General features: G+C 41.1%; 7 protein-coding genes and 1 long non-coding RNA gene across 13 annotated transcripts in view; 4 read left to right on the plus strand and 4 right to left on the minus strand.

Moving 5' to 3' along the window:
• Nucleotides 1-1585, plus strand: part of LOC146992296 (G protein-coupled receptor 4-like) — a 1914-nt gene extending 329 nt beyond the window's left edge. The window contains exons 1-2 of the mRNA XM_085785419.1: nt 1-74; nt 1036-1585. The exon at nt 1-74 is cut by the window's left edge and continues 329 nt beyond it. Of these exons, the coding sequence (XP_085641545.1) occupies nt 1-74; nt 1036-1566 (605 nt within the window). The 3' untranslated portion in view covers nt 1567-1585. The remainder of the gene's footprint in view (nt 75-1035) is intronic.
• A 3260-nt stretch (nt 1586-4845) lies between these two features.
• Nucleotides 4846-8123, minus strand: LOC146992297 (uncharacterized). 2 transcript variants are annotated; one of them, XM_085785427.1, is made up of 3 exons: nt 7909-8118; nt 6833-7103; nt 4846-5855 (listed from the first exon to the last, which is right to left on the minus strand). In XM_085785427.1, the coding sequence occupies exons 1-3, from the start codon at nt 7992-7994 to the stop codon at nt 5178-5180; spliced, it is 1035 nt and encodes a 344-aa protein (XP_085641553.1). In that variant the 5' UTR covers nt 7995-8118; the 3' UTR covers nt 4846-5177. The 2 variants fall into 2 exon arrangements, with proteins under 2 accessions (XP_085641553.1, XP_085641558.1); XM_085785432.1 differs by having other exon boundaries at nt 4847-5855; nt 7869-8123.
• Nucleotides 8124-19273: 11150 nt separating this feature from the next.
• On the minus strand, nt 19274-24106 carry atf4a (activating transcription factor 4a). Of its 2 annotated transcripts, none has more exons than XM_085785521.1 (4): nt 24022-24106; nt 22385-22573; nt 21926-22246; nt 19274-21178 (listed from the first exon to the last, which is right to left on the minus strand). In XM_085785521.1, exons 2-4 carry the CDS (start codon nt 22431-22433, stop codon nt 20160-20162), a joined length of 1389 nt encoding a protein of 462 aa, XP_085641647.1. In that variant the 5' UTR covers nt 22434-22573; nt 24022-24106; the 3' UTR covers nt 19274-20159. The 2 variants fall into 2 exon arrangements, with proteins under 2 accessions (XP_085641647.1, XP_085641640.1); XM_085785514.1 differs by having other exon boundaries at nt 19274-21181.
• Nucleotides 24107-25425: 1319 nt separating this feature from the next.
• LOC146992299 (apolipoprotein L3-like) lies at nt 25426-27054 on the minus strand. The gene is made up of 3 exons (XM_085792461.1): nt 26922-27054; nt 26634-26822; nt 25426-25977 (listed from the first exon to the last, which is right to left on the minus strand). The coding sequence occupies exons 1-3, from the start codon at nt 27006-27008 to the stop codon at nt 25552-25554; spliced, it is 702 nt and encodes a 233-aa protein (XP_085648587.1). The 5' UTR covers nt 27009-27054; the 3' UTR covers nt 25426-25551.
• Nucleotides 27055-30976: 3922 nt separating this feature from the next.
• On the minus strand, nt 30977-33203 carry rps19bp1 (ribosomal protein S19 binding protein 1). Of its 4 annotated transcripts, none has more exons than XM_085785440.1 (4): nt 33008-33203; nt 32284-32475; nt 31647-31744; nt 30977-31423 (listed from the first exon to the last, which is right to left on the minus strand). In XM_085785440.1, exons 1-4 carry the CDS (start codon nt 33177-33179, stop codon nt 31271-31273), a joined length of 615 nt encoding a protein of 204 aa, XP_085641566.1. In that variant the 5' UTR covers nt 33180-33203; the 3' UTR covers nt 30977-31270. The 4 variants fall into 4 exon arrangements, with proteins under 4 accessions (XP_085641566.1, XP_085641574.1, XP_085641585.1 ...); XM_085785448.1 differs by having other exon boundaries at nt 32284-32468; nt 33004-33201; XM_085785459.1 differs by having other exon boundaries at nt 32284-32446; nt 32997-33200.
• A 1019-nt stretch (nt 33204-34222) lies between these two features.
• Nucleotides 34223-56114, plus strand: LOC146992301 (3-mercaptopyruvate sulfurtransferase-like). The gene is made up of 2 exons (XM_085785468.1): nt 34223-34922; nt 55654-56114. The coding sequence occupies exons 1-2, from the start codon at nt 34343-34345 to the stop codon at nt 55950-55952; spliced, it is 879 nt and encodes a 292-aa protein (XP_085641594.1). The 5' UTR covers nt 34223-34342; the 3' UTR covers nt 55953-56114.
• A 12602-nt stretch (nt 56115-68716) lies between these two features.
• Nucleotides 68717-69386, plus strand: LOC146992302 (uncharacterized). Its single transcript, XR_015036374.1, has 3 exons — nt 68717-68903; nt 69082-69166; nt 69257-69386. It is a non-coding gene; the product is annotated as an uncharacterized LOC146992302 (long non-coding RNA).
• Nucleotides 69387-69475: 89 nt separating this feature from the next.
• LOC146992303 (uncharacterized) overlaps nt 69476-70173 on the plus strand; it is a 2637-nt gene continuing 1939 nt past the window's right edge. The window contains exons 1-2 of the mRNA XM_085790317.1: nt 69476-69734; nt 70006-70099. Of these exons, the coding sequence (XP_085646443.1) occupies nt 69476-69734; nt 70006-70099 (353 nt within the window). The remainder of the gene's footprint in view (nt 69735-70005; nt 70100-70173) is intronic.

Consider the following 70173-nt stretch of genomic DNA (forward strand, 5'->3'; position numbering starts at 1 on the left):
TGCTGGGCGACAGTCGCATCTGGTACTTTCAGAGGTTTGCGTACGGGATTAAAGATGTAGCACCGCTCTTTCTGGTAAGTTATGATGTCCAATACTGCAAACTTTGATGTTTAAAATGGATAGACGCTGCCAGTTTTTTTAAAAAAGTCACCACTTGGATTTAACTAAGCTAATAGGTCAGAGCCTCCCATTGGATAACTACTGCATGGATGATCATGTTTCAGCTGGCAACAATTTATTTAACCTTAACTGCTGCAGTCTCATTTCTTAAACAACCATGTTGGAAGATGTTAATCTGTTTCATAAGGGTCAAATTATTGGCATGAATCAAGCAAAAAAAAATCTTGCTGAGACTACAAAAATTGGGTTAAGAAATGTCCAATGTATTAAAAACTGAAAGGATAGTGGGGAACCATCATCTTCGAGGAAGAAATGTGGTCCAATGTGACAACAGAGTCCAGACCTTACTCCCATTGACAATCTTTGAAAAATTAATCCAACTTTGGACAGAAATAAATGTTGTGACATTGCAGAAGTTTATCGAAACTATGCCACAGCAAATGCGTGCCGTAATCAAAGCTAAAGGCGGAGCAGCAAAATATCAGAGTGTGTGACTTTTTTTTTTGGGAAAAGCAGTGTATTTTCTAATGTGAGGATATTTTTGTATCTCTATGCAATCCATTTTTGCACATTTTCTTGACTTATCTCGGTTTATTTCCGTGTGACGTTCAAGTTAGAAGGGTCCGAGGTTCACGGTAATGAATTATTTAATGCTAAATATGCCAAGAGTAACACTATAAGCCTATTTTTTGCAAAAAATAAAACACATGGTTTCCTTGTAAGTACAGAAAGGTATGGATATTTTAAAAAGTGTCTGAATATTAAGTGAAGAACATTTTCTGCCAGGTACCTCAATGTTTGGCAAACATGCTCTGACATTTATCAAAAAGCCATTATCAGTCTTCTTCTTGAATTTCATTTCTTTCTTCTAAAACTCATGGAAAGTTCATTTGAAGGTCATACTTCTTCCCCCAGGTGTGTATCTGCCTCGACCGCTACATCGCAGTGGTCCACCCTGTATTGTTCACTGGCATCCGTGACAACAAGATCCGCATCGCCATTTCTGCGGTGGTCTGGGGTTTCGTCCTGGCTTACGGCCTCACCAAGTGCACCCTGGGGGTCATGAGCGTCAACGAGGTCTTCAGCGGCGTCATCCTCTTCTCCTTCGCCGTCATGGTCTTCTGCAACATCTCGGTCATCTGGGTGCTGCGACGCTCCGTCATGGGGAAGGAGGAGATGCACCCGGTGAAGAAGAAGGCCTTCAAGATGGTGCTGACCATCCTGGCCATCATCGTGGTCAACTACCTGCCGCCCGTGGCGCTCATGCCCTTCGTGTCCTACTACACGTTTGTGGCGTTTCGCTGCCAGATCAGCATCAGCGTCTTCTCCATCATGGACCTGAGCTGCAGCATCGAGCCGCTTCTCTACATCACCAAGATGGAGCGTGTGGACGGCAGGTGCTGCGGGCGGAGCTTGTCCAAGCAGCAACAAGACGCCAAGGTGTAAGCAAGCTGCCAGTTGTAGATCAACCACACACTGGAAAATGGATTTTCCACATTTTGTTTTTTTTTATGATAATTTTCTGTGCATGTGTGTCAGAATTGGTCCAGATGTGGAAGCACATGTGTCAGAAGAAATCAGATATGTGGCCCAAATACATGTGTATATATAGCCTACGTGTTGTCTTTATTTAAACACTACCAATCAACACACTCCATTTCTAATTTTTTATGTTAATGTCAATATATTTAATAGTAGACATTGAAAACCTCCCTGATTGTGAATTGTGATAGAAATAAAGTTTATTTTATGAAACAAACTGGACCAGAAAAATATAACAATATTTTTGGGGATGTATTTTTCTGCATTTCTCTTATATTATCTAAAAGCAGAAGGTACAATCTAATAATTGTTTTGTATTTCTATTGGTTGTATAATTACATTAAAATTAAAGGGACTACGTGGAGTTTCGGAAAGCAAAGTGTTTTCACACTACATTTCCCATGAGCCTCCACACGCACGGTGAAATTCTTGGACCGGTTCATTCATCAAGAATGAAGGTCGGAGGTTCGAAGACGATCAGATACCGTCGTAGTTCCGACCATAAACAGTGCCAACTAGCGATCCGGCAGCGTTATTCCCATGAAACCCCGTCCAGGAAACCTAAACTAGGAAATGCTGGGGGAGTCGACCACTAATATCAAAATAACTATAAAGACAAAACAATATATTTATCGAAAATGGACCCATTAACAAGTGGGTAATGTAGATTCATCCACATTAATATGAGACTCTTTCATAACCAAACTCCTCGGGGTCTCTTTAATCATCCTAAAATGCATGAATTGAAGATATTATAACCTCTATCTCTTACACAGTTTGTTTGCCAGCCTTCAACAAATGTTTGTGTTCAGATAAGTTCCACATTTGTTTGACAGGATGCAAATTTCAAGTTTAATGGGCTATGTATTGTTCATCAGACAGTGACGGTTCACAAGACAATTTACATTAACAACTGAGACTCACTTTGTCCTGGGAGATTTGCATTTTGCTCATCCAGCAGATGATTCTTCCACACGACATAGTCAAACACAACAGAGAAAACTATTAACGACAGTAAAAGTAGCTGATGATGAGGCCAATGGATGGAAGAGAGAATAAAATATTAACAATTTGAACCGAGGTAGATTTTTCCTTAGAAGAGTCGAGTTTGTTCCCATGGAAACCCGTCTCATTAACACACACACATCTTTTGTCCGGTGTCCTGACAGCCTGGAGCAGAGCCTGGATTAACACAGCGCTGATTAAACACTGAGACAGGCACTAATTAAGCCTCATAACGAGCGACACCCTGTGGGACCAATTAGCAGCCATGTAATGAGTGGGCCGGCCGATTATGTAAGCGGTTAACAAACTAAACACATAACACACTGTAATTAGTGAAGGGACGACAAATATGCAGCGTAATGAATGTGAGGTAACCGCTCCCATTTAGGGCGAATTTACATAACTAGAATATACAATTTAATCTGTTGATTAAGTTAAAAACACATTGTTTCTCTCTTCTTGACACACTTTAGGATTATTTTTGTGACACACAAAAAATCAATATATCACAAAAAGGCATAAACATATAAAAACAAGTCTTTATTTTGATTAAAATCTTTATAAATTCTACATTTGTGCAAATATTTGTCATCTCGGTACATGTATGGATGAATTTTTAAAGCAGAATTAATCTTTGAATTTCATATTTTGATTTCAGGAAGCAAAATAAAACCAAAAGTTCATTATATAAGAGTCATGTATTGTATAGAGAGTATTAAAAGATATGTGTTAGCTGACTTGACTGATATTTGATGATAAGGCTTCTGGTATTTCAGACTGAACAGAGATTCTGTACATCTGAGGTTTTACATTTTTATCACATGCAACTTTTCACTGTACGTAGATCTTGTTCTGTTGAACCAACAGACGCACACAGACACACTGCTGGTCATGGAGCCTCCACACTGATTTAATCCTTTTAATCAGATGCTTTAATTTCTTAATTTAATGTTCTGCTCTGCTGTAAACAAATCACTTCACTTGGCACCGTTTTACTCGCTCGATTATGTTGTGCTACGACTTTGAGAAGATACGACCGACAAAAATGATTCTGACAGTAAAAGAAAGGTGAAATTTAAAAAAGAGAAAAAGATAGATCAGTTTTGTGTAAAACTGTTTTTTTTTTTTAAGTTTGAGGACCATTTTTCAAGAATGTATAAAACAAAATCACCTTATCGATTAAAGGGATAGATCACTCAAAATTCAAATTTCACTCATTTTCTACTCACCCTCATGTCGACTAAGGGCTGGGAGAAGTTTCAGAGTCCTCTGTGCCTTCTCTGAGTTACAGCGGGGCTCCGTGCAGCACTGCATGTCCATATGACGGAGCTTGCTTTTCTTCGTCCAAAAAGAAACACCAAAAAACATCCAAATACCTCCATAGTGCTCATCGGTAATGTCCCTCTTGTATTAAAGCCCCGACATGAGAAATTGTTCCGAAAAAAATTAAATAAGTATATGTTTTAAGCTTGTTTGTAGCGGAAGCTCACAGTGTCTCAGTTCATGGCTCTGCTGGTATTTGGATGTTTCTGTCAGGACCACTATGTCAAAATGATATTTATTTACTTGCACAAGTTTAATTTGGCGGTATGGTACTGTTCTGGGACCCCCTGCTCTTCCACACGCTTGCGTGGAAAGCCTGAGGCAGGAAGAGCACCTCCCTGCCCTTCACGAGCCATCATGAACGGCATAAGCAGGGAGCGCAGCAGCAAAGAAAACCCAGACAGAGCAGAGCAACCAACATGTACAATGACAGGAGGAGCTGGGGTGGAGGTGGGTTGCAAAAAAGCCGGCAGAGGAAGCAGCAGCAGCAAGGGAGGTGACGTCGGGCTAGAGCAGTTTAAATAGCGCGCTCTGAATGCAATTCCCCAATAGGAAGCAGCCACGTAGAGTCAGCTGAGCCATCAGCTGATCTGCACAGGTGATGACAGTTACGCTGTGCTGATTAAGAGTTTGACGTCATGGCCTGCCAGAACTAACGCTACGCTTAATTTTTTGGTGTGTCTTTTTGGACAATGAAAAGTGAGCCCCGTTCGCAACCGTCATATGGACATGCAGTGCTGCACGGAGCCCCGCTGTAACTCAGAGAAGACACGGATAACTCTGAAACTTCTCCCAGCCCTTAGTCGACATGAGGGTGAGTAGAAAATGAGTGAAATTTGAATTTTGGGTGAACTACTAAGTGATTGTGTCTGGGGACAGATTTCAGCGTCACAACCGATCATGATACAATCACAAATCTTCATCAGTAGTAGATCATAGTTGGACTCAAATTTAAAGCAGGTTTCAGGGACAGTGTGGTCTGAGCGAAGGTGTTGGGATCAATGTGTCCCAGTTTCAATGACTCCCGTCTGTCTCTGAACCATCTAGGTATAGTAACTGCCAGTGACGACACCTGTCAGTAATGTAACTCGACTCCTCTTTTTAGACTGTTTTCGGTTTTTCTTCTTGTTTCCTAACGGAGAGCGGACGTCCTGTCACGCTTCCTCTCGTATCAAACTTGATCAGTTTTATCTCTGAGTGATTTTAGTGTGGATCTCCTTCAGACTTTCCGGGCTGGCTTCAGGTCCGTCCTCCGAGGTCACGTACCCGGGGTATTTGGGGTAAAACTGCGGCGCTCTGGGTTCAGTGACATCATCATTTCCTGCCTCCGTTGTCGGCGGTAGAAACAGCGGGATCAGCTTGGCGTGAGCGTAATCGATCTCAAAACCCTCAAAGATGAGCGCCACCCCGCCGGCGGCGCCCAACCCGTCCTCGAGGAGCCGCGCCACCGTCCTGCTCGCCAGCACCAGTCCCTCGTAGTCCGCCTTCTCCAGCCTGAAGATGTCCGAGGTCAGAGGTCGGCGCGGGACCAGCACGGTGAATCCGGGGGAGTTGGGGAAAGGCGTGAGAAAGGCCACGTGACCCGCGTCGTCCCACACGCGCCACTGCTGCTCCTCCCCGCGGACGATGCGCGAGAACAGGCCGGGGTGAGCCGGGTCGGCGCCGAGGAAGCTCAGGTCGGGAGCGGCGCCCGGCGACGGCAGCTCGGCCCGAACCTTGGTCTGGAGTTCGGTCAGACGGGAGTCGCTCCACCGCGGCGCCGTCTTGGAGGTGCAGTACCCGGGGTCGAAGGCGTTGTGCTCCTCGTCTCCCGCCAGGTGAGGGCGCCACTCGGCATCCAGACCGTGAAGAGGAAGGACACGGATCTGTGGAAGAGGAGAAATACGGTCAACGATGGATTTTACAACGGAAAATCTGACTTTCACATTTGTCTTTTTTGTCTGTGGTGAAGTTTTAGTCCCATTCATGAGTTACATTCAGCTGTAAGAAACTGATGTTAAAGTACAACTAGAAAAAACATCTCCAAAAGGAAAATGTGTGTGAATGCTGAAAACAGCTGAATGGCATTGTTGAAGCAAAGCTGAAAAGGCTGACGCTGAATGTCTTTGAAATGCACCAATTAATAACAGACAGTAGAGAAGCCTAGGAGTTGACTTCCTTGATTTAATTTAGCTTATAAAGTAATATTTAAAAAAAAAAAGTGTTTTCTTGTTCCCAATTTTCCTCTTAGAAAGTCAAACAACTAAAATGATGGACAAACTATGAAATGAGCAAAGAATCAACGTGTTTTACCACATGCTTTTTCTTTAAATAAACATGCATGTTTTATGAATGAGAACATTCATAAGAGTATATTTCAATTTCAATTTGATTTTGAATTTATTTGTCACATATAAGTACAGTGAAATACTTATGTACCTTTAGTTGTTGCATAAAAGTACAAATGTATATACATAAAATATTTAAAAGCAATAGAGGTAGAGGTAATAGAAATTTAAATAAAATACAATAAACTGAGTGCAAATAACTAAGGAATAAAATAAGAAAAACAGAAAACAGGCAACCAGTAGTGTAATAAATTGTTATTGATGGTGCAAGTATATTGAAAGTAATAAGTATATACACAGATGCATAGGTGCATATTTTACTCTCACAAGGAGGAATGGGCATCACCACCTAAGATTCATGGGAGCTGTCATTCGTAACATTATTGATGACAGGTGAGAAATCTCTAAATGTAACCTGGTGGGCTTTTCTCTAAAAAATATATTTGATGTTAAATGTCTTTAAAACCTTTAAAACGTTGCCCTGGTTACATCACATGGTCTCATCTCCTCCTCACCTGGGCAGGTCGGTCTGGATGAGGTCGGCTGACCAGCGCACACCTCCGGACCCCCAGCCGCTCACACAGCAGCTCGGCCACGGCCCTCGCTCCCAACAACCAGGATAAAAACTCTGGCTCAGGCAGGTGGAAGATGCTTCGCCCTGGGACGCTGCTGCTGCTGCTGCTGGTCTCCATGACGACCGAGCCCGGGGTCCAGGGCCGGGGGTGGAGGTAGGCCACCAGCCCCTCTGACTCCCAGATGACGTGACGAGGAAGAGTGGACGACATCCTGCAGTGGAAAGTGGAAGTTTTAAAGTTCATCAGGGAGATAAAAACACAAATCCTTTTTAGTTTTTAGACTCTTCACCTTAACTTTACGCTCTGATAAAAACTTTTCTCTCGTTAAGACTCTAATCTGATGTTCAGTCTTATCTCGAGGTGTTTCTATAGTGGAATAAAATACTGTTAGATACATTAAAGAAAATGTGATATAACTCTTTAAATTACTTCATCTGTCAACTGTGCAGATTAGTATCTAGAGATAATCAGAGTTACTTCTAAATCAGATTTTAATTACTGATAATATAGATGACTGGTTTTGTGAATAATTTAAGTTTAAGTTTTGTCTATAAAACACCAGAAAATGTTTTAAACAGATCGACATCCTGAATCTGAACTTATTCTGTCACATTCGTCACATAAAGGATCTTAAATGACTCAATCAATAAATTAGTTATTGAGTTAATTTGCAGATTGCATCTTTAGATGCTGTGCAGAGGGAGCTTGTGATTTGTATCTGTACTCCTGTGACTCTTAATGCCACCAAAACGCAATAAAAATTAATATTACACTAAAACACAAGCTACCAAATCAAACCTATTAATGTTTTTTTCATTAGTCCAGATAATGATGAAATCCGGAAGTTTTATTGTGAAAAACCATGTCGCTTCCTTAAACAAAGTACTTTTTTTAATGAATGGAGTTTGGTACTCAGTCTGTAGGTTTTGTTTCCTGGAGTTAATGTTATTGATGGGGATCGATTGATCAGACCTACCTGCTGATAATGAACCTGGTGAACAGCATAAACAACAGACCTGAGATCAGCTGCTCGCGGCTCGAGGCGAAGTTTCGTGCAAAAAGCAAAAACAGCGAAGAACAAAGCGACGCCGGTCCAACACATGCGTCGGTGTGTTGACGGACACTAATCTGACATATTTTAGATTATTAGTTTTATATAAATCATTGATAAACGTGTCAGATAGTAGTAGAGTGTCTTTGGCTGCAGCTTCTCATCTCCAGTCTGACACCGCTGCTCCACTTCCGCCTCCCGGTCTTCTTCTGTGGTGTAAAGCGGTTCACAGCAGGAAAACATAACAAACATATTTTATTATTATAATAAAAGTTTATTTGTCGGTAGGATTTCCTCAACTTAGAGAAACCTAATGAAGCAGCACATGTTCAGTTTTAAAATTTTACCTATTTTATTACATGTGTTAGATTGAAAACAAACAAACAAAACAACAACAACAACAAAAACACAGCTTAAAGATCATTTATTGTTTCTAACTTTTGACTTCACCTAGATGATGGAGGTCTTGGAGGCCCAGGGATGTGATGTCATGTCACACAAAACGTAGCTAATTCATGATTTTCTTAATTTCATATTTTACACAGTGGGAAAGTCCCATTTCAAATGGCTTATGCTTTATTTAATGAGAGCTTTGTGCTGTTTTTGTAAATCCATTTTAAATGTTGAGTAGGCTATTAATGGGTGGATTAACATTGATGTAGATTCTTTTTACAATTCCTTTCCATCCTCATAATATGAAATGAAGGAAATACTTTATTACATTTCCTGCAACACCACACGTCCTCCATACGATGAAAATATTTAGTAGGCCTAGAATAAATTTAAAAAAGAAAAGAAAAAGCAAGCTAATAGGCTACCTCTAATGTTTACTCATAACAAATTAACAACAGGTGAGACCTCAGCACATTTGTCTAGAGCCACAGTGATCCTTATCCTATCTACTGAATTTGCAGTGTAGCTATCACATGACAAAAAACTTTCCTAACAAGAAATTGAATGGGTATTTTAATGCTAGAAACATTGCTCAACAGATGGCAACCACTAACCATGGATGCTTTAGTAAGTGGGCAAAAACATGCAAAACAACACAGGGTTGTATGTGCAATTATTTTGATTAAATGTGTTGACCTCTTTACAGTCAAAGTTTTTCCTCTCACGTCTCAGCCTCGACCTCTTGACATGATACATAGATGTACATACATTTAAAATCCAGGTTAAAAACATTTCTCTTTTCATGTGCTTATGGCTGAGCTCTTTTTAAGAACTTTAAACTTTATCTATTTTCTTTTCTTTTACTTGTTATGCTTCTTTGCTCTTGCTTTTAACTCTATGTTTAATATATACAATAAAAAAAAAAATTCATGCACATTGAGTTGCCTTGGTATGAAATGTGCTATATAGATGCCTTGCCGTAATAATCACATAGAAAGTCTTTGTGTGCAGTTTTACGTGGTGACACCAGGAGGCGCCCTCGAGCTACAGACAAAAGTGCAGGAAGCAGAAAAAGAGGCTCAGAAACACTTAGGCTAATCACTAATTTTAAAATAAAAACATTTCCACTCATATTGTCATGGATTAATCAGTCGACTCCGTTTCATCATATACTGTTCGTGTCGGTGGCGTGAATTCCTCTTTATCTCGGGTGGATTCTCAGAAGTGCTGTTACTTCCTCTTTCCACAGAAGGCCATCTTTAAAAAAAAAAAAAACCCCAGTCTGTATCTTCTCCTCTATCTCCGCCCTTTTCTCCACTTACTGCAGCGTGAAATGATTAAACACATTCACACTGTTGTAAATTAATATTGATATTATCTTTAACTGTCCATCAGTAGCTACCAACGCAACACTTCCTCTAAACTAAAACCTTCAGCAGCACTTTGGGGAAGTGAGGATCAGACAAAATGTCCTCACTCTCTGAATAACTTTACTTTACCAGTCCCCACAAAGATAGACAAACCAGATCACACACGTAGCCTACACACACACACACACACACACACACACACTACAACTACGATGTGTGTCAGAGGCTTTGGTAAACCTAATCTTCATTAAGGTCTGAGGTGAATGAAAGAAATACACTTAAAGCACAATAATAGATCTAGTTTAGTGATTGTCAATAACATGGTTAAGATAAGAAGATAAACATTCATCTCTTGGGTTTGCGTGTGCTGCTCTCACATGAGAAGACAACGAGGTAAAGTGAAGAAGGAAAGAAGGAGAAAAAAAAAAGAAAAAAGTGTCGTCCCACTTTCTGGGAGTAAATCTGTCTTCCTAATCTGCAGCCCATGACCTCAGTAATGAGCTCAGCTGCTCCGAGATCCTCTGTGGAGGATATCAGCTGAAGACCAGCACACCGACTCCCTCAGGGCCCGAGGGTCAGACCGGGTGAGGCACAGATACAGGGTTACAATATCCCAAATAAAAATCTGTATAGTTTTATCTACTGTATATCATTAATGTCATATCTAAAGAAAAGGGAGGTAAAAAAAGCCGCTCATTTGTGTAAATGACTCTTGCCTCAGTTTGTCTAGTTTCGGGGTCGCTTCCTGCTGCCGGACGGAGGTGTGAAGTGAAACACGCCGGCAGTAAAAACATTTACTGACACAGGTCTAAGAATAATTCAGCCCAGATGTGTAAAAGGTGACAGACAAACAAACAAACTGACCCACAAACAGGAACAGCTTTGTCCCTGCTGCTGTCTCCCTTTTAAATAAGTCCTAATGCACTTTGCACTTTGAGGTATACTCTGTGACTTGTTGTTACTTACCTATTTATTATTTCTATTTATTGAAAATGGTGTTTAAACCTATTTATTATCCCTTGTATCATCACTTATCTTATCTGCTTTTAATCCTGTACCCATGTCTGTTTCGTGCTGTGTGTTTTCTGTGTCCTGTGATGAATGTCTGTGAGATGCCCTCTCCTACTGCACAACAAATCTACCTACGGGTATTAATAAAGTAAAACTGAACAGAACAGCGACTGTGGGGGAAAAAATAAGAGCTCATTTGGTCAGAAAGAAACTAGAAACTGACCACAAGAAGACCAAACCACCTCTCATCTCATGATCTACAGGGTTGAATTAAATAAACTACCCGGAGAAACTGAGCTTTCATTGATTCTTTTAACACTTTAACCCCTCGTTGTAGTTTATGGGTGTGTGTGTACCCAGCTCCAGCTCCACTGGGTCATGTTGACAAAGGGCAGGATGTGTCATCCATGTTCACGTGTCACAGAGCTCAGCTACTGTTTCCATATTAATTACTTCTCCTTTTTTATTCACATTAGTTTAGCTGTCGTTACATTTTCCCTCCAAAGGCAACACGTCTGCTACACAGTGGTCTGATTACGGCTGATGTGAGTTGTCGGAGGGTCAATATCAACGTCGCCTTTGTCATTTTTACTGTGGAGAGAAATGATGTCATGTGTGGGAACTGGGAAAGTGTCTGAATCATAAACTGGAAAACGCTCTGAGCACCAGAAGAAAAACACTCAGCTGATGCCAAACTAAATATTAAAAGTCTGGTGGAGCAGAATGAACTTCATGCTGGACGACAAACATTTTTATTGTAGAGATGAGCTTTTTTATTATATATTTTTTTGTTCTAATTATTCATTTTATGCTGTATTGTGTTTATTTGTACCTACACTGAGAAGAAACTGCTGGGTTAAAGCACAACCTTTACTTTAAGAGGTATTGCACTTTGTCACTTCCCTTATTCATGCATAAACCTTATGCATGTTGGTCAACCTGAACTTCACCTCAGTTAGTTTGTGTTGTAATGTGACTGACATTATGTTATCAAAATAAAAAGAAGCAGTTAATGTTTTTAAATCTGTCTATATGTTACATTTGTGAATTATGACTCAGTATATTCAACCTAACTATGTATTAACAGACATAAGGCAGCACCTTTTATCGACCGCATATGAACTGAAACAGGTTTTTATTTAATATCACACTTCAGTGGAGGGAGTTTTCAACTACAAATGTAAAGTAAAGAAAAGTTTGTATACTGTAAACAGTAAAGTTGTGTATTCTTAAAACAACTTTTCGATGTGTAGGAAGATAAAATCCCGGACAAAGTCAGTCTGAAGTGTTTTTTGAAAGATCTGTGTGCACGTATTCAGTGTGTTCAGGGTTTTATTTTGTATATGTGGAGAGTTTCTTTGTTATTAAATGTCAAGGTCTTTGTGTGTGACAGCACACGTGGAATCAGCCGCTCTGCACATTGGAGTTGTAGCTCTGTTGGGTGTGTCAACATTTGCATGTAGAGATAAATCCCAAAGTCCACGGCTCGTTCTGCTGCAGCTCCCATTCGTATAAAAATAATGTGAACACCTGTAGGATTTGGCCGTAACGCATCATATCAATGAAACCACAGGTCTAATTTAGACCTGATTCATCCCGTCACGTGCTGGATGAATACTGTACGTGTTAATACCAGCCTGAGATAGACGTGCAAACAGGCCGAGCTCTGTGTCGGGTTGCTTATTGGCTGTGAGTGACTTACAGTAGGAAAACTATGAATAGTCCTGCTGCCTTACTAGGTTTCACTGCTGCGGCCAGCCAAAATACCACCGGGTCCTTTAATGTAACGTGTGAAGTCCAGCTGGACTCGTCTCCAGAGGACCGATGGGAGATCAGTCTGTACAAGGAAACAAGTCCATTTTGAAGCCTCGTCAAACCGGTTTTTACTGAACCAGCTTCGGGCGCTTGTTAATTGGCACAGATGTGATTTTTACAGAGCGGGAAACGAAATAAGAGGATGAACAACTGGAAGCCAGATAGAAGATAGATAGAAGTCCACACTCAGCTGCTGGTCAACTGGTACAACCAGCTCTGTCCTCTGGTTCAGTTCAAAATGTAGTGATACAGCATTGCTCCAAAAAAGTTTTATTTAGGCAAAGCAAGGCAATTTTACTTGTATAGCCCATTTTTGTCTCCAACTGTTTGTCTCAAAGGGCTTTATATAGCATCATAACAACATCCTCTGACCTTCGACCCTCACGTCGACTGAGGAAAAACTCCAGAGAAAACTCTTTTAACAGGGAAAGAAATGGAGAAACAGAAACTTCCCCAACCCAGGACGGGCAGACGTGAATCTAAAACTACACTGTTGCCCATAAAGTTGGAATAATTTTGTTTTCAGACAAATCCCATTTTGTTTTATTCCTGTTCTAAAGGTTAATTGTGGTTTAATTTCCACAGTGATTCTGTTTGGAAGAGATTGATCCATAGAGTTTTTGGAAAGAAATGCACTTTATCTATCAAGAATAAATCACATTATCACAATCATTTCATAAAAAGAGGTAAAACATTTTATTCCAACCGTGTAGGTTTAAAATAAATTAATCCAGGTTTTACATTCTAACTTTCTCTGTTGCATCATTTCAAATGGATTTATAAAACCATGTCATGTAGTTAGACTGAGATTAATCAATACAGACAAGTGTGCATATCAAAATAAAAATTTAAAAAATGAATTTGTGAGTAAATATATAAAGAAATCTGGACCTAGAGAATATAAAAGAGTGTTAAAGGCTGCTTTTCTAAAACAAGCATCACATTGTTGCTATAAGCTAAAAAAATGTGCTGACTGACTGAGCAGAAGAGCTCAAATTTTATTATCCTCTCAGAAAAACTTGTTGACCCTCGGGTTCAACAGTTTCTCTTGTCCGTCTCCAACAGCGACCTAAAAGATCCACCTTCAACATAAACTCAGCTGGGTTCAGTCTCAATTTCTTTTCTTTGAGGAACCCGATTTTGGTCGTTCCATTTTCAAAAAACACAACCATTGTTGAAGTTAAATCTCTTCAACTCGCTGTTTAAAGTTGATACAAGATCACAGTTTAAACTGGAGCTTAAAAAGAGGTTTAAATTTAGTCTTTTAATAGTTTTAAACTAGTTTGGCACGACAACCAATGACCAAATGTGGTCGGTGCAGTTCAACCTCATGATTTGAAACCTAATTTGTAGTTTCATTATCGTCCACAGCTTCGTGGTTTGATCCAGATCAGTCACGACACTAAAAACCAAACATCACAGTGAGCATCAGGAGTGTCGGACCTCTGACACACACACACACACACACACACACACACACACACACCAGGCCTCCACTTTAAAGTTTCACAGCCACAAAGCCGCCTGTTGTTGATGTATGTGTGTTAAAACAAAGCTTCAGTTCAGACCAGCCTCATGGCGTGAGACACATGACTGCACACACACCACTAAACAGATTCTCTTCGTTCGCCTTCGTCATCTCTTAATTGGGAGGAAAATGAGGCACCAGCAGCAGCAGCAGCAGCAGCAACGACTGCGACTGAGCCGTGGAAAATGAAACGAGGTGAATGAAACCGTCGTGATCCTGATTATTTACTACGGAGCAACGGAGGAATGTGACGGGACCAGAACAGAGTGGGTGTGTGTGTGGTTGATTCGCCTGGAGACACCACACCTGCAGAGGAAGGATTAAACTACATACTAGATCATTATAATGACTATATACAAACTCCTCAGCCTGTGAAAGGATCTCTGTGTGTGTGTGTGTGAAGCATGTTTGAGGCGTTGCTCACAGAAACCAGACTCCACACGCATGTCAAACCTCAGCTCTAAGGTCACGTCTCACGTGGCGACGCTACATACTTTCAAAAACCTGTTCTCCCTGCAGAGAGAAAACTCTTCTGCTTCAAACGTTTCAGATCTTTTAAGATTACTTAAGATGTTAGACGATAATCTGGAGCTGTGACTACGACCATGAGGTGTTGTTAGGATTCAGAAATGCACACACACGGTTCCAGAGAAGTCAAGGAAAAATGTGCTTTAAACTAAGGAGGTAGTTTAGAGGCCGTGGGTTGTAATTAGCGTACAACAAGCGTACAATTGAAATGTTGCTCAGAGAGGATGGCGTGTGATGTTCAGTGCTGCTTTTGTTCAGGAAACTACTACCAGTCTGTGCAACAACTCTATCCAAATCTATACGACATATAAATGCAGAAATATTTACTATAAACAGTCAGTTTGAACAGTACAGAGCTGTTGAAAGGTGAGAAAAAATAAATAAAACTAAACTTACTCAGTGAAAACAAGCAAAGAAAGTGTTGAAGAGAAAGAAATACATGTTGAGTTAAAGGGATAGTTCAACATTTTGCCCATTGCCATAATCCCTATATTAAAGGACAATTCCGGTCGAATTCAACACGGGGGTGTATTTTCATATCATTTTAGGTCTAAAAGAATGAATCTGAAGATTTTCAGTTTAATCGCTCCTGTTTTGCGGTAGCTGCGTATGTCCGCGCATCGCCACGGCAGCAATGAATGGGAGTGGATGTAAGTTCCGCTGTTTAGGCTGTTTCCAGCCCTCAAAGCCGCAATTTTTTTCCACAGACAGCGTCAGATGGCGACTCAAACATGCACCGAGAAGTTTATTTACTTCAACAAGCCGACATGTTTGTAAAACTAGATCTAATTCAAAGTCTCCCGGAGTCTCGCGCGAGACCCAGTTGCCGTGCGCGGTGTGTTCAGGAGCAGTGGGAAAAGCTACCGTTGTGTCATAAACACAGGAATATCAACTCTTGACTTGCTTCAAGTAAAAAAAACTTCTCGGCGCATGTTTGATTAGCCACCTGACGCTGTCTGTGGAAAAAAATGTACACTTCAAGCAAGTAAAGAGTTGATATTCCTGTGTTTATGACACAAGCGGTAGCTCCGACTGCGCCTGAATACACCAGCACTGCAACTTCGGGCTCGCGCGAGACTCCGGGAGACTTTGAATTAGATCGACTTTTACAAACATGTCGACTTGCTTGAAGTAAATAAACTTCTCGGTGCATGTTTGAGTAGCCATCTGACGCTGTCTGTGGAAAAAAATTGCGGCTTTGAGGGCTGGAAACGGAGAACTTACATCCACTCCCATTCATTGCTGCCGTGGCGATGCGCGGACAGACGCAACAACCGCAAAACAGGAGCGATTAACCTGAAAATCTTCAGATTCATTCTTTTAGACCTAAAATGATATGAAAATACACCCCCGTGTTGAATTCGACCGGAATTGTCCTTTAACAGTTTAAGGAGTAGGTTTGTTACCTTTAATTGTCGGTGCAAGCTATTTTTAGAACGGCGGAGCAGAGCCGCAAGCTGCTCAGAGCTATACAGAGGCTCATGGGTTTTTTTGGTTTCCCTCATCAAACTCATCAAATACCCAATCCAACAACTCCAAAACGCTCTGGTGGACAAGTTGTGACCTGCACATTCACCACAGTATGAGATAACGTTATGAACAAATCTGTCTGGTAACGTTCTGTTATTATCTCATAGCGTGGTGAATGTGCAGGTCACAACTTGTCCACCAGAGTGTTTTGGAGTTGTTGGATTGTGTATTTGATAAGTTTGATGAGGGAAAACAAGAAATCCCATGAACCTCCGTAGCGTAGCTCTGAGCAGACTATAGAGATTATGGCAATGGGCAAAATGTTGAACTATCCCTTTAAATGTAAAAGACCTTCTAAAACATATAAAAGAGTGGATTTGGGAAAAAATCTTTCTAAAAGCACATATAAAGATTTAACCATGTCCTGTTTGTCCAGACAATAATCAATTGTAAAACTGACTGATACATTTTAATTAGTGGATAAAAAGCAAATGAGACCAGACTCTATACTCTTCTTTTTTCTTTTAACAGCTACACATTAAACAGTGATGATAAGAAACTTCATGTCATTAATCATCATCATCAATAGAACAATGAATCTTCTCCAGCAGTTAATTAGCAGCCTCCATTGTAAAAAGTTTATCTTTCAGCTTTCAGCTCTTTATTATCGTCGTGTGTCTTTTAGCTTCACGACTCCTCTTATCTGAGTGTGTTCAGGAGGACACGGCCTCACTACTGAGGAATCCGTCAGGGAGGGGTGAGCACGCAAATGTGTGTGTGTGTGTCGGTGTGTGTGTGTGTGTTTAAGTGGTTTTACTGCCAGGACTAAATTTACACAGCTGCTTGACACTGGTCGTCATCAAACTGAGCTGTGAGCCTCTGACTCACACACACAAACACACACAGACGGTTGTTTTACAGTTTGGGGGTCTGACTTCATTCAATCCCATCATGCATCACCTTTATAATCTGATTATAGCCAATACTCGTCGCCTTAAATGTCACCACAGAAACCAGTTACACACACACACACACAGGGCGGTTGTTGGTTGTCGATGGAAACGTGTGTGTAGAATAGATCTCTTCATCTTCAGACCAAACTACTACAGACACAACTTCCCCTCCTCCTCCTCCTCCTCCGTCTGACACCTGAGAGACGAGCGAGTGTCGTCTGGTTTCACTATTACAAGGACCTTCCCATAAAAACATCTGCCCAGCTGTTTCTCCCCCTCCTCACCTCCTCATCTCACCTCCTCTCCTCCCCCCTCGTATCTCTCACTTCCTGACAGAAACTAAGCTGTAGTTTAAGTTTCGACTTCTGTTGGCAGCAGGAGGATGTTTAACGTAAACTCACTCTCTCAGTCTTTATATGACACATGACATTTAGTAAATACCAGGGTTAAACTAACCCCAAACACTCGGGCGTTTTTCTCCTGCGGTCGATCGAGCGGCTTCATTTCACTTGTCGTGTTTAATTTCTATGACACATCAAACAAAACTCAAGAGCCGACTGACTCACCACACTTACACACACACAGGGAGGATGTAGTATGTAAATACTGGTGGAGCTCAACTCTGCTGAGCTCAGTGAAACCTCCGCAACATGACACACAACTTTTTTTCTTTTTAAATTATTGTTAAGTGCTGTTAAGTGCTTGTTGGAATAAACTTTTCTACTTTAACAGGTTCCAAACCTGATTAAGTAGAGTTTAATGACTGATGAATTACAAACACATACATGTATTAATGATAATGCATAATTGCATGATTTTATAATTAATTTTTATTTCATTTTAAACTTCACACCTGCACTTTAATTTATTTTAACTTATTTTATGGTATGTCCCGGTGCTGTATTCATTCTGTGCTCATTTGTATGAATGAAAGTGTGGCAGTTACGTGTTTGAGACTGTTATCTGTTTGTGATGAGCTCTCTGACATCTGAATTTCCCTGTGGGGGTGAATAAAGTTTTACTCTACTCTAATGGTGAAAACGTAGTTAATTGACACATTTTCTCAACATTTTCTGTCATTTTTAAGCAGTTTAATTGAATTCAGTTACTATGAGTTTGATTTAACCCTGTGGTTTTCCTCTTTTTCCCGTTAAGTCAAAAACTGGATCCTAAGGAATCAGTCCTGTCAGCATTAATCTGAAACCTAAATTATTTTTAACTTAAGTATTTTAATAACTGTATGTTCCTATTTCCTTCTGTTATGAAATATGTTTTGTACCTGAATGTTTGTGATGTTAGTGGGTGTATATATGATGTTTGTTTTGTTATGCAAGTTGGCAATTTTTTATCTTTTTATTGTTCTAACTCATCAGCCCAGCGACTACGGAAGCATCTCTTCTCATTTTGGGACTAATGTTACTTTGTACATTGTCCCTGATACAAATAAACGTATTAAACTAAACTCTGTGATGTTTAGACGTCCATGAAAAAGGTTTATTTATTACCTATTATTAAGTGTCAGCACAATAAGTGCGATCGTGTTGATCGAGCAGCTTCTTCTCACTTGTAGTGTTTAATTTCTTTGACGCATCAAAGAGCGGACTGACTCGCACACAGGGAGGATGTAAATACTGGTGAAGCTCAACTCTGCAACATGATAAACAACTTTTTTCTTTTTGTTTTTCATTATTTAAGTGATAAGTTGCTTTTTGGAATAAACTTTTCTACTTCAGTGGCATCCAAACATTGATTTTCTATGTTGGTAGATGTAGATCTTTGATTATTTCATTATAAAACACCTACATATATTAGTGATAGTGGTGAGATTTCACTTTGTCTGAAAACGTAGTTATTCAATCCTAAACTTATACTCTTATCAAAAAGAGCCCTACGTCCTGTTTGAACATGAACATTGATAGTGTTTGATTTATGTCAGAATATTTTGATTTTAAACTCTTAAATGTCCATGAAAAAGGTTAATTTATTTGTTATCTATTATAAAGTGTTAGCACAACTCTTTAGGAGACACAATTATGGATAATAGGAAACATTTTCTGTCATGTTTGAGCAGTTAAATTAAATTAAAACTAGTATTTATTTGATTTGAACCTGTGCTGCTTTTACTTTCTGTGTTAACATCCATGAAAAAGTGTTATTTATTAATTTATTACCTATTAAGTGTTGGTACAATAACTGACTGAAATTGGACCAATCATTACTGCTAGATATCAGTTGGAAAAAGCACACTACACATGTCACATATTGAGTACTGATAGATATTTATTAGAAAAAAAAAAAGGAGTAACGCAGTTTTTTTTACAAGCCAAACACCTGCTGTGCTAAGGGACTGAGCTACGAGACATGATCAAGTTTTATCCAGCATTAAATAACAAAAAGCCACAAATCGGCAAAGCAAAAAGGAGGAGAGGAAAAAAAAACTATATACACAAATGGAAAAAAATAAAGAAATAAAAGAAAAAAAACATGTCATCAGTGTAACATCAAGAATTCATGAGGCCCCTTTCTGGACTTGAAGCTGTTAAGAGGAAGATCAGAACTGGGTTAAAAGGGGAGTGGGTCAGAGGGGGGGGTAGGTGGTTTCTTTTCTTTATCCTGAAGCTGATCTGGGGTCTGTCTATTAACTGGTGTTCGGAGTGTGAGGGGGGGCGGGGGGATCTCTCTGTGGTCAATAATGTGTTTTTACGACGACTACCGGGAGCTACGGTGGTTTGGTTTTGTTTGTTTTTTTTAAGCATGCCTAATCTACAAAGAAGACTAATAAACGCGCCCTGCCTGCTGCTGTTTGGACTTGGACTCCTGTGTGTGTGTGTGAGGCGAGGCGAGGGGCGCACACGTTGGGAATCGAACAGGGGACTGGGAGACAAGCATGTACAGATGCTTCACCTGACGACCTCCCAGCCGCCCCGCTGCCGCGACACTACGCTACGCTAATAATCTCAACTTCCACAGACGCTTTTTTTTTCTCTCTCTCTCATCAAGCCGATCCTTTCTCCGGTGACTTTCCTGAACATCCAGCGCCGCACGCCGCTCTCATCTAATCTCTTCTAATCTCTTTTTTTTTTTTAAAACAAAAACTTAAACTGCATGTGAGCTCTGGAGCTAGAAACGCGGCCGGCCCTCGCCCCCGTCACGCCACCGGGCCGGTTTTGCCGCGGCGGTGCTTGCGGACCTCCTCCATCAGGTCCTTGAGATACTGGATCTCTCGGCTGATGGACTCGGCCTTCTCCGCCAGCTCCTGGTTCCTCCGCTCCAGGTCGTCGCACTCCGAGTTCAGCTGATCCTGCTCCACGCGCTTCTTCTGCCGGTAGCGAGTGGCCGCCGTCTTGTTCTGCTCCATCTTCTTCAGCTTCTTCTCCACCACCCGCGGAGCGCCGGACGCCGATTTGACCTTGGGGGCTTTGGCCGAGGGGGAGGAGGAGAGGGAGGCGTTGGGCTCGGGCTTGGAGTACGGTTTGGTCCTGGAGGATCCAGCTGCTGCCGGGGACGACGGGGTCGGTGGGGGAGAGGGGACGCGCGGCGGCGAGCTGGCGACCGACTCGATCCCGGAGTCGTCTTCGCAGTCGCTCGATGGCGGAGAGGTTTTGATGGACGGCGGGTCGGGCAGGGACACGAGGGGGGGCTCGTCTTTGTTGGTGAGCACCACCACGATGTGAGCGGTGGGGATGGACAGCACGATGGGCGCCACGGCGACGGCGGCGGCGGTCTGAACCGGCGCGAGACACGTGGTCGTTTTCTCTGCGTCCGCCAGCGACACGTCCACTTCGCTGCCCAGCTCCAACGTGAAGGCCTGAGGGGAGGCGGGGGAGGGGGAGGGGGGCTCCGTCTTCATGTCGACGACCTCCTCATCGGGAGAAGTCTCCGTCTCCGTGGCCTCGGTAGACGGAGGAGGAGGGGGGAGCTCCAGGGGGAGGGGGGGGATGTCGGCCAGTGACAGGCCCAGCTCCAGGCCGTCGCCGGGCGCGGGGGGGATGGTCGTCGTGTCGAAGGTTTCTAGGTCCAGATCCATGTGGGAGTCGAGCGAGGCCAGGAGATCCTCGGGGGAGCCGGGGGAGTCGTCGGATGAGCAGGAGCCGATGAGCGAATCCAGGTCGAACTCGCTCAGGTCGATTTTCTCCGACATCCAATCCATGCCTGCGAAGGCATCGTCTGCTGACGAAGGATGAACTCGTTAATATTTAATAAAAACGCAGAAGAGATACAAACAACTCAAGGCGCTCCCTTCTGATCACATATCAAATATTTATCATCCTGCTCATCGTCTTTGTAGCAACTTAATGAATTATGACCTCACTAATTAATGTTTCTAAACCCTGACATGAGAGATGAGACGTGAACAGTCAGTGCAGCAGGAAACTTCACACGTAGAAGTTACGCCAAGACGCACAAGTTCACACCTGCACTGGGGATTAATAAATGTTCATTAACGGCCACTGCACCTACACTGACTGTTCACAGTGTCTTACAACAAAACCTTCACTTTTTAAATGTTCACCAACACTGCACGTTTTTAAATGTGTTGAGCAAACGAAGGAACAAAGTGTTCAGCTGAGGTTTTGCATCGAGGACACGCTGCCTGCGGGGAAACTTTAAAACGCTTCACTGACAGAAAACCTGCCCATATAACACGTTTCCTGAAAGCAATTAACATTCCCAACTTCACAGTCACCTCCGACGGCGCTGGAGACTTTTCTCAGTCCTCAGTTTCTCCCGTGAAACAAAATCACTGACAGAAGAATGTGCTTCCAACTTAACCTGCACTTCTACTCCGTCACTCGTCTTCCCTAAACTCCATTTAAGTCGCCTGTTCTCCTTCTACGTCCTCTGTTTTTAAATAATTCAACCCCTAAGAGTTAGCTTTTTAAAAACATGTAAGAAATCTGAAGTCTCTCTCACCTTTGCCATCATCTGCTCCAACGTGGGCGTCGAGCAGATCGCTGGCACCCAGCCAGGGGAGGGACAGCGAGTCCACTCCGGCCTTGGTTCCCAGGAACAAGGAGGGGTGGGTGGGAGGAGAGGGAGAGGGAGGTGGAGAGGAGGAAGAGAGCGGGGAGGATGATAAGGTCTGGTAAGGGGACAGGGAGGATGCGTAGGAAGAGAAAGAGAGGGGGGGCGAAGCTGGTGCCTTCCCCTCTAGAGAGGAGGAGGGAGAAAGAGCTTCTTCTTCATCTTGGTCCAGAAGGGGCCCCATGGGGTCAGCCGTCAGAAACGAGGGCCCTGTGGACAAAGACTTCGTCAATAAACATCTAACTTCACGTTACAGATTTATAACGCTGTGTAATCAACAACAATTCCCTGTAAACATCGACTGTTTGTGGTTGTGCTTTAGAAACGTGTGTCATCAACAACACTAACCTAAGTACAGGGCCTCCACGTCCTCCAAGGCCAGCTGGGAAAGTGTCATGGCTGCTGCTGGTCAGTTGTAGCCGTGAACGAGTGAATGGAAACAACAAAGGTGAGTCCGATGACGTTATCGACGTTAAGTCGAGAGGTTCGGTCCTGCTGTCGACGGCAGCAAAGCTGAGGGTGGTTGCCGAGAGAGACCTGGGTAAAAGGAGATAACAAGCAGACAATGGGATGAGGATGGAGGGAAACAACTCAAGTTTTGAGTGTTTAGTGTCAGTGTCCACAACCAACGTAAAACACAACATTAAATACATTTTAATCATAAATACAGAGCGCTGGCACCAACATACTGAAACCCTGTGGAAACATTATGGAAACCATACGCAGAACAATCTTAATCTTACCTCCTTTTTATCATTAGGGCGATTAAAAACCCAAATCTGATCTTATTTTACTTTACCACTAAATGTTTCTGTTTTTAATCGACTCATCTTGCTGATTGTCAATTAATTTCTAATGTGATCTTATGTTACTTGTACTTTCCTCCAATACTGTATACCTGACATGTTGATTGTGTATTTCTACTTCTTTGTCTACCTCAAAATAAACATTATAATAATATGTGTATATAAAAGCTCATACCTCATAATGCTTATACAATTACAACAGGGCTCCAGACTGATTCAGAAATGACTGAAACAGCTATACACTTCCAGATTGTAACAACCCCAGACACAAACAGCGCTTATAACTTTCTAGTTAATGTGCGCGTGCGCTGTAAAGGCTTTAAACCGCCCGTCTCGTGCGTGGTGGGGGAGGAGGAGGAGGAGGAGGAGGAAAGGGGGGGAGGGGGAGGCTAATTTTGGCTAATCTGCTCCTACTGAAGAAGTGTCACAACGCATTTGATGGCAAAAGGCCCCGCCCCCTCCACCTCCACCGGGGGATAACATTTCCTAATTTGGTCATGCTTTGGGTCGGTGGCTCCGCCCACCTCCGTTGTGGAAGTGGGAGGGAGGGAGGGCAACCGCCATTTTCATCGCATCACAACAGAGCGGAGCGGCGCCATCTGTTCTGGGGCTGAGAGAGAGAGTGAGCGAGTGAGTGGGAAGGACGATCCGCGCCATTTTGGACACGCCACGTTGTCAAGAGTTTTATACACAAACACAGCCAATGTCGGGCGAATAAAAAAATAATTAAAAAAGACAGACAGTTGTTGTGAAATCAATCCATTTGGGCGTTAAATGAGCAACAGTGTGTGTTGACACAACTGGAAACATCGCCAACAACGCAGGCCTTAGTTTGGACATAACTAGAGGACAAAAACGGCTAACAACACTACTAACACAAGGCCGACTGACTGGGTGGATGGGACTCCCCCGCAGCTGATGGCACTTTGTAATCCGACACTGGCATAACAACTGTTAACTCACATGCTCAGACACAGCTGTCAAATTCATCGCCAGTCCTCTTTAAAAGAATAATAATAAAATAAAATACACACTTTTAAATGCGATAAATCGTTTGCTCAACAGGTCAACTGTCAACTTTTATCTACACCAACGGTCGAGCTAAACATTCCAAACCGTTAGAAACCGGACAACAGGAGTTTAAAAAAAATTAACGTTAATAAAAATAAAAATACTTACGCCATTTTGCCAGAAATAGCCAGTGCACTTAGCCGTTGCACTGCCGGGTTGTTGCCGCTGCAAGGGTAGCCGCCGCACGCCTTTAGACTGCCATTTTAGCGCGGGATTAGCAACCAGCACGGAGGAGGAGAGCCGATATTCCTGTGTCTGTGTGTTGTATGTGTCTGTTGTGGAAACGAAGAGCGAGCGGAGGGAGTCACTGGTGGTTTTGTACTGAGCCGAAGCACCGCCGAGTGTATTCCTCCGCCCTGCGTGCCACTCGCCACTCCACGACGAGGGCGTTAGCATAGCAAGCTTGGCGTGGGTGGGTGAGAGGAGAGGAGTTTCCGTTTTAACAACAGTGAGTGTGGGTGATTTACAATTACAATAACGAGCGCCAACCCAGCTCAGATGAGTAATAGTATAGTCGTAGTAGTAAACCAAACCGCCAACTCCCCTCCATGCCAGCCGACAGCGATCACTCCGCCCCGGTCTCGGCGTTGATTGGCTACAACAGCGATAAGTTAGATCCATATGGAGCTTTAAGCACGACTTCCTCCCTACGTCAAATATAGGTCAAACGGAAAATGTAAACATTGAGTAGGAAGACACTATTTTGGGTCTGTCATGTGCCTTTTGAAGTCAAATACAAACTTCAAACATATATTACGTAATAACAATTGACAATGTTTTAAAAAAATCGCAAGTCTTACATAAGCATTTGTTTTATTTATTTTATTGAAGTTCCAATTCCCACGTTTTTAGCATGTCCCCCATTCAGTGTGATCTTAAACAGTTCTTTTAACACGTGTTGACTTTTTTTGCCTACATTATCTTGCACCCTGACACAAATCTTAATTCTTTTTTTATATGTAATATGCCATTATATATTATATTTATAATAACGTAATCCTTGTTGTCTGGAACTCATCCTTTTGTCTAGATTTAAATGCTTTGTCTTGGTTTAAGCACTGTGGACAATTGAGTTCTAACAGCCTAAAGTAATAAGGAAATCACAATCACATGTGTCACTTAAATTGTATTTCTAGCCTTTCTCATTTTGTGGCATCAAATAATGTAGTCGTGTATTAGCTGTTGATATGTAAGGACATCAAGTTTATTTAAAATTTATTGCTGCTGGTGGATAAACCTCATGAACCCAACAATGCCTCAACCCGGGCCAAGATCTGGACTGCCCTCTGGTGGTTAGCTCCAAGTATTAAAAGTTTACATTTTTACAAGCTGTCATACATTTCTTTATCACATCAACAAATCATGAACATAACATTGATATTAGTGCGTGAATATCTGATGCTTAACTAGCCTATTGATTAGCCTACTTTAAGAAAACATCTCAGGAAGAGAAGAAACAGAAAGACACACCATCTCAGTTATATCCAGTCAAAGTAAATAGTCTGAAGCTACAAGCTGTAAAGCTGCAAAATAAAGTGGACTATTACTTATGTGATGAAAAATACATAAAAACAAACATATTAAAGCCATAAAGCAAAGATCAGCATTTGCATGATATGTCATGCAAATCACATGCATTTACTCATTTTCTTCAGTGAACAATTCCTTCAGCTGAATGAGCTCCTCCAATCCATCATCGAGCCCCTTTGCTAGTGTGCGGATTTTGATTGCAAACTTTGATGCAAGACCTTTTTTCACCTTCTTCTCACCCTGGTTATTGGTGTAGTAGAAATTCAAGGCGAGGGCAAAGCCATCAATCTGCCCAAATGCCTTACTGTTTGCCTCCAAGGCCCTGGCACTTGCCCCTCCTGTAGCAGCGAGGTTTACCATGTTGGCCACCCGCTCTGAATCCTTCCTCGCTTCGCACAGAGTGGACAGATCATGCTGCTTGAGCTGCAACATGCCCTCATTGACGAACTTCAAGCAGTCGAGGACCTTTTTCATGAGGTCCCTGTAGTCCTGGAGCAACTTGTCGATTTTTTGCCTGTCAAGGGAGAAGTTCACCTGGGAGAGCAGAGATGAAAAAGTTAAAATGGTAACTCTTTAATTTACAGGCCGCTAATTATGTGATAATGTCAAGAAACAGCCTAGAAATAATGGTCAATTTCAGAGTAATGTCATGTTTTACATAAAGGAAAAAGATTACACATGCTTTTCATGCTTTGGATTTTTTGGGAAAGGCCTGAATTTTTTTCTACACAATCAATCCTTATTTCTTGGCTATATTTCTCAACACTACTATGAGATTGACCACCATTTCTAGACATTATGATGCAATTAATTGTTATTTCTTGGCAATTTTTTTTTGACATTATCATGTAATTAGTGGCCTGTAAATGAAAGGGTTACTGTTAAGACTACTTTGTGTTTACTTATAGTGCTACAGATATTTAGTTAATGTTGGAAGGATTGAGTTCTTGCCAGCTTCGTTGAAAACAAATGCACACAGCCGGGAGGAGGTTTAGCAAAGTAGCGGAAAAGTGACCAGACTTGCAGTATGCATTAAAGCAAGGTAAGATAATTTGCATATACCGTACTAACAACTAAAGAAGAATATAATACAATTCAATAAAGTGCAACAGAAAAGAAGTAAGATAATTTAAAAAAATACATGCTATATAGTTTAAACAATTGAAGCCTCGTGTTTCATGTCTGTTCACCTTGTTGGTGATGGCTGCTGTTGCACCAGTGACGCCGCCGGCTGCAGCCACACCCACACCGATGGCTGTCAGGGCCAGCGAGGCTCCTAGCGTCACTGGAGATAGTATCACCCCGGCAGCTGCTGCCACACCTCCGGCCACTGTTGTAGCTCCTCCGGTGATACCAGCAATCTTTGTCCCCTTTGAATACTTTAGATAAAAGAGACAATATATGGACTTTTCATATGAGTTTTGAATGAAACATTAAAAACTGACTTGAGCAGTTTATCAGAAGTTATTTCTTGTTACCCTGTCTAACTTGTCGGCGATGCAATGCATCTCTGAAGTGTATTCCTTCAGGTTGGCGCCATGTTCAGTGATCAGGAGGATGTACATGTTGATGGCCTTGTAGAGGTGTTGAGCTTTAACGTTGATCAAAGTCCTTCTGCAATAAGAGGAGTGTGTTAGATCTTTACAACTGAACATGCATCCAAGCACAAGAACGATGGTTCAAACTGGCAAGGTGTTTTAACCGTACTAGCCTCAGACTCTAGCTGGTCCAGACCTGATTATCTGAGTGAAAGAACAACAACTTGAAGGATTGTTGTGGTAGAGAATCAATCCTGCTGACGATGGAAGTACCCCAAGTGGTGCTTTTAGTGAAATGCCTCAACAAATATCAATTGCTGTTGGGTTTTCATGGTATTTCAGACCCCAAAACTTAGGACCAAAACACCTGATAAACTAATGAGCCTCAGGTGAGCTCTGTACTTACTACTAATGAGAAAATATTAGCATGCTAACATGCTAAATTAAACTGTGCAACACATTAGAATGCCAGAATTGTCATTTTGATCATGTTCGCATTAGTATATGATGTTTTAAAAAGGCTCACTTACTCCCTTGGGTCTTTGAGGTCTTGGCAGAGTGACTCCCAGGCTGCAGGTAAATGAAACTGTAGTTTAGCAACAGAAAGATGCAACACTCACTGGGAACAAGAATATTTTCAAACGGCTTTTCTCACTCACATTTCTTTTCCTCCCACCATTTCATCAGAGAGGTTGAATCCTCCTGGATGGAGGAGGATGAAGAGTCGTTTGTTAACATTGCAACAACAAAAAAGACAGTGTATTCCTGGATAAATAAAAATTGTATAAATTTACCACAATTTCATCTTCAACGTCAAACGTTTTAGGAAAGGGGGGAAGCCGAAAAGGTAGTGCTGGGCGGTAACCAGTGTTTGATTGTAGAGGGATCACCTGAGAATAAATGATGTCCAGTTTAAACAGGTGAAAGAACAAAAATATATCTAGTCTAACTGTAAATTCAGGATCTGCAGCCGCCAGGAGTTAAAGATTTCCACGATGACGAAGTCTGTGCTCTACCTGATTGATAATTTTCTGTCTTTTGTCGCTTTCTTGATGCATTATTGTTAGAAAATCTAAATGCAGGATCTTTAGATTTGATGGTGCTGGTGGAGCAGGAGTTCATAATATGGTTAAGGATTTGGGTGTTTTTGTCCTGTCTGAATAGATTTCATTGTGTAATTACATAAGGCTGCAATTGAGTGTAAGCCTCATGACACTTGTTATGATGACACCACTTTTTTTAAAGCACACAACAATAAGAACATAACTAGACAATACTGCTTGTGTGACACACAATGTGCTTTCTGTTGTTGTGGTCCTACTGTTATCTTTTATTGTTAGTTTTCGGGATTTTAAAAAGTTATAATTGTACTTTCTTTATTTCAGAGGAGTATCAACTTTTGCAAAAATGCACATTTCAAAACATAGTCTGGAGTATTTTTTTTTTGTATTATTGACAAACCTTTAAACATAAATGTTTATTTTTCTACATAACCACCAACTTTTTTCTATTCCTTCTTCTCTTTTATTGGAATTCCCGTGGCTTTTTCCAGCTACAGAATCTGCATGACTCAACTAAAATACCAAGTTGACAAATTGAAATGAGAAAATGTCTCATTTTTTAATGAGTAGATCTTGTACCACATCATGTTTCAAAATAAAATGACAATATACCATTAGCATTTGCGGGGTGCCGGTTTCACTTCCTCCTGGAATTTTCTTAACAGTCACCGTCTTTGGCGACACCGGTGGAGGAGTTGACGGCACCGAGCCTCCCTGAGTTTAAGTAGAAAGATGACAGTGTTACTGTGAGAAACAAACACACAGTTACTGTACAACCTGTAGATGTCTCTAGATGTCAGTTTGAATGTGTTGCACTGTATGGAAATGTAAAATAATGCTCTTTACTGAAATGAAGAAATGTGTAAACACCACAATTCTTATAAAAATGATGTCATTACTCTGAATTTTAATTATGAATCTTCAGTTGAATGTTAAAATCTCAAATTACAGATATAGTTTTGTTGCTTTCAGCCATTGTCGGTTTGTTAAACCTTTTGTGCAGACTTCATTTGGAGTGGACTGACAGGTTTGAGTTCATTCTGTACGTTACTGAGCACCAACCTTTGAACATTTTGTGGGAGACAGGAGCGCAGATGTCTCACTGTCGTCAGTTTTGTCCTGAGGGTGATGTGTCCTTGGCTTTGGGACTGGACGCTGTGGATCCTGAAGAAGAGGAGGCATACACATGCTGTAGTTGGGCTATTTTTTCTTTCAACATTTATCCACATAGAGCTGCAGTTTACAAATGCAATGACTGTTTTCTCAAGCAACGCCTACATTGTGTAACTAAACACATTCCTGCCATAGAAATTCTTTGTATTGTTTGTTTTTAGGAAACCATAAATATGAAACAGTAAGTTCTTGACTCATGCAGTCATCCATATCAAAATAGGTGAGGTTCAATTCAAGTGATCTTGCCAAGCACGTCAGACAAGCTTGATCACATCTAAGCACTTTTCCTTTCACTTTTGCTCATCACAACAACCTCTACCAGGTTCATATAACTAATAATTAGAAAGTGAATATCAGTCAGAAATCATATAAGAGCTATGGAAATAATCACATTAATTCCTTGCGGTAATATGGTCAGAAAAGTGCATAAACATGGTCACAAGTATAAGTTTGGATTATTGGAGGATTTCAGGATTTAGTCAACAAACTAAATTAACACAAACAATCATGTTTTTGTCGTTCAAAACCTCTTAAATACACAACAAATAATTTCTGACAGAGAAATGACACTAATGAAAAGCCTATGTGATGCAGCTATCCAGGTGCATCAGTGATATATAGTGGGAAATGGGAATATTAAGGAACTGACTAAATGTTGATTATTGTATTGAATGCAGCTAGAACAAAGCAAAACTATCTGCACACTGGAAACAGCCAAGAGATAAAGGGACTATATAGACAACAAAGAGAAAATCAGTACAACACATGCTTTACATAGTATATCGCGCATGGAGCTGAAGCTGATTAAAGCCACACGTCACTGTTTTTTTTAACCAATGTTTCTGAATCTGCATAACCGTATCAGAGCAAAACACCTCAGATTTCCATCCCTGAAAAAGCAAATTCACATTTAAGACATAATTCACCAGTCTAAATGAATTATTCTTACCTGAAACATAGTGTAACTTATGCAGTCGCTCTCCTTTCTGCACTCACGCTGACTCTCACAGAGCGGCAGTGTGAAAACTGATCCTGATTTCAAACCAGTTATACATGCTAATGATCAACATGTCACAACTGGCTGGCTTTCATTGAAGCATCTGCATTGTTGTTATTAGCATACCTGTTACAGGTTCTGCTGCTGTTGGTATGAAAAACTTAAACAAGTGAAGTGAAAACAAGTGAAAAAAAAAAAAACTTCATTTGAATTTGACAGAAAAGGCATCTAAGGCTTTAGCATTCATTATTTTCTGCTGCAGCAGCAAGGTGGAGCTGAAAATTTAAGCCAAATTAAAGCCCATTTTTTCTCTTTGGCTTTTAATTGTTTGGTCTGCTTGTATTCTCTATCTGATGCCTTGAGTTTTAAATAATAATATTTTTGCTTGTTGCTTGTATGTACATATTGTTTTAACTTTGGTGTAAAACCTCTTTAAGGTTTTTGCTTGTGAAGCACTTTGGTGAAAAGACTTTGCTTTTAAAGGTGCTATATGAATAAACAGTCTTGAACCTTGAAACTTAATTTAACTGTTAGACTTGATTAGAAATAGCCTTGTGAGTTGTGGAAATGGATAAAATCACACAAAACCATCTATTCTGAAAAACTCTGCATACATGGTAATTTATTGTTGCTATAACCAGAATGAATGACAGACTGAATATGTGACACTCTCAAGATGAAAAAAAAAAACATTAAATTATGGCACAACCTGGGCTGATCTGGTTGGAGCTGTGACTGGAAGAGACCATCAAGACAAATAATAATCAGTATTCCTGTTTTTATTACAATAATGAAGATAAAATTTAACAAATTCAATAAACTGTAACTGTATCTTTTCTAATGTAAGTTATGAATTATGTGTAAATCCAAATGTCTCCAGTGTGTGTTTGAATCCCGACATCAGCCTGTTCTCCTCAGAGTTTCTTGCTCCACTCTTGAGACATGAAGTGAAACTAACTTCCAGAAACACAACCTGGTCCAGAAATCCGCTTCGATCCACAAAATATAGTCCTGGCCTCCTCTGACGCTGCAGTGTCTGTGTTTTAAATGTGTACATTTTATTTCTTCTTCTCCACAGTCCTGCCAAAGTACTCCTTCTGGAACTGCTCGAACTCCTCCTCTGTGAACAGCGACTCCGGTTCCTTGGATTTCTTCTTGGGGGTTTGGACGGGGCGATTTCTGGCCTGCCTCCCCATGTTGTGACTCAGGATCTACGAGAGAAATGGCGCAAGTTACCAAATTAAATTTAACATCTTGACCAAGAAGAGAAAAACAGTAGAAAGTATGAGGTAAAAGTAAAGAAAACTGTGGTTAAGATGTTACAAATTGACAATAACTAATATAAAATATTTGCAGTTGAACATAAAACAGAGACAAATGTTCATCTGCATTGTTTAAAATCTGTAACAGCAGCTTGACCAACACATTTCTTACCTTCAAAGTGTCAGAATCTGTTGCTTTGTGCCCAGTTCCCATGAAATACTTGAGGTTTGCACTCAGCAGACTCTTCCCTTGCTTCTTCCTGAACTCCTCTGCAACAAACACCAGAGGAAACAAAGACGTTTAGAGCGTCATGATGCAGCCAGCGTAGGATTATCAATTTATAATAGAGCCCAATTTGGTGCAAAAATGCAGATACACAGGTGCAAAAACTCACCATAAACATGAGTAATTTATTATACAGGTGCATCTTGATAAAATTTCAATTGTAGTTCAAGTCAAACAGTCCCAACCAAGTATTGATTGCATATAGATGGACATACTTTTTTTATTTGTCTTTTGTAATATTCAATTTGTTTGAGATACTGAATTTTAGGTCTTCAGAAAGCCATAATCATTGCAATGAAAATAAATGGAATAAATAAAGACATGAAATGTTTCATTCTGTTTGTATTGGATCTATATTAGTTTCACTTTTTTAATTGATTTACTGACATAACTAACCTTTTCTATGATATTCTAATTTATTGAGATGCACCTGTACTTCTGGCTTATTTATGTTTAAGAAGTCTACTTTCATGTGCATTTCCTTCTACACCCTGACACTGTGTTGGACCATGAGCAGACTGACCCACTGCAGACTTGATCCTCTTGTCCTTGACAGTAGCTTTGCTCTTGCCGGGACCGAGGCGTCCCTGCAGCCGCTTGACCTGCCTGGTGACTCCCTGTCTCCTGGTGCTCACCAGCTCCATCACGGTGGCCGAGCTGGGGGTCTGCTGCTTCTTCTTCTGCTTCTGCTGCTTCTTCTTCGCTTTACTAGCACCTGACACGGAGAAAGCAGAAAACCACATTTAATAAGCAGGGTAATATTATTTCATTTTTATTTTAATGTTTATTTAACTGGGGATACATACAACATTGCGACACAAAAAATGGGAAAATGTGATGCATATAAGATGTCTAGCTTCAGCTAATTTGCAGTCTTTGTCCCTGGTCAGGCTTTAGAGTAGGATAAAATATACTGACTACAATAAATGCAGTGATACAAATACAGTGGATAATACAGTGAATAGGTACCATGAATAAATAAACATAGCTGCACATTTCAGATTAAAACACAAGTTACATTTAGCATTAAACATTAATCCCACATGAACCTGGGTCACTGATAAGCAACGCACTAACTTACAACTTCTTGTAAGTTATTCTGATTTTAATGTAAATTAAATCAACATCTAGTCTGCAAAAACGACAACAGACAAATTAAAAACAAAGTGTAACAGAATTCAGAGTCACCAACTGTGTTAACCCAATGCTAACCTCAATTAGCCAGCGAGCTAAGACGCTAAACTGACCTTTAATGTTGTCGCTAAGCAACTCCAGTCCTCTCCTGATCAACGATGCCGACATCCTGGGTTCACTCAACTTTTTTATACTGTATATATACTTTTGTTTAAAATTAAAATTGTCTACAAGCTCCTTACAACGGTGAAACAGCTCCACAGCAACATGTGAGTCCGTCAACATCCGGTGAGCTCCTCGTGTGTGCACCGCTTTAAAACGACCGGCTGGATCGACGAAAGGTTCCTACCTAACTCTTCTTCTTCATTAGAATAGAATGACATAGAATAAAATAAAATAAAATAAGTGAACATACAGAAAACATTTAAAGGGTAGCCTATAAGACAATATACTCTCTACTACCAATTACAACTGTTACCTCCATCTGTGTTTAGCTTTTAGTTGCTGCTTTTTATATGGGTGTATTTTCCTATTATTAGCTATCATCATTATCATGTTGTTGCTCTTTAATTGTCTTTCTATATAGCCTATTTCGTTTTATATTTCTTATGCTGGCATTTGTGATGTGGAAGAATTTCATTGTCAGGGAAACATATGTTTTCTACTGTGCAAATGACAATATAACACTAAAATAAAATAAAAAGTAAACTCTTAAAACGCGTGGTGAAGGATAAAAGCAGCAAAAGAGATTATTATAAACTTTATTTTTACTTTTGACCCCAGAAAATGGAGTAAAACAACCACAATAAACAATTCAACCACACTGACGAATGAACTTTGTAAAACATACAGTATTTGGTGAATAAAACACATCAGTACAATAGGGTTAACTGAGATCATGATTATTGTGATTATGGAGCAGATAGAACAGCAGAACAGCCTCAGTAAGAGTTCTCCCTTCTCCACCCTTTGTTTGTCTATGAAAATGAAACTAAAAAAGTTAGGTCACGTGTTTTAATGGACGACTGGAGTCCTGTAAAGTGTTGTGAGGTGATGCATGTGATGATAGCCTACAATTACAAATGAACTGAATTTACATGTAAGGTCACATCACAGGTTTAACAAGTTTGAGAGAAATGTCCATTGTCTATCAAACTGAAATGAATTCCTGCACTTTGTTTTCGCCTGCAGGTCTGTTTCTATAACACTGGCTGAGACTGCACTGTGATCCCATCAGGGTCCATATGAACTGTCACCGCCTCCCTCCCTTCACTTCCAGCTGCTGCAGACTGACCTGGAGGCGTGTTGCCTGTTGCGCTCCATCGCTCCCTCTCTCTCCACCGTTGCCAACCTTTGGCACCGCCAGCCAGGACCTGTATAGTCTCTGGTTAAACTGCAGCATAGCGTTAACTTTGAAAGCCTGTCCGTCTACCTCTCCAGCTTCACCCATGGCGCTTCAGGCGGGGGCTCTGGTCACCTCCAAATGGCTCGCGGAGGCTGTGAAGGCGCAGGGGAAAACGCGCGTCTTGGACACCTCATGGTATCTGCCCAAACTGCGGCGCAACGCCAAGAGCGAGTTCAAGAAAAGACACATACCAGGAGCGGCTTTCTTTGACATAGACCAGTGCTGTGATAAAACCTCCCCTCTGGACCACATGCTGCCGTCGGAGAAGATCTTCGCAGATTACGTCGGGAATTTGGGGATCGAGAGCGACACGCACGTCGTGGTCTACGACGCCAGCGAGTTCGGCGCGTTCTCGGCGCCGCGAGTGTGGTGGATGTTCCGGGTGATGGGGCACAGCGCGGTGTCGCTGCTCAACGGGGGGCTCAGGAACTGGGAGCTGGAGGGTCGACCCCTGAGCGACAAGTACTCCAGACCGGCTCCCAGCGAGTTCAAGGCCTCTCTGAACCGAACCCGGGTCAAGACCTACGAGGACATCCTGGACAACCTGGACACCAGGAAGTTCCAGGTGGTCGATGCCAGACCCGCGGGCAGGTTCAGAGGCCTGGACCCCGAGCCCAGAGACAGTAAGTGGTCTAACCATGTATTGGCAGGTTATAGGCTTTTAATAAAAATACAAGATCTACATGATTACATCTAGTTTTGATTGAGTTCCACTTCATTAGGACCTGTATCCTTCAAAATCAGCTTTTAATACCAAAATTAATTAAATTAAACAAACACAAAATCATTCTTTAACAACTGTCTGTGGACTTTTTCTCACTCCAAACAGGAACAGATCACTAGGAGTATCAATAATTCATCATCAACTATCAGTCTTTTCTGATAGGGTCTACATTTATTAATTATTTTTTTATTTATTATAATGTGTTGGCTATAACATTCTCAAGCACTGAGGATGATGATGGTGATGAGAATGAAGACGGCTTGAGATATCATGACTTTAGAAGCATGACATTGGATTCAGATATAATTTGAAGTCTGATTCCTTTAACTTTAAAGGGATAGTTCAACATTTTGGCAAATTGGCTCATTACCATAATCCCTATAGTCATAGCAGTAGGTTCGTTACCCTTAAAGGGATAGTTCACCCTAGAATGATATTTCGCTCATTATCTACTCACCCTCATGTTGACTAAGGGCTGGAAGAAGTTTCAGATTCCTCCGTGGCTTCTCTGAGTTACAGGGGGTCTCGGCATAGCAGTGCATGTCCATATAACGGTTGCAAAGGGACACCGGAGCTCTTCGTAAAAAAACACACACAAAAAAACATCCAAATACCTCCATGATGCTCGTATGTAATGTCCGTCTTGTGCTGAAGCCCCAAATTGCGTAATTGTCCCGAAAAAAATTAAATAAGTCTATATTTTAAGCTTGTTTGTAGCGGAAGCTTCTCAAAGCTCCTCTTCCTGGTCCGTCCAAATCTCGCGTGATTTGCGCCGGCGTCAGCATGCGTCAGTGCGGTTACTGCGAATCACGCGAGATTTGGACGGACCAGGAAGAGGAGCTTCGAGAAGCTTCCGCTACAAACAAGCTTAAAATATAGACTTATTTAATTTTTTTCGGGACAATTACGCAATTTGGGGCTTCAGCACAAGACGGACATTACATACGAGCATCATGGAGGTATTTGGATGTTTTTTTGTGTGTGTTTTTTTACGAAGAGCTCTGGTGTCCCTTTGCAACCGTTATATGGACATGCACTGCTACACCAAGACCCCCTGTAACTCAGAGAAGGGACGGAGGACTCTGAAACTTCTTCCAGCCCTTAGTCAACATGAGGGTGAGTAGATAATGAGCGAAATATCATTCTAGGGTGAACTATCCCTTTAATTGTCGGTGCAAGCTATTTTTAGAACAGCGGAGCAGAGCCGTGAGCTGCTCAGAGCTACGCTACGGAGGCAAATGGGATTTCTAGGTTTCCCTCATCAAACTCAGGAGTTGTTTTCGAGGTAAATACAGAGACTGCTTGCTGAACAACTGCCCCAGACGGGAACGTGCATCAGCTGTTTTGCATGAATTTACCTAAAAAAACAACTCTGTCTCGTAACTTTCTATTATTATCTCATAGCGTGGTGAATGTCCAGGTCACAACTTGTCCGTGAGAGCGTTTTGGAGTTGTTGGATTGTGTATTTGATGAGGGAAACCAAGAAATCCCAGCCTCCGTAGCGTAGCTCTGAGCAGCTCGCGGCTCTGCTCCGCCTCCGCCGTTCTAAAAATAACTTGCACCGACAATTAAAGGTTACAAACCTACTCCAAAGACTATAGGGATTATGGCAATGGTCCAATTTGCCAAAAATATCTGATGGTTTTGTTTGTAAAGGTGTTTTCATCTCTATCAGATGAGCCAAAACACACTGAGCTGAGTCCTGAGGCTAAAGTCGTCTTGGGTTAAGTCATGCAGTTCAATCAGACTTGTTTAACAGCTCCTACTGAGTTTATTGTCAGGGTTCGTGTTAACTGTACATTTGCAAAAACCTGTTTATCAAACATGCAATAGAGAAAAGGTTGATACCGCAGTGAATCTCCTCGAGTTTCTTGTCTATGTAGTTGAGTGGTTTCTGTCAGTACAATGAATCCAGACGTATTGATTCTATTAATCAGGTGACATGTGTTCACTGATCAGACAGAACTGTTAATTCATTGATTCGATCCAGGAGAAGTGATGTAAGGAATGTGAGAAAGACAGAAAGACTGAAAGCTGATTAGTTAATCATATTAAATTATATACTGAAAAACCCCATAAACATAGATATCGATAAAAGGCTCATTTTGTGAAACCATCGTGCATAAAATCCCAAATATATTTAGATTATTATCACAATGACAAAAGACAGGCCTGGCGGGTCTGGGTCTGGCGGCATTGAGCCCAAGCCAAATTTCCCCCCAGGGGACAATAAAGTGTCTGTCTGTCTGTCTGTCTGTCTGTCTGTCTGTCTGTCTGTCTGTCTGTCTGTCTGTCTGTCTGTCTGTCTGTCTGTCTGTCTATCTGTCTATCTATATCTACATTATCACAACTACATTATCACAACAAGCTACAGGTACAGGGCATATTGGCTTGAAAAAAACAACAACTTAAATATACAATATATTTTGAAAATAATGAGCTATTTATCATATCATAATCTACAAAAAGTGTGTAAACCATATTATAGAATCAAATTAAACCATTTATTGGACCCATCACTTTACTCATATTGAATTTTAAGGACTTTGATGGATAGAAGACATTTCTGCTTATTACATTTATTGCATCTAATGTGGCTCCTCCTTTAGTGTCATTGTGAAAATATAAATGCATTGCTTTGGTTTGGTTGAGTACGATCAGACCTATTTAGACCTCTATAGTATCGCTCATGAAAATATCATAACAGATGAAATGCCATTCTTACACACACAGTATGAGCTCAGTGCTCAGGACTCGGATACAGTGGAAAAACCATAATGAGCCGCTGAGTACATGACTTCCTTGTATATGGCCTTTCTGCAGCGTTTGCTCTGGACAAACACACAGGGCGCAAGGCCGAGCCGGACTCACTGAACAACACAAACACAGAAGGAGAGTGAGCCGACAGAGCGTGCTTGCATAACCATGCATTTTATCTACAGTCACTGACCCATATGCTCACACACAGACACACACACACACACACACACAGGAGGACAGTAAGCAGGGTAGTAGTGTTGTGGGGTTTAGACCCTGTCCACCCATCAGACATGTTGTTATATGTAGACAACAGTATGTGGTGATAAGACACCTATAGTACGTGACTTATCACCATCATACATCCATAGACTCCACACCCACAATAACGCACCTAGTGAAAGTCTTTGATGTGCTGGTGCAGCGCTCGTCTGCAGGTGAAACTCCACATGTGTCAGCAGTGACCTTTGACCCCAGGTAGACCGACTGCTGCTGTTACACAGAGCTGACATGCAGCAAACTCTTTAGGCTACAGCACAAGTGCATGAGATGAGCTAGTTTTTGTCCTATTTACTGTTTAATTAAGACACTTCTGCAGCATGAATCCCCCTGTTTTTATCACTTTTAGTTTGAGGTCATCCACAAAACCTCATTGTTCTTTGGTGTCAAATGTGTTTTTGCACCAAAAATTGACACTGAATATTTGCTCGGATACATGTAGTCTAATCAAATATGTATACATTTTGTTCTTGTAGGCTGATAATGTTACAACAATATCTAACAAAGTTTGTCTTCTTTTGTGAAAAAAGATACATTGAAGATAAGTAGTAATGTATATCAAAAAAACAACGATTGTTTTGTGTTTTTTTTTTTGTGTAACTCTACTCACCCAATATCGACTTTCGTCAACAGATGACATAAGGAGACATTCACAGCCAACTTGTGATTTGTATTGTGAGTTTTATGTTGGGACTACAGATGGAAACTAGAAAAGGCATTTCCAAGAATGGAAATGGTGTGACTGCTGACAGCAGCTGAATGCTGTTGCAGAATTAGCAAATAGTGCTAGCAGTGATCACCATACAAATGTTTGACCAAGGTCGGAATTGAACCCACAACCTCATGGTCAGTAGACTTCCACTCTGCCTCTAGGCCACAGTGCACACACAGTTGCAAAGCCTGTTGTCTGTTGATGAGCTGCACTCTGTCTCACTCTGACATCAAGAAAGCTTGAGAGTCAAGCTTGAATGACTTACAAATAAAATTTCTGTGAATTTCAGGCTGAGAGCAGCAGTTTCAACATGAAGCAAGTTATCAGAAGTCAACAGAGGACGACTGGGAAAATAATTCACTATAATTGTTATTGAGGCAAGATTTGAACCAGTCACCTTCAGGTCTCTGCTGAATAATTGGAATCAAAAGTCAAGCAATGATGTGAAATGACTGAGGCAGGAATCGAACCCGTGACCATATGATCACTAAACCTTTACTCTGCCACTCGGCTACAGAGAGCACACTGCTTTCAAGACTGTTGTCATTCATTGTAATGTGATGATGTGCTGCAAACTGGTACGAGTAATCAAGGAGATAACAAACACCTGTAACCAATTGAAGGCGGGGGAGGAGAGCAGAATTCAACATAACATAACAAGAATTCTTCCCTTGGATTCGAACCAGTGACCTTTGGGTTGGCAGGCAGTTACCCTAACCCCTACACTACAGTGGAGTTGTCAAGATTAGAGGTTGAGACTTTGATGAATGTGAGATTTTTTGTGAAAAAGTTAAATATTTGAAAAAGTATAAATAGTTAAAAAGAGAAAAGTAATGCCGATAAAGTTCAAAAAAAGCTGCACGTTTTGATATATGAATTGTTGAAATAGCACAAAGTATGAAGGACTAGAAGAAGACCGTAAAAAGGCGGAAGAAAATGGCCAAACAGAAGAACAATAGTCACACTAATTAGCCCTAGTGGCTAAATCTGGTACAACCATCTCTTCATTGTTCTACAATTGATTAATGGTATTGTACACTGTCCTGTAATAATAACTAGAAAAAGCATTTCCAAGAATGGAAATGGTGTGACTGCTGATAGCAACTGAACGCTGTTGCAGAATTAGCAAATAGTGCAAGCAGTGATCACCGTACAAATGTTTGACCAAGGTCAGAATCGAACCCACAACCTCATGGTCATTAGACTTCCACTCTGCCTCTAGGCCACGGTGCACACACAGTTGCAGAGACTGTTGTCTGTTAATGATCTGCACACTGTCAACATCAAGAAAGCTTGAGAGTCAAGCTTGAATGACTTAGAATGAAAATTTCTGTGAATTTCAGGCTGAGAGCAGCAGTTTCAACATGAAGCAAGTTATCAGAAGTCAACAGAGGACGACTGGGAAAATAATTCACTATAATTGTTGTTGAGGCAAGATTTGAACCAGCAACCTTCAGGTCTCCAGACCAGCAAGCTACCCACTAGGCTACAGACAGAGACAGTATGTGAGGGGTAAAGAAAACCTTTGATAAGAGGATCACTGGCTTCTGCTTAAAAAAAAAAGTAAGGAATCGAAACCATGACCTCATGATCAATAAACCTTTACTCTGCCACTTCGCCACAGAGAGCACAGACATAAGCATGTTGCCATTGTAATGTGATGATGTGCTGCAAACAGTGGCAGAAGCAATTAATGCGTCTCTTAACAAACACCTGTAACCAACTGGACTACAGAGAGAGTTGTGGAGAACTCTCAGCATTGGGCTGAATGAGAGCAGAGAGCTCCCTGGCTGCATTTAAAAAATATTTTAAATTATTATCTAAGTCTCTTTGCATTTTTGACCAGAATTTTAGCCAGAAGACAAGTGTGGCTACAAAACTGGAGAAAATAATTTGTCTAGAGTTTAATTTGCAGAAAAAGTTAAATATTTGAAAAAGTATAAATAGTTAAAAAGAGAAAAGTAATGCCGATAAAGTTCAAAAAAAGCTGCACGTTTTGATATATGAATTGTTGAAATAGCACAACACCTAACACACTAACCATATGGCCACAGAGAACCTGAGTTACAATGAGCTTTATACTATGAGGAATCAAAGACTGTCCAATGACAGCTGAATAATTGGAATCAAAAGTCAAGCAATGATGTGAAATGACTGAGGCAGGAATCGAACCCATGACCGTATGATCACTAAACCTTTACTCTGCCACTCGGCTACAGAGAACACACTGCTTTCAAAACTGTTGTCATTCATTGTAATGTGATGATGTGCTGCAAACTGGTACGAGTAATCAAGGAGATAACAAACACCTGTAACCAATTGAAGGCGGGGGAGGAGAGCAGAATTCAACATAACATAAAAAGAATTCTTCCCTTGGATTCGAACCAGTGACCTTAGGGTTGGCAAGCAGTTACCCTACCCCCTACACTACAGTGGAGTTGTGAAGAGGAGAGGTTGAGACTTTGATGAATGTGAGATTTTTTGTGAAAAAGTTAAATATTTGAAAAAGTATAAATAGTTAAAAAGAGAAAAGTAATGCCGATAAAGTTCAAAAAAAGCTGCACGTTTTGATATATGAATTGTTGAAATAGCACAAAGTATGAAGGACTAGAAGAAGACCGTAAAAAGGCGGAAGAAAATGGCCAAACAGAAGAACAATAGTGTGACTGCTTCAGCAGTCACACTAACTAGAAAAAGCATTTCCAAGAATGGAAATGGTGTGACTGCTGACAGCAACTGAACGCTGTTGCAGAATTAGCAAATAGTGCAAGCTGTGATCACCATACAAATGTTTGACCAAGGTCAGAATCGATCCCACATCCTCATGGTCATTAGACTTCCACTCTGCCTCTAGGCCACAGTGCACACACAGTTGCAGAGACTGTTGTCTGTTAATGATCTGCACACTGTCAACATCAAGAAAGCTTGAGAGTCAAGCTTGAATGACTTAGAATGAAAATGTCTGTGAATTTCAGGCTGAGCACTAACCATATGGCCACAGAGAACCTGAGTTACAATGAGCTTTATACTATGAGGAATCAAAGACTGTCCAATGACAGCTGAATAATTGGAATCAAAGTCAAGCAATGAAGTGAAAAGACTGAGGCAGGAATCGAACCCATGACCATATGATCACTAAACCTTTACTCTGCCACTCGGCTACAGAGAGCACACTGCTTTCAAAACTGTTGTCATTCATTGTAATGTGATAATGTGCTGCAAACTGGTATGAGTAATCAAGGAGATAACAAACACCTGTAACCAATTGAAGGCGGGGGAGGAGAGCAGAATTCAACATAACATAACAAGAGTTCTTCCCTTGGATTCGAACCAGTGACCTTAGGGTTGGCAAGCAGTTACTCTAACCACTACACTACAGTGGAGTTGTGAAGAAGAGAGGTTGAGACTTTGATGAATGTGAGATTTTTTGTGAAAAAGTTAAATATTTGAAAAAGTATAAATAGTTAAAAAGAGAAAAGTAATGCCGATAAAGTTCAAAAAAAGCTGCACGTTTTGATATATGAATTGTTGAAATAGCACAAAGTATGAAGGACTAGAAGAAGACCGTAAAAAGGCGGAAGAAAATGGCCAAACAGAAGAACAATAGTGTGACTGCTTCAGCAGTCACACTAACTAATAAGATGTTTCTGTCTGTCCTAGTGAGGGTCTTACGGTGGCCCTGCAACATAAGGAACATGTGCAGATGGACAACATTCAAAACTAGAAAAAGCATTTCCAAGAATGGAAATGGTGTGACTGCTGATAGCAACTGAACGCTGTTGCAGAATTAGCAAATAGTGCAAGCTGTGATCACCATACAAATGTTTGACCAAGGTCAGAATCGAACCCACATCCTCATGGTCATTAGACTTCCACTCTGCCTCTAGGCCACGGTGCACACACAGTTGCAGAGACTGTTGTCTGTTAATGATCTGCACACTGTCAACATCAAGAAAGCTTGAGAGTCAAGCTTGAATGACTTAGAATGAAAATGTCTGTGAATTTCAGGCTGAGCACTAACCATATGGCCACAGAGAACCTGAGTTACAATGAGCTTTATACTATGAGGAATCAAAGACTGTCCAATGACAGCTGAATAATTGGAATCAAAAGTCAAGCAATGAAGTGAAAAGACTGAGGCAGGAATCGAACCCATGACCATATGATCACTAAACCTTTACTCTGCCACTCGGCTACAGAGAGCACACTGCTTTCAAAACTGTTGTCATTCATTGTAATGTGATGATGTGCTGCAAACTGGTACGAGTAATCAAGGAGATAACAAACACCTGTAACCAATTGAAGGCGGGGGAGGAGAGCAGAATTCAACATAACATAACAAGAGTTCTTCCCTTGGATTCGAACCAGTGACCTTAGGATTGGCAAGCAGTTACCCTACCCCCTACACTACAGTGGAGTTGTGAAGAAGAGAGGTTGATACTTTGATGAATGTGAGATTTTTTGTGAAAAAGTTAAATATTTTAAAAAGTATAAATAGTTAAAAAGAGAAAAGTAATGCCGATAAAGTTCAAAAAAAGCTGCACGTTTTGATATATGAATTGTTGAAATAGCACAAAGTATGAAGGACTAGAAGAAGACCGTAAAAAGGCGGAAGAAAATGGCCAAACAGAAGAACAATAGTGTGACTGCTTCAGCAGTCACACTAACTAGAAAAAGCATTTCCAAGAATGGAAATGGTGTGACTGCTGACAGCAACTGAACGCTGTTGCAGAATTAGCAAATAGTGCAAGCTGTGATCACCATACAAATGTTTGACCGAGGTCAGAATCGAACCCACATCCTCATGGTCATTAGACTTCCACTCTGCCTCTAGGCCACAGTGCACACACAGTTGCAGAGACTGTTGTCTGTTAATGATCTGCACACTGTCAACATCAAGAAAGCTTGAGAGTCAAGCTTGAATGACTTAGAATGAAAATGTCTGTGAATTTCAGGCTGAGCACTAACCATACGGCCACAGAGAACCTGAGTTACAATGAGCTTTATACTATGAGGAATCAAAGACTGTCCAATGACAGCTGAATAATTGGAATCAAAAGTCAAGCAATGAAGTGAAGAGACTGAGGCAGGAATCGAACCCATGACCATATGATCACTAAACCTTTACTCTGCCACTCGGCTACAGAGAGCACACTGCTTTCAAAACTGTTGTCATTCATTGTAATGTGATGATGTGCTGCAAACTGGTATGAGTAATCAAGGAGATAACAAACACCTGTAACCAATTGAAGGCGGTGGAGGAGAGCAGAATTCAACATAACATAACAAGAGTTCTTCCCTTGGATTCGAACCAGCGACCTTAGGGTTGGCAGGCATCCACCCTAACCCCTACACTACAGTGGAGTTGTGAAGAAGAGAGGTTGAGACTTTGATGAATGTGAGATTTTTTGTGAAAAAGTTAAATATTTGAAAAAGTATAAATAGTTAAAAAGAGAAAAGTAATGCCGATAAAGTTCAAAAAAAGCTGCACGTTTTGATATATGAATTGTTGAAATAGCACAAAGTATGAAGGACTAGAAGAAGACCGTAAAAAGGCGGAAGAAAATGGCCAAACAGAAGAACAATAGTGTGACTGCTTCAGCAGTCACACTAACTAGAAAAAGCATTTCCAAGAATGGAAATGGCGTGACTGCTGATAGCAACTGAACGCTGTTGCAGAATTAGCAAATAGTGCAAGCTGTGATCACCATACAAATGTTTGACCAAGGTCAGAATCGAACCCACATCCTCATGGTCATTAGACTTCCACTCTGCCTCTAGGCCACAGTGCACACACAGTTGCAGAGACTGTTGTCTGTTAATGATCTGCACACTGTCAACATCAAGAAAGCTTGAGAGTCAAGCTTGAATGACTTAGAATGAAAATGTCTGTGAATTTCAGGCTGAGCACTAACCATATGGCCACAGAGAACCTGAGTTACAATGAGCTTTATACTATGAGGAATCAAAGACTGTCCAATGACAGCTGAATAATTGGAATCAAAAGTCAAGCAATGAAGTGAAAAGACTGAGGCAGGAATTGAACCCATGACCATATGATCACTAAACCTTTACTCTGCCACTCGGCTACAGAGAGCACACTGCTTTCAAGACTGTTGTCATTCATTGTAATGTGATGATGTGCTGCAAACTGGTATGAGTAATCAAGAAGATAACAAACACCTGTAACCAATTGAAGGCGGGGGAGGAGAGCAGAATTCAACATAACATAACAAGAGTTCTTCCCTTGGATTCGAACCAGTGACCTTAGGGTTGGCAAACATCCACCCTAACCCCTACACTACAGTGGAGTTGTGAAGAAGAGAGGTTGAGACTTTGATGAATGTGAGATTTTTTGTGAAAAAGTTAAATATTTGAAAAAGTATAAATAGTTAAAAAGAGAAAAGTAATGCCGATAAAGTTCAAAAAAAGCTGCACGTTTTGATATATGAATTGTTGAAATAGCACAAAGTATGAAGGACTAGAAGAAGACCGTAAAAAGGCGGAAGAAAATGGCCAAACAGAAGAACAATGCAGTCACACTAACTAGAAAAAGCATTTCCAAGAATGGAAATGGTGTGACTGCTGACAGCAACTGAACGCTGTTGCAGAATTAGCAAATAGTGCAAGCAGTGATCACCATACAAATGTTTGACCAAGGCCAGAATCGAACCCACAACCTCATGGTCATTAGACTTCCACTCTGCCTCTAGGCCACGGTGCACACACAGTTGCAGAGACTGTTGTCTGTTAATGATCTGCACACTGTCAACATCAAGACAGCTTGAGAGTCAAGCTTGAATGACTTAGAATGAAAATTTCTGTGAATTTCAGGCTGAGAGCAGCAGTTTCAACATGAAGCAAGTTATCAGAAGTCAACAGAGGACGACTGGGAAAATAATTCACTATAATTGTTGTTGAGGCAAGATTTGAACCAGCAACCTTCAGGTCTCCAGACCAGCAAGCTAACCACTAGGCTACAGACAGAGACAGTATGTGAGGGGTAAAGAAAACCTTTAGATAAGAGGATCACTGGCTTCTGCTTAAAAAAAAAAGTAAGGAATCGAACCCATGACCTCATGATCAATAAACCTTTACTCTGCCACTTCGCCACAGAGAGCACAGACATAAGCATGTTTCAGACAGAGTTGTGGAGAATTCTCAGCATTGGGCTGAATGAGAGCAGAGAGCTCCCTGGCTGCATTTAAAAAATATTTAAAATTATTATCTAAGTCTCTTTGCATTTTTGACCAGAATTTTAGCCAGAAGACAAGTGTGGCTACAAAACTGGAGAAAATAATTTGTCTAGAGTTTAATTTGCAGAAAAAGTTAAATATTTTAAAAAGTATAAATAGTTAAAAAGAGAAAAGTAACGCCGATAAAGTTCAAAAAAAGCTGCACGTTTTGATATATGAATTGTTGAAATAGCACAACACCTAACACACTAACCATATGGCCACAGAGAACCTGAGTTACAATGAGCTTTATACTATGAGGAATCAAAGACTGTCCAATGACAGCTGAATAATTGGAATCAAAAGTCAAGCAATGAAGTGAAAAGACTGAGGCAGGAATCGAACCCATGACCATATGATCACTAAACCTTTACTCTGCCACTCGGCTACAGAGAGCACACTGCTTTCAAAACTGTTGTCATTCATTGTAATGTGATGATGTGCTGCAAACTGGTATGAGTAATCAAGGAGATAACAAACACCTGTAACCAATTGAAGGCAGGGGAGGAGAGCAGAATTCAACATAACATAACAAGAGTTCTTCCCTTGGATTCGAACCAGTGACCTTAGGGTTGGCAAGCAGTTACCCTACCCCCTACACTACAGTGGAGTTGTGAAGAAGAGAGGTTGAGACTTTGATGAATGTGAGATTTTTTGTGAAAAAGTTAAATATTTGAAAAAGTATAAATAGTTAAAAAGAGAAAAGTAATGCCGATAAAGTTCAAAAAAAGCTGCACGTTTTGATATATGAATTGTTGAAATAGCACAAAGTATGAAGGACTAGAAGAAGACCGTAAAAAGGCGGAAGAAAATGGCCAAACAGAAGAACAATAGTGTGACTGCTTCAGCAGTCACACTAACTAGAAAACGCATTTCCAAGAATGGAAATGGTGTGACTGCTGACAGCAACTGAACGCTGTTGCAGAATTAGCAAATAGTGCAAGCTGTGATCACCATACAAATGTTTGACCAAGGTCAGAATCGATCCCACATCCTCATGGTCATTAGACTTCCACTCTGCCTCTAGGCCACAGTGCACACACAGTTGCAGAGACTGTTGTCTGTTAATGATCTGCACACTGTCAACATCAAGAAAGCTTGAGAGTCAAGCTTGAATGACTTAGAATGAAAATGTCTGTGAATTTCAGGCTGAGCACTAACCATATGGCCACAGAGAACCTGAGTTACAATGAGCTTTATACTATGAGGAATCAAAGACTGTCCAATGACAGCTGAATAATTGGAATCAAAAGTCAAGCAATGATGTGAAATGACTGAGGCAGGAATCGAACCCGTGACCATATGATCACTAAACCTTTACTCTGCCACTCGGCTACAGAGAGCACACTGCTTTCAAGACTGTTGTCATTCATTGTAATGTGATGATGTGCTGCAAACTGGTACGAGTAATCAAGGAGATAACAAACACCTGTAACCAATTGAAGGCGGGGGAGGAGAGCAGAATTCAACATAACATAACAAGAATTCTTCCCTTGGATTCGAACCAGTGACCTTAGGGTTGGCAGGCAGTTACCCTAACCCCTACACTACAGAGGAGTTGTCAAGAAGAGAGGTTGAGACTTTGATGAATGTGAGATTTTTCAATGATGCTTAAAACAAAAATAAATTAATATAAATTAGCCACACCAAGTAAGAAGAGGACTTTTTTGTGACCTGTGACTATTTTTTGGTGAATTAAAATGAATTAAAAAGCACTTAACAGCAAGTTACAAAGTTGAGCTCCTTCTCCTGCTGATGTGAAAAAAATGCATTGAGCTTAATGAGAGCAGAGAGCTCCCTGGCTGCATCTAAAAAATATTTAAAATTATTATCTAAGTCTCTTTGCATTTTTGACCAGAATTTTAGCCAGAAGACAAGTGTGGCTACAAAACTGGAGAAAATAATTTGTCTAGAGTTTAATTTGTGGCCATGCTGACAGTTTAGCCAGAAAAACTCTAGAATGTTTTTTTGCCTCTCTCCACTCTGACACCACTCTGGCTCTGCTCGTTAGACGCAATACACACACATTATAAAGCTGAAAAAAATCAGAAAAAGTTAAATATTTGAAAAAGTATAAATAGTTAAAAAGAGAAAAGTAATGCCGATAAAGTTCAAAAGAAGCTGCACGTTTTGATATATGAATTGTTGAAATAGCACAAAGTATGAAGGACTAGAAGAAGACCGTAAAAAGGCGGAAGAAAATGGCCAAACAGAAGAACAATAGTGTGACTGCTTCAGCAGTCACACTAACTAGAAAAAGCATTTCCAAGAATGGAAATGGCGTGACTGCTGATAGCAACTGAACGCTGTTGCAGAATTAGCAAATAGTGCAAGCTGTGATCACCATACAAATGTTTGACCAAGGTCAGAATCGAACCCACATCCTCATGGTCATTAGACTTCCACTCTGCCTCTAGGCCACAGTGCACACACAGTTGCAGAGACTGTTGTCTGTTAATGATCTGCACACTGTCAACATCAAGAAAGCTTGAGAGTCAAGCTTGAATGACTTAGAATGAAAATGTCTGTGAATTTCAGGCTGAGCACTAACCATATGGCCACAGAGAACCTGAGTTACAATGAGCTTTATACTATGAGGAATCAAAGACTGTCCAATGACAGCTGAATAATTGGAATCAAAAGTCAAGCAATGAAGTGAAAAGACTGAGGCAGGAATTGAACCCATGACCATATGATCACTAAACCTTTACTCTGCCACTCGGCTACAGAGAGCACACTGCTTTCAAGACTGTTGTCATTCATTGTAATGTGATGATGTGCTGCAAACTGGTATGAGTAATCAAGAAGATAACAAACACCTGTAACCAATTGAAGGCGGGGGAGGAGAGCAGAATTCAACATAACATAACAAGAGTTCTTCCCTTGGATTCGAACCAGTGACCTTAGGGTTGGCAAACATCCACCCTAACCCCTACACTACAGTGGAGTTGTGAAGAAGAGAGGTTGAGACTTTGATGAATGTGAGATTTTTTGTGAAAAAGTTAAATATTTGAAAAAGTATAAATAGTTAAAAAGAGAAAAGTAATGCCGATAAAGTTCAAAAAAAGCTGCACGTTTTGATATATGAATTGTTGAAATAGCACAAAGTATGAAGGACTAGAAGAAGACCGTAAAAAGGCGGAAGAAAATGGCCAAACAGAAGAACAATAGTGTGACTGCTTCAGCAGTCACACTAACTAGAAAAAGCATTTCCAAGAATGGAAATGGTGTGACTGCTGACAGCAACTGAACGCTGTTGCAGAATTAGCAAATAGTGCAAGCAGTGATCACCATACAAATGTTTGACCAAGGCCAGAATCGAACCCACAACCTCATGGTCATTAGACTTCCACTCTGCCTCTAGGCCACGGTGCACACACAGTTGCAGAGACTGTTGTCTGTTAATGATCTGCACACTGTCAACATCAAGACAGCTTGAGAGTCAAGCTTGAATGACTTAGAATGAAAATTTCTGTGAATTTCAGGCTGAGAGCAGCAGTTTCAACATGAAGCAAGTTATCAGAAGTCAACAGAGGACGACTGGGAAAATAATTCACTATAATTGTTGTTGAGGCAAGATTTGAACCAGCAACCTTCAGGTCTCCAGACCAGCAAGCTAACCACTAGGCTACAGACAGAGACAGTATGTGAGGGGTAAAGAAAACCTTTAGATAAGAGGATCACTGGCTTCTGCTTAAAAAAAAAAGTAAGGAATCGAACCCATGACCTCATGATCAATAAACCTTTACTCTGCCACTTCGCCACAGAGAGCACAGACATAAGCATGTTTCAGACAGAGTTGTGGAGAATTCTCAGCATTGGGCTGAATGAGAGCAGAGAGCTCCCTGGCTGCATTTAAAAAATATTTAAAATTATTATCTAAGTCTCTTTGCATTTTTGACCAGAATTTTAGCCAGAAGACAAGTGTGGCTACAAAACTGGAGAAAATAATTTGTCTAGAGTTTAATTTGCAGAAAAAGTTAAATATTTTAAAAAGTATAAATAGTTAAAAAGAGAAAAGTAACGCCGATAAAGTTCAAAAAAAGCTGCACGTTTTGATATATGAATTGTTGAAATAGCACAACACCTAACACACTAACCATATGGCCACAGAGAACCTGAGTTACAATGAGCTTTATACTATGAGGAATCAAAGACTGTCCAATGACAGCTGAATAATTGGAATCAAAAGTCAAGCAATGATGTGAAATGACTGAGGCAGGAATCGAACCCGTGACCATATGATCACTAAACCTTTACTCTGCCACTCGGCTACAGAGAGCACACTGCTTTCAAGACTGTTGTCATTCATTGTAATGTGATGATGTGCTGCAAACTGGTATGAGTAATCAAGGAGATAACAAACACCTGTAACCAATTGAAGGCGGGGGAGGAGAGCAGAATTCAACATAACATAACAAGAATTCTTCCCTTGGATTCGAACCAGTGACCTTAGGGTTGGCAGGCAGTTACCCTAACCCCTACACTACAGAGGAGTTGTCAAGAAGGGAGGTTGAGACTTTGATGAATGTGAGATTTTTCAATGATGCTTAAAACAAAAAGAAATTAATATAAATTAGCCACACCAAGTAAGAAGAGGACTTTTTTGTGACCTGTGACTATTTTTTGGTGAATTAAAATGAATTAAAAAGCACTTAACAGCAAGTTACAAAGTTGAGCTCCTTCTCCTGCTGATGTGAAAAAAATGCATTGAGCTTAATGAGAGCAGAGAGCTCCCTGGCTGCATTTAAAAAATATTTAAAATTATTATCTAAGTCTCTTTGCATTTTTGACCAGAATTTTAGCCAGAAGACAAGTGTGGCTACAAAACTGGAGAAAATAATTTGTCTAGAGTTTAATTTGTGGCCATGCTGACAGTTTAGCCAGAAAAACTCTAGAATGTTTTTTTGCCTCTCTCCACTCTGACACCACTCTGGCTCTGCTCGTTAGACGCAATACACACACATTATAAAGCTGAAAAAAATCAGAAAAAGTTAAATATTTGAAAAAGTATAAATAGTTAAAAAGAGAAAAGTAATGCCGATAAAGTTCAAAAGAAGCTGCACGTTTTGATATATGAATTGTTGAAATAGCACAAAGTATGAAGGACTAGAAGAAGACCGTAAAAAGGCGGAAGAAAATGGCCAAACAGAAGAACAATAGTGTGACTGCTTCAGCAGTCACACTAACTAGAAAAAGCATTTCCAAGAATGGAAATGGTGTGACTGCTGATAGCAACTAAACGCTGTTGCAGAATTAGCAAATAGTGCAAGCAGTGATCACCATACAAATGTTTGACCAAGGTCAGAATTGAACCCACAACCTCATGGTCATTAGACTTCCACTCTGCCTCTAGGCCACGGTGCACACACAGTTGCAGAGACTGTTGTCTGTTAATGATCTGCACACTGTCAACATCAAGAAAGCTTGAGAGTCAAGCTTGAATGACTTAGAATGAAAATTTCTGTGAATTTCAGGCTGAGAGCAGCAGTTTCAACATGAAGCAAGTTATCAGAAGTCAACAGAGGACAACTGGGAAAATAATTCACTATAATTGTTGTTGAGGCAAGAATTGAACCAGCAACCTTCAGGTCTCCAGACCAGCAAGCTAACCACTAGGCTACAGACAGAGACAGTATGTGAGGGGTAAAAAAAACCTTTGATAAGAGGATCACTGGCTTCTGCTTAAAAAAAAAAGTAAGGAATCGAACCCATGACCTCATGATCAATAAACCTTTACTCTGCCACTTCGCCACAGAGAGCACAGACATAAGCATGTTTCAGACAGAGTTGTGGAGAACTCTCAGCATTAGGCTGAATGAGAGCAGAGAGCTCCCTGGCTGCATTTAAAAAATATTTAAAATTATTATCTAAGTCTCTTTGCATTTTTGACCAGAATTTTAGCCAGAAGACAAGTGTGGCTACAAAACTGGAGAAAATGATTTGTCTAGAGTTTAATTTGCAGAAAAAGTTAAATATTTTAAAAAGTATAAATAGTTAAAAAGAGAAAAGTAACGCCGATAAAGTTCAAAAAAAGCTGCACGTTTTGATATATGAATTGTTGAAATAGCACAACACCTAACACACTAACCATATGGCCACAGAGAACCTGAGTTACAATGAGCTTTATACTATGAGGAATCAAAGACTGTCCAATGACAGCTGAATAATTGGAATCAAAAGTCAAGCAATGATGTGAAATGACTGAGGCAGGAATCGAACCCGTGACCATATGATCACTAAACCTTTACTCTGCCACTCGGCTACAGAGAGCACACTGCTTTCAAGACTGTTGTCATTCATTGTAATGTGATGATATGCTGCAAACTGGTACGAGTAATCAAGGAGATAACAAACACCTGTAACCAATTGAAGGCGCGGGGGAGGAGAGCAGAATTCAACATAACATAACAAGAATTCTTCCCTTGGATTCGAACCAGTGACCTTAGGGTTGGCAGGCAGTTACCCTAACCCCTACACTACAGAGGAGTTGTCAAAAAGAGAGGTTGAGACTTTGATGAATGTGAGATTTTTCAATGATGCTTAAAACAAAAATAAATTAATATAAATTAGCCACACCAAGCTGTGACTATTTTTTGGTGAATTAAAATGAATTAAAAAGCACTTAACAGCAAGTTACAAAGTTGAGCTCCTTCTCCTGCTGATGTGAAAAAAATGCATTGAGCTTAATGAGAGCAGAGAGCTCCCTGGCTGCATTTAAAAAATATTTAAAATTATTATCTAAGTCTCTTTGCATTTTTGACCAGAATTTTAGCCAGAAGACAAGTGTGGCTACAAAACTGGAGAAAATAATTTGTCTAGAGTTTAATTTGTGGCCATGCTGACAGTTTAGCCAGAAAAACTCTAGAATGTTTTTTTGCCTCTCTCCACTCTGACACCACTCTGGCTCTGCTCGTTAGACGCAACACACACACATTATAAAGCTGAAAAAAATCAGAAAAAGTTAAATATTTTAAAAAGTATAAATAGTTAAAAAGAGAAAAGTAATGCCGATAAAGTTCAAAAAAAGCTGCACGTTTTGATATATGAATTGTTGAAATAGCACAAAGTATGAAGGACTAGAAGAAGACCGTAAAAAGGCGGAAGAAAATGGCCAAACAGAAGAACAATAGTGTGACTGCTTCAGCAGTCACACTAACTAGAAAAAGCATTTCCAAGAATGGAAATGGTGTGACTGCTGACAGCAACTGAACGCTGTTGCAGAATTAGCAAATAGTGCAAGCTGTGATCACCATACAAATGTTTGACCAAGGTCAGAATCGAACCCACATCCTCATGGTCATTAGACTTCCACTCTGCCTCTAGGCCACGGTGCACACACAGTTGCAGAGACTGTTGTCTGTTAATGATCTGCACACTGTCAACATCAAGAAAGTTTGAGAGTCAAGCTTGAATGACTTAGAATGAAAATGTCTGTGAATTTCAGGCTGAGAGCAGCAGTTTCAACATGAAGCAAGTTATCAGAAGTCAACAGAGGACAACTGGGAAATTAATTCACTATAATTGTTGTTGAGGCAAGATTTGAACCAGCAACCTTCAGGTCTCCAGACCAGCAAGCTAACCACTAGGCTACAGACAGAGACAGTATGTGAGGGGTAAAGAAAACCTTTGATAAGAGGATCACTGGCTTCTGCTTAAAAAAAAAGTAAGGAATCTAACCCAAGACCTCATGATCAATAAACCTTTACTCTGCCACTTCGCCACAGAGAGCACAGACATAAGCATGTTTCAGACAGAGTTGTGGAGAATTCTCAGCATTGGGCTGAATGAGAGCAGAGAGCTCCCTGGCTGCATTTAAAAAATATTTAAAATTATTATCTAAGTCTCTTTGCATTTTTGACCAGAATTTTAGCCAGAAGACAAGTGTGGCTACAAAACTGGAGAAAATAATTTGTCTAGAGTTTAATTTGCAGAAAAAGTTAAATATTTGAAAAAGTATAAATAGTTAAAAAGAGAAAAGTAATGCCGATAAAGTTCAAAAAAAGCTGCACGTTTTGATATATGAATTGTTGAAATAGCACAACACCTAACACACTAACCATATGGCCACAGAGAACCTGAGTTACAATGAGCTTTATACTATGAGGAATCAAAGACTGTCCAATGACAGCTGAATAATTGGAATCAAAAGTCAAGCAATGAAGTGAAAAGACTGAGGCAGGAATCAAACCCATGACCATATGATCACTAAACCTTTACTCTGCCACTCGGCTACAGAGAGCACACTGCTTTCAAAACTGTTGTCATTCATTGTAATGTGATGATGTGCTGCAAACTGGTATGAGTAATCAAGGAGATAACAAACACCTGTAACCAATTGAAGGCGGGGGAGGAGAGCAGAATTCAACATAACATAACAAGAGTTCTTCCCTTGGATTCGAACCAGTGACCTTAGGGTTGGCAAACAGCCACCCTAACCCCTACACTACAGTGGAGTTGTGAAGAAGAGAGGTTGAGACTTTGATGAATGTGAGATTTTTTGTGAAAAAGTTAAATATTTGAAAAAGTATAAATAGTTAAAAAGAGAAAAGTAATGCCGATAAAGTTCAAAAGAAGCTGCACGTTTTGATATATGAATTGTTGAAATAGCACAAAGTATGAAGGACTAGAAGAAGACCGTAAAAAGGCGGAAGAAAATGGCCAAACAGAAGAACAATAGTGTGACTGCTTCAGCAGTCACACTAATAATTGAGAAAACATCTTTACCAATTACACAACACATGCTCACGACACAAGCAAATACACAAACATGCTGCAAATATACTCACAGCACAGCGGAAGTGTTTCCAGGGGACACAAAAAAGAGATGGATCAAACTGGGATGGGCATTAATGGATGTATACTTGAATTATAATACAATGCTCACTATTTCAGTGCTTTGAACTTCAGTGGGCACACATTGTTGAATAACAACTGCATCCCAGCTAGGTCCATCAGTTTTTACTGTCCCCTGGAAACACTTATGTAGTAGTTTTAGGAGTAGGTTCGTTACCTTTAATTGTTGGTGCAAGCTATTTTGCGGAGCAGAGCCGCGAGCTGCTCAGAGCTACGCTACGGAGGCTCATGGGATTTCTTGGTTTCCCTCATCAAACTCATCAAATACAACTTGTCCACAAGAGCGTTTTGGAGTTGTAAACCAAGAAATCCCATTAGCCTCCGTAGTGTAGCTCTGAGCAGCTCGCGGCTCTGCACCAAATAGCTTGCACCAACAATTAAAGGTATACAAACATACTCCTAAAACTATAGGGATTATGGCAATGGGCCAATTTGCCAAAATGTTGAACTATCCCTTTAAGTGTTTGTTTTGTCTATCTGTTTTCTGAACTTGTGGTGCATTGAGCTCTCAGGACCACCGTAGTATCTGACCTACATCACAAGCTTTGGAGGTGCAGACAGTCTGGTTAAATACTCAAGCACTGATGTGATCCTTCATGTATTCGTTCTGTGTATCTTGTTTTCATTGAAGGTGTATTTGAACAGACTCACCTCCAATAGCTTTCTTCACCCTCATATTCAGCACAGTCTCATCCCTTCATACGGAACCAATAATACTGAGCTTGACACCTGAGGAACTTCTACACTTTTGTAACTCTCTCCTGTCTCTCTCTCTCTCTCTGATTGACAGACACTGAGCCCGGACACATCCCCGGCTCCATCAGCATGCCCTTCCACTCCTTCCTGTCTCCGTCCGGTCACTTCCTGCCCAAGGATCAACTCCAGGCTTTGTTCGCCGGGGCGGGTGTGGACCTCGGTCGCCCGCTCTGCATCTCGTGCGGCTCGGCTGTGACTGCGTGTCACGTGGCGCTGGCGGCCCACGAGTGCGGTCACCCTGGGGTGTCGGTGTACGACGGCGGGTGGTCGGAGTGGTTCACCCGCGCCGTCCCCGAGCACGTCATATCTGAGGGACGAGGGAAACATTTGTGATTGGCTGAGGCTCGGTCCAGGTTTTGGATCAGACTGGGACTGACTGGCAAGAAAAGAAGGATGAGGTTCTTCGCTTGTTGTTGGGGAAAGTTGTTCCAAAGATTTAAAAAGAAAGTTTTTGACATTTTGGGAAATACCTCGTGACTTACTTATTTTCTTTCTCGATACCACAGTCATGCCTGTACGCTGAACACACCTACAACATGTTGCGGTGGTTTGCTCTTGATGTTTACCTCACATTATTAGTGTTATTGGTGTTTTCATTTTCTGTATTTCTCAGGAAGGAAGCAAACAAGCCACATATATGTTCTCAAAATGTCGAACTTCTTCTTTAACATAAAAAACCCCCAACAACACAGGACTCAGCAGAGAAACCAGCAGCATGAGAACACCACACTTTGAGTTTCTGATCAGCTCTGAAACTGGAGGTTTGTTTATAGATGTGATAAAACAAAAGTGCACTTTCAATCACAGAGAGCTGCTGAAATGTCAACATGCATGTAATCTGGTAATACATAATATGTGAGTGTATTTGTCAAGGTGCAAAACTGACCTGAGAACAGTGTTGAGTTTGGCGTGAAAAATGCACTTTGAGTTTGTTCGACTATTAGACTTTGGACCCGTGAGCTGAATATTCACACTAGACACACACATTCACACACACTACATGAGATATCCGCCAGTGAAAGAAATGATTCATGTCAGATAAATAAATAAACTTAAACAAACTGTCAACAATATTTTGTTACTGACTCCTTATATTTTAGGTTACTGGACAGATCTTAGGTGTGATAGTCTGGATAGCAAAAGTGATTTTGCTGTGACATTTAATCCAATGCAAACTTTATAAAGCACATTTCATGCACAAGGCAGACTCAATGTGCTTGACAACAGGTATATAATATAGTTACAATTAAAAACAATCATCAAATATCAATCAGAAAGTGCAAGTAAACAATCATATAAGCCATCTTCACCACACACACACTTAAACTTGCACATGTGCAGTTTCACACACAACCACACATGCAGACACACAACTTAACAGAACACTGTCAAAAAAAGATTTTAATCTCTTTTTAAAAATGGCTACTGATGTGGCATGTATTAAGTATCAACACAACAAACTCACTAGTACAAAGACTGTATTGTTGCTGTCTGACTTGTTGACCACAAAGTCAACTGACCGTGACTTTGCAAAATCCACCTGAACAAACAGAAGTGAGACTTATAAAATTCTCCATTCCCCTTTTTTGGCCATCTGTGCTGCTGATCTTTGCAGAGTGGTTTGGACCAAAATATTCTGCGACAACGACACAAAGAGGAGTCGACTTGGTCCTTTATCTCTGCTCTTCCAGCCAGAGGGAGTAGCTGTAGCTGGTGAGTGTGCTGTTGTGACAAAGATAGGCCTATTCTTTGTGTTATCTCATTGTGAACGTGAATTCAACTGGACTCACTAAACCTTGTTTGAAGACAGACAATATCTTTTGAGAATTAGTGACAAATGTGCTCAATTTTTGTCAATGAATTAAGGTGTTTCTATTTCATTACCTCAAATCCAATTAATGACTCGTTTTCTGCTGATGAAAGGACACCAACGTAACGTCGTTGAAGCCAAGTTTAAACTGTCCACTTGGGGGCGGTAAAGTGTCAGGTCAGTTTTGAACAGCAAGGTGCAACACAAGTTTAGTATGAACTCCAAGACATCCAATTTAATATGCAAGTTCTCTTCAAAATTAATATTTGATGAGAATTTACTATAAGCAGCTTTGTCTTGAACACTGCCGGTTAATCTCATTTTAATTCAATGACACCCGGCCTACAGATAAATAGATACTTTATTCACTTTTTCCTGTTTTTACTTGAGGTCAAATTAAGAGTGCAGGTAAATGGAAACACAGTGTTGGGTAATATTTTGAAAATTAATGTGCAAAACTGCCACTGACTGGATTGACTGAGTCATTGTCAGTTTGCCCATCATTGTGGTCGTCTTGAGTCTTTTAACACGAAGTGGCTTCATGCAGAGGCTCTGGGTGTGAGCGTACAGGTTGGGTCCACTCACCACACACAAAAAAACAAAAACAGAGAGGTGACAGATGCTAGAGCAGAAGTTTCATGTGGTTGTATGTTGGTTTACAAAAAGTTGAAGTGGAGTCTGTTGATGAATAAAGTACGTAGATAATGTGACACCGGGCAGACGTATTTTCACCCACTGATGACTCACACTATTCCGGATAAAAAGACAAGCTGGTCACTATAGTAACAGTGTGAAGAGTAACCTTTAAGGTAATCTTGGTTTGCAACCTTTGCATCTGTGTGCATTCGTTTTTGTCTGTTTCCAATAGGGAAGCATCAAATGTCTCACGCTAGGGGCTGTGCAATTCAACTCCTTCATCTTTCAATACCAGCATAAAGACAAAAAATGTGGATATGTAACTTAAAGGAACAGTATGTAAGAAATGTACAGCAAGTAATCATAAAATCACTCAACATGTCACCAGAGACTAAGGAATCATGTTAATTTCAAATACTAATCTAACTGACAACAATAGTACAGTCAGAATATTTCCATTTAAAATAATTATTTTGCAGCATGCAAATCATGTTTATGTTTTGGTTTTGTGTTTTGGCGTGTTGCGCCACCCAACCACAGCGTCAGTGGCATTTCGGCCTCTGGGTTGCCAGTTAAACTACCACTGAGCTGCAGCGGTTACACCCCGCCTTTCCGAAAATAGACTTCCATTCATCGTAATAGCGGGGTTTTCTATTTTTTCTAAAGACCCCACTATTACGAAAAGGCTATTGGGGAAACCCCCCCATTCCGAACGGACAGACGGACGTAATCAGAAAGGAACCGGAGGCTGTGCAGTGCGCAATGCGCATTGATCCTTTTTTCCTTTTTGGGGTCAAACGGATCATGTGCATATAATAAACTGCAAAACAAGCAAATACTTAATATTAATGACATATAGGGCCCTAGTTTGCTGGCGCAGCGCAGGTGGCGCAAGGTAACGCAGCTGGTCTAATGCAAGTTTCGACCAGCGCAGCCTAGCGCAAAGTCAGATTGGAAGATTGGCAGATCGCGCTGCGCTGAGATAGGCGTGGCCGCGCAGCAGGGGGAGGCGTCACAGATTCAGCTTGGTGCAGTGGAAGTTTTGTGCAAAAATGTCCCGCCGAGGTTGCGCTGAAAGCTCGCCACCTCCAACCAGGTCTAATCTCAGCGCAGGGCGAAGCGCAGCAGGTGCAGTGGAAGTTTGGCTGACTGACCTGCAGTGCACACACGTCACCAAGACCTCACAGGCAGATCTCCACAGTTCCAGACACATTTCAATGCAATAAATATCCACAATAACCACTATTTAATGCAACTAACGGAATCAACACGTGAATTTATATCTATATAGATTGTCCCGTCACATCTGACGTCAGATCAAAGCAGAGATCAAAGGCTGTCGGTGCGTAATGGAAACTCCACCTGAATTAACACAGCAGGGACGAACTGGCACTGAAAAGCAGCTGTGGATGTCCCAAGCAGGACTGAGGGTGAATGACTGCATGTCGCTGCCGTGTTGAGACTACGCACTATGCCGTTGTGATGATCGCTTTATTTATTTATTTACTTATTAATTCATTCGCGCGATCGACCGCATCACGCAGCCGTAATGAAAAACAAAACACAAATCTTAATCTCTCTTAGCCCACCACAACAGCCTCGGTAGCAGATAGTCAGTATATAGCCTACTACAGTATACTCAGCATCTCTATCACAGAAAAAAAAGAGACGGACAGAGAGAGAGAGAGAGGGAGAGAGAGAGAGACAGAGAGAGAGAGAGAGATTTATGTTGTGATTAGTGTACACCTCTCATCTGTCTTACACAGGGAATAATACATTGAAATGAATAAATGTGAGTTTCTTCATTAGTTTATTAGTTGTTGTTTCTTACATTGGGCAGCCGTTCTCAGTGTATCTGATCAATCCTGGTTAAGTATATTAGTAAACTCATTTTTCGGCCACTCTGAGCTCGGACCTCTGGACCAAAACAGCTGTTTCCACCTGGGAGAGGTTCGGCCTCTGGCGTCGCTGTTTCCTCCATCCATGTCAAAGTATAAAATGACAAACTCGGCTGTGTTAATCCCACTTCTCCTCCTCCTGTCTCCCTCCCGCCCTCTCTCCTCCCTCTTCACCGTTTGCGCCGGTGGGAGGGACGAGGGGAGGGGCTGCGCTGGTCTAAAAGTCTGACTGCGCGGCCCACCAATCTTGCGAAATGGACCTGGGCCACACCCCGTTGGCGTGGCGAAGCTGCGCTGATGTTAGACTTCACCTGGTCTAAGAAACTAGGGCCCATAATGTTCATTATGCTTCTAGCCTGCCTCTACCTGGTCTTTTTACTAAACTTAACCAACTCCTTTCTTCATTGCCTAAGCCCAACCAAAGCATCTCCCTCAGTCAGCTGTCAGCACGAGCGGCGGCTGCAGCTGCCTCACGCCCGTGTGAGCTCAAGCCGGCTTCAGCCGCGCTCGAGCGGAGCAGGGGGGGAGAAAAAAAGGGTTTTTCTTTTACTGTGTGGGAGATCTCCAACAACGGAGTTGGGGAGAAAGCAAGTGGGACAGATCTGCCCAGTCTCTGAGCAGCGCACGTTTCACAGACAAGCCGCAACACAGAGTGTAAACAACGTCACGCGGTTCAGCACCTTGGACAGCTGCGGGGAGGGGGTGTCGGAGCGGGCTGTCGGAGTGGAGGTGTGTCGGAATGGAGAGCCGTCCCCAGCTGCAGCTGCAGTTAAAACATATTTAAAAAAAGATTGATTTCTATTATCGGTTATTATCGTCATATTTCCTTGATATCTCACAGTAGAAATAAGCAGCCTGTCACTCTGCCATCTGATACATTGCCTGCTGTCGTAGTTTGTTTGAGCTGCAGCTAAAGCTTAAGGGAAGAATTACAAAGTGAAAGTTGGAAAAGAGAGGATATGTGGTGAAATGGAGCCGATGGTAAAGAAAGTGATGGTGAATGTGTGGAGCGGTTCATGAGATGAGTCCGGCCCGGTCAGGTCGTCTGTCTCCAGTCGTCATGTGTTGATACGACGGTCAGAAAGTAGAGGAGAAAAGTCAGATGGAGCGGCTCTTGTCTTACATTCTGCGGTAAGACGTCTCGTTGGCTCAACTACGGCGTGAAGAACATGGACTAATGGTGCAGACACCAAATCTGGGTCAGATATGATCTCATTTTACAGCTAAACAATACACTTAAGTATGTTTCTGAAAACATTTGAGGCGGAAAATGGGCAGTGCAGTACTAATAGAATTTTGATTCATATTTGATCAACACTGCCTTGTTTGATAGTTTGAACAGAGTTTCGGGAGCTGGCCGCATTGCGTTGGACGGACCCAAAAAGTCGAGTCTACTTTATGCAAATGCAACATATGGCGACTGGTCCGTCAACTCGACGTGCCATATCCATCATGCACCGTGCGGTCCGATCTCCTGCTCTCCATAGAAAATGAATGGAATCCGTCGACTTGACATCCGTCGCCGGATTTGGTGCTCCTGTAGATGCAGTGTGTGTGTGTGTGTCAGCGCTGCACACACACACACAAGCGTACCGTCGGAGCGGTGAAGTGAAACAATAACCTGCAGATCACCTGAGTTGACGTGAACTCTGCTCATAGTTACTGTGAATCAGTATACAGAAACGCAAACACATGGGAGATATTTTACTATAACAAATGCAGATGTACTGCTGCTCCTTCCCTCTGACTGCAGACTGTAACTAATGCAGTCTCACATGTTTTAGAGAGGCATGAATGATCATTTGACTGACTGTGAGTGAGCAGAGCAGAGGTTAGCGTGTGGGTATGTGGCAACCTTGAGTCTGGGGGGATGGGGAGAGGAAACAACGCCCTGCTGTGTTTTGAATTTGACTTTTAGTAACAGTTTTGGCCACATTCTTACATACTGCTCCTTTAATGCAGTTGAACAATCACCATCAATGACTGGACAAAAATGCAAGGTGACTTCTGGGAAGTATCCATCTATTTAAAGAAAGAAAGTTTTTTAAGATACCCAGTTTTACTTTTGTTTAAGTGACACTGCATAAAATACCCAACAACCCAGAGATGTAGTTTCCCATCTCAACTGGACATTTGCATTATTGGAACCGTGTTTCCTTATTTGATTGTCAGTTTTTTGGGATGTATTTTTGCAAGGAACACAGTGGACTGTATTTTGATGTAATGTATTTCTTAGATTGTACAGTTATGGTGGGAGGAAAGATGATTACAGGTACCAACCATGCATACTTGATTAAAGTGATTAATGTAAGATAACATGACAGTAACAAAACAGACTAAAGAGCCAACACTAAAAGGGGTTTCCATCATGTAGTTTCGGATTTCATGAAATGTGTGGATAACATGTCACACTCTACTTTCACACGACCTTCAGGGGGAACCACAGTCACCACCTTTTTTCACTCAGAAAAATTTCCTATACGTCACTTTCATCCTGGCGAAAAGACTTGAAACAACACATTTCAGAGCACACTGAGAAACGGGACAAGTTCTCCACAGGTAGGCTCAAATATATGAATTAAATCTAGTGAGCAGCTATTTCCTGCTGTAGATCAAACTTCTTGTTCAGAGTAATGAATGAAGGAGGCTGTGGCAGGAAATGTAGCAACAGCAGGTGCGATAGTGATCATTAATAGGATGACTAGAAATTGAGTTTGGTTCCTTCATGATGTGACAGATTAAAAATGTGTTCGTGTGTTGTTGCAACGCTGATTACAACAATGACATCACTGACTGTGATGATAAACCAGCCATACGTAACATTTGTTGGACACATTCTTCTGAGAAAAATGATTTTATGTAAGTTTCAAGATTATTTTACAAGCTTCTTTTGAATCTGTTACCACACGTCATGTCATCAAGTCTTCCACTGTAAGTAAAAGGTGACGACAGAGTCTGGTTTTTTAGACAGTAAATTAAAGGCTCTGTATGGTAAACGTACCCATAATGCAAATCTCGTAGAAAAAAACAAGTTTCCATACAAAAAGGATACAGATGATATCAAGAGACAGAAATGAATGGAAAAAGTGTTTGAACGGAAGAAACGTGGTGTGGGAGGTTTAAAGAAAGCGGGGAGGGGGGAGGGTGAGGGTGATGAGAGTGAGAGTGAATGTGAGAGTGACAGGAAGAGATGAAAAGTGGAGAGGAAGAGAAGCAGACTGAAAGGTCATAGTACCAAGGCATTAACATGTTGCTGGCTAAGTCTTAACAGCCAAACTAGTTTTGAAGTCATTGTATTTCCTTCTTTTGGGAACATGTAGTAAATGTTTGTACACTTACATGCTGCTGATACTAATAAAGTTATGGTGTTAAAACAATGAAATAATAGATGCAAGAGGCTGAAATAGTCTTCTTCTGTGTGGGTGGGTGGATGGGCTCAGCCTAAAGCTGTGTACACCAAAAGCAACTTGTATTTGTAGTGGGAAAAAATGACATACAGAGTCAATGAAATGATGTGACATCCTGTTTGAGGCCGCGGCAGACCTGTGGTGCGTCAGAGTGGGAGCAACTTGTCTCAAAAAATGCGTGACCTATCTAAATAATGAAAATGCATCACAAATTGATTCACTTTGGTGTTTCATTTGTTTTTAATTTTGTTAAACACGGATAAAGTTAGGCAATCTTACACAGGTTCTGTCTCCATGTGGACAAAACTCTTTCCTGAACTAGCTGGAATAAAGAGCCTCTGATAACGTTAATAATGACGTTATATTGGAATATATTCTGATACCCAATTATGGCAAAAAGAAATGATTAGCACTATAGCAGGAGACACACAGCAGGAAAGGAGCAGCCTTTCTACATATTTGACATATCTATGCATGTCACCAACACTATTTGTGCAGATTCTTAAACCCATCTGAAAAATGTCCACAATTACAGCTGTAAGCAGCATCTGTACAACCCATCACCTCAAGAAGAGCTGACTGAGAGTGTCTGAGTGACGTCACACACGCGTAAACAGAGAGAGGGAGAGAGCGTCAGGTGTTGTCGGCATGGTCCGGTCAAATAAAACTAAACTCATCAGTCCAGTGAGTCACTTTGCAACCTTTAGGTGCAGGCCATGTTATTAATTATCTGACCCACTTGGATATTTCACCCAGAGGACCAGCTGGTGTGCGTGCGGTGCATTTTCACTTCACGCACTCTTTACACAAGCATAGGTTTTTTACGTACAGAGTGGGCTGAGATCAAAATAACGTAGAGCAGTGTGCACCTTATCTTTCATGTTGCCAACTTAGTTTCCTACTAGGAATAGGTAGGTCAGTGCCAGTGGATCGTTGCAGTCCAGATGTTTTGCTCTCGCAGGCCGGATGTGGACCCAACTTTGTGAATTGATTAACGTGCAATAATTTTCTTATTGCACAGTAAGTGTCTTGCGTTAACACAGCACGTTAACGCAGCACGTTGACGCCATTAATGGCCCAGCACTAGATTTTATTCACTGGAGATGCACAGGGCAGCCATCTTGGATTGCAAGGTTGCGGTTGATGAGGTTCCGCTGCATTCCTGAGTTGGAATTACAACAACAATTTCTGACGACGCAGGTGACTGGGAGCTTGTTAGTCTTAATGAAGTGCACCATTATAGATAAGGTGAGGAGCTCTGATAGAAGCTCCTAGCCGCTGCCAGTTAAGGTAGTTTGGGCATCTGATAGGAATTCCCTCCTGGGCACCTGGAAAATATGATCCAGGAAGTCCAGTAGGAGTCCCAGAAATGAGACTTATCAGAGGCTGACACGTTGCACACTGGTTTAAGATACTCTGTGGCAACTTTAATGTGGTGCTGATTCCACGAGACATTTAGCGTCCACCTTACAAAGAAATCTACCACCGATTCACCACAGCATACACATCTACGTAGTGTATATGCTGGGCTGAGAGTAGTTTCATAACACTAGTGTGTAAGACAGGAGCATAGTGGATAGTAAAGGGGATTTTTTTTTTTGTTTATTAGAATCAACAGAAGCCTTCTTGGAAGTGGGAGGGGGGTTGAGGAAGTGGTTTGCGTGTAGTAGCTCTATGAAAAAGGAGAGAAGAAACAAGAAACAGAAAAAGAGAGGAACAGTGTCAGCTTTTTCATTTTGGGTTAGGGGAAGCCCAAATGTCAGGAAAAAAAAACAGATCAATAAAAACCGAACTCAAATGCATCTTGGTGATAAGAGTTGTGAGACAGTTGGGCCACAAGATGCCAGATTGCCCTCTCACTCAGAAACCCACTTTCCCATCAGTTTTGACACTCAGAACTGTTCCCTAGGATGGACTTGGTGTTGCTATGAAATAATTATTCACTTAACTTAAAAACAAAAAACAAAAGAAACATTCAGCGACAGCAAAGGTAAGAACAGGGACTTGTTAATTATGTCAACTTTGCTGGGAAAGTACACGTTAACATTTAGAAATGTCGTGACTTGCAATCTGATTAAAGTAGTTTCGGGGACAGGAAGTGCACCTGTCAGAGTGATGGAACATTTGGACTCTCAGAAAAAACACTCTGACCTTTATTATACCACATATTCATCAGGTGACCGGGGTACTCTGTAAAAAACTTCACCTGTGCACAGAAATGGAAAAAAGACAGAACGCGACAGTTTAGACAAGTATCTGGGGCTCTGGGTGTGGGTGTGGGTTAGCCTGCAGTGGGCTGTTATAGCTGCTTACCACAAATCATCATTTCATCCTGTTTTTGACAGTTCAAATGTCACTGTGGCGCAGACTGAGAAGCAGCTACTAGAAAACAGAAAGAGGAAATTGGTATCAGACTTGAAATATTAAACATTATACTATGATCATGTGAACACACACAGAGCAATAAAGGAAGTTAAACAAATAATTTTGTCCCTAATGGCCGATGTCCACCTGTGTCAACACCACACTGTGGATGTATCTTGTCTCTCTATTGAGACGTAGCAGTTACTAGTCATGGAAAGTAACCTCCGCACAACAAGACCAGACCATTATATAATGAGGTAATTTATTCAAGCAAGGGAAATAAAAGAGGCCACGGTTCTGGAAAATTTATATAGGCTACTTGAACAAAAAAATATTGTCATTTTCACACTGTCAGGTTTTAGTCATGTGTGGGTGTATACAAAAGTGAGAGAGGACTATAAGAGTCCAATCTTGATAGATGACTCAAAATTTCTTAGCAGTTGCTGTCAGAGATTACAAAGATCTTCTGTGTTTTATGGGGCAGTAGTTCACCACTTCAAAAACCTTATTTGCCTGTTGCTCTCTTAGGGCATCAAACAGACTGAAACCGGTGCTTTCAAGTTAATCCTGAACAGCTTCAGCCACAGGTAAGACACTACAGCAAATCTACACTGTATGTATGACAGGTGAATTTGTCAAATTTGAGGAAGCTTTAAGTGTCCCCCCTGCAACATTGTACAACATGTGGAAACATGTGTAGGAACCTTCAGTATCCTGTACTGTGTTGCACGGGGGGCACAATTAAAGCCCAGGAAACAACATGTAGCCGTCAATCAGCTGTTGAGACTACAGATTTGTTTACGGTGTACGCGTACACAACAAAATATGTGGTCAAAGACGGAGCAGGCAACAGCAGCTGCGGTGAAATAAACTTAGACGGCGTCCACGAAAAGTTTCAGATGCTCCACATGAAATAGAAACCCTGCTTTCAGAGGAGGAGGTGAAAGTAGTCTTTCGCTGGGGCTGTGTGTACCCAAGGGGAAACATGTGTGTGTGTGTGTAGCCTGACAGATGAAAACCAGGGTACTAAACCGGCGATGTTTATAATCATGACAGAGACACAGCCAGCCATTCAATCATTATGTTGTCTAGGAATCTGAAACAAGAAACCAACAAACAAGAACAGAATGACTTCTGTAATAACCGGTGTTTAAAGGTACATTGTGTAAGTTCTCCTGTTATCTATTCACGAAAATCGATTATTTCGTTCCAAAGTACGTTTTTCATTCATCAATAATTACCCCCATCAACAAACTAAAGTGTTCCGGTAAGCTCTGAATTTGCCGTTCATATCGTTCATATATAGTAGGCTACATCGAGCGGGTAAGCTCTGTGCTGGCTGCCATGTCGTATCGCCATGTTTTTACGTTCAGTGGCAGCTGACGGTAGGAAACCACAGAAACTCACCAGAGACACCGGAGCTGTTGGCTCAGGTCGAGGTGGCGTCTGTGAAAAGTCACCGCGGTGCAGTGAGGACTGTGAGCGGAAAAACGGCCGTCGGTAACAAACCAGATGTCATTTTAGTCACAGAAGTCGAGAGAAAGCCGGTAAAACGTGGGTCAGGTCAACAATACGACATCGCCATGACAACATATTGTCACGTGTATTGTTTTGCCTCGTGCTGACGGGCCACTTGTTTACATGAAGGCTTGTTTAAGCCGTTACCTGCAGCAGCTGTTGTCCGTCTGCCATCTAACCGATTTCACGTGAATGCAGCATGAAAAATACAACTGAGTTGCTTGCGATGTACAACCGCACCGCTAGATGGGAGTAATTCTTACACAATATACCTTTAAAGTTAGCCGGTGCATATTCTCATTTGCCCAGGTCATAGTATTTCAAAGGAGGTTAAATCAAAGAAAGCAACTGGACTTAGTTATTTGTCTAGGAAGACGTTTCACCTCTCATCCAAGAGGCTTCATCAGTTCATGTACGCAACTGACCAGGCTGGGACTGGTCCAACTATCTGGTGTGGAGACTCACTATTTAACCTCTTGTGTGGGCGTTAAAGTTATAGTTGGTAATCATATGCAGAAACACTTTTTGTTATACTCTATCCTAAGAGTAGTCAATACATTATGTGTTCAGAAAAAGGAACGGAAATAATCAGACCTCTGTGGCAGCTGCAGGACTGACAAAACTCTGACCAATCCATGCTTTTCGCTCCGAAAAGGAAAAACCAATCAGATGCCTTCATGTCAAATTCTGCCTACGACCGATCAAGCTGCATCGCCAACCCTACCTCTAATCTCTGCCTGGATGTGACACCTGTTTGCTGCTACATTCGTGGTCGCAGTATTTTTGCAGCAGGAGCATTAAGTTCTACTGGGGCACAGCTCAGTCCTAAGTGACTTTGTTTGTTCTTTTAGCATTAAAGCGCACCGCTTGTATAACATTTATACTGGGGAACAGCTCAATTATACCCCCAGTAAAAGGGGTCTGACGTGCAGAGGTAAAGAAGCAGATCGGTGTACAGTATGGTATATTGAATGTCATCCCACTTTCCACCTGCACAGGATGAGCAGTGAGGTGAAGCCTGAAGCGGTCGACCTGCGTTGGAAACCAACCGTCCTGGTAGTCTGATTTCTTCTAGCAAAAGAAAAGACATGACAAGATAAATGGAGATCAACAAGAGGATCCCCCTGCTGTTTCTTCTTCTTGCTCTGCTTCATGTTCACATTATCAGAATGATTGAGTGTCCCAGTGGCCAAGGTAAAAGTTAGTAGTTTTTTGGTAACTTCATTTTTATAGTTATTATATTTTTGACATGGACAAAGTTCTTAGAAATGACACTCACACAGCAACGCAGCTCTCACTTGGCATTTGACCTCATCTGTTTAATTGTTTCTCACAGATCTCATCTGCTACAATGACTACAACAACAACATCACCTGCATGTTGAACAGTACATATGAACTCACAGATACTAATTGCACAATACACGCTAAAAAGGTGTCAACTAGAGTGAGGTAAGCACAGTAACCAGTATAAGATAAATAACCTGACACGTACATACAGCTGAGGGAGGTATATTTAAAGGAGTAACACTGAATGCAGTAAAATTTTAATGAACATGACTTTTTTCAACAGACTTGAAGGCTCCTGTAAACTACAGTATGTCAACAACGCCAGACTAGGATGTTCCCTGTTGCTGCCAAGAAAAGAGATTGTAAGTCTGAGGAGCCCTGTTGTTAACAAACATTAAAACTACTTCTAGTAAAGTCTAATCAGACTTAAGTTCTACACACACACAAATCAGTTTTCATCTCTTATTTGTTGTTCTATTTTGTACTGTTCTGTCATTAATGTTTTCGCGGAGCAAAATTGTTATATACATATTTTCTCAGTTTTCCCACACAGATACGTATTCCATTAATCTGAACTGTAACCATGGGAAACCCATTTCTATGTTCTACAAGCCACCTTGCCATGGTAAGTATGCTGAATCATATACTGACCTTTTGTGACATAACGTGTAATTTATGGTGATGTTCAACAAAATACGTTTGTGTCATCCTGCAGTAAAGCTGCCTCCTCCTGGAAAACCAGTTATCAACCTTACCACTGTTTCCTGGCCCCCACAAGTAACGGTCAACCGGAAACTCCTAAGTTTAACTTCCCAACTGCAGTGGAAAAAAAAGGATCAGTCCTGGAGTGTGTGTATATGTTTTGATACATAAATACATGAAATGAGTGTGTGTATGTTCAGTGACTTCTATACATGATCTGTACCATGCAAGAATGAGGCTGTTAAAGGTCCACACCATGTGTCTCCTCTGTCAGGACCCCTCTGTGCAACACAAAGAGCGTGACTCTGAGTGGGATTTGTGTGAAGCAGAGCTCGACCCAGACTCACTTATACAAGGAGAGACGTACGAGGGACGTGTTCGAGTGAAGACCTCTGAAGGGGGGCCTTCTCCAAAAGTGTCAACCTGGAGTGACTGGGGCCCCACTGAATCATGGACATCAGAAGTAGGAACGCCAAAACCACCACCATCAGGTAACCACTGTCAAATATGAGCAACATGAATTGGTTTGGTTTAATGAATGCAATCAGTGGAAAACAACATCTTTACAATTTGAAGTTAAGTTCAGGAGTTCAGTTTTACATTTAGACATTTGTTTCATGCCTCTGCATTGAAATCCAGAGAATGAACAACATGTGGAAAACAGGAACTGGAGTTTGTGTTGTATGTGTAAAGAAATCTTAGGGTTTTTGGATAGATACGGTGTGTTTACCTCTTAGCTAAACTCTGTGCTGTGTTTATCAGGTGTGTTTGGGCGTGTGTTGGGCATCAGCATCGCAGGCGCAGTGTTTGCCTTGTGTCTGGCTGTCAAGCTCCTGAGGAATGAGGGAACCACCTGGTGAGCAGACAGTGTTCTTGTAGAACTCGCTAGACCAGATTTCTGGTCCAGATGGGCTTGGTCTTGCTCAGTTC

The sequence above is a fragment of the Trachurus japonicus genome, chromosome 1 (assembly GCF_045865225.1).
Source record: "Trachurus japonicus isolate A0001 chromosome 1, Traja_1.0".
Taxonomy (NCBI): domain Eukaryota; kingdom Metazoa; phylum Chordata; class Actinopteri; order Carangiformes; family Carangidae; genus Trachurus; species Trachurus japonicus.

Coding starts and splice junctions, on each gene's coding strand:
- rps19bp1 (XM_085785440.1), bottom strand. CDS start 33,179: ATGTTGACGGACTCACATGTTGCTGTGGAGCTGTTTCACCGTTGTAAG. Junction 32,476..33,007: donor GCTTAGCGACAACATTAAAG/GTCAGTTTAGCG, acceptor TCTCCGTGTCAG/GTGCTAGTAAAGCGAAGAAG. Junction 31,424..31,646: donor CAGATTCTGACACTTTGAAG/GTAAGAAATGTG, acceptor TTTCTCTCGTAG/ATCCTGAGTCACAACATGGG.
- atf4a (XM_085785514.1), bottom strand. CDS start 22,433: ATGACACTTTCCCAGCTGGCCTTGGAGGACGTGGAGGCCCTGTACTTA. Junction 22,247..22,384: donor CGTGGAGGCCCTGTACTTAG/GTTAGTGTTGTT, acceptor CTTTGTCCACAG/GGCCCTCGTTTCTGACGGCT. Junction 21,182..21,925: donor TGGAGCAGATGATGGCAAAG/GTGAGAGAGACT, acceptor ATCCTTCGTCAG/CAGACGATGCCTTCGCAGGC.
- LOC146992297 (XM_085785427.1), bottom strand. CDS start 7,994: ATGTGTTGGACCGGCGTCGCTTTGTTCTTCGCTGTTTTTGCTTTTTGC. Junction 7,104..7,908: donor CCGCGAGCAGCTGATCTCAG/GTCTGTTGTTTA, acceptor TTTCCACTGCAG/GATGTCGTCCACTCTTCCTC. Junction 5,856..6,832: donor ATCCAGACCGACCTGCCCAG/GTGAGGAGGAGA, acceptor CCTCTTCCACAG/ATCCGTGTCCTTCCTCTTCA.
- LOC146992299 (XM_085792461.1), bottom strand. CDS start 27,008: ATGTACATCCTCCTGATCACTGAACATGGCGCCAACCTGAAGGAATAC. Junction 26,823..26,921: donor TCGCCGACAAGTTAGACAGG/GTAACAAGAAAT, acceptor TTTTATCTAAAG/TATTCAAAGGGGACAAAGAT. Junction 25,978..26,633: donor CAGCAGCCATCACCAACAAG/GTGAACAGACAT, acceptor CTGCTCTCCCAG/GTGAACTTCTCCCTTGACAG.
- LOC146992301 (XM_085785468.1), top strand. CDS start 34,343: ATGGCGCTTCAGGCGGGGGCTCTGGTCACCTCCAAATGGCTCGCGGAG. Junction 34,923..55,653: donor GGACCCCGAGCCCAGAGACA/GTAAGTGGTCTA, acceptor TCTGATTGACAG/ACACTGAGCCCGGACACATC.